Source organism: Poecilia reticulata, linkage group LG15 (genome assembly GCF_000633615.1).
Source record: "Poecilia reticulata strain Guanapo linkage group LG15, Guppy_female_1.0+MT, whole genome shotgun sequence".
Lineage (NCBI taxonomy): Eukaryota > Metazoa > Chordata > Actinopteri > Cyprinodontiformes > Poeciliidae > Poecilia > Poecilia reticulata.
The window spans coordinates 24,184,097-24,254,195 of NC_024345.1; the positions used below are offsets into that span (position 1 = coordinate 24,184,097).

The following is a 70,099-nucleotide window of genomic DNA, read 5'->3' on the forward strand; positions in this document are numbered from 1 at the left end:
TTCCAGTCCTAAGCAGAAATGTCCTAAGGACACAAGGAGTCGATGTCCTTCAACTTTACTTTGCTCAGCTGTTGTTGGTTCTGATTTTATATGTGTACTCCTTTACTAGGATTAGTATTAAATGATGATAATGAAGTTTTGAATATTTGTTTTATCCCTTATGTGAAATGAATTAGAATCCACTACAGTACTTTCTCAGGAGCCTTATTGGATATGCAATTATAATTCTTCCTCAAAAGTGTTAAATAACCAAAAGACCTCTCACTTCAAACATTGCTGTGTCATCGATTTGCTGGTGACGTCTTGAGGGGTCAGTGTTGATTTTTGGTTTGTGCAAATGAAACAAAGTTCTTAAGTGTTTCATTATCCTCAAATATTTGTGTAATCCAATCCCTATCAGAACTTGGTGATGCACTTACTGGAAAATGAGCCGATGAATAATCCGAAATATATGAACAGTGAATTAAAAAAGTACACAGGAGTGCATTTGATTACCTGATTATACAAGCACAATAACAGTAGCATGGTCTATATGTGGTGTGTTAATGAAATGCCGTGTACTGAGACATTACCTTGGAGAAACGGCTTTTATTCAATCTGTTCATACCCTGCAGCACTCTTTAACCTTTCCTTGCCCCTCTTGTTCTACATCTATTTACTTTTCATCGTTTTGTTTTTTTTTATTGCCATATTTTATCTAAATCTCTGTCTCTTTCCAGGATGTCATTTTATTTATTTTCTTCTGTTAACGTTTGTGGTTTCTATGTTTTGAGGGTTTCGTAAATTCATTATTTTAAAACGTGGGATAATTTTTTGCAAAAATCCCTATTTGTTCAAAGCTAGTGTGTGATATTTATTTTTATGAGGTCATATTAACCCCTAAAACTTAAATTGCACAAAAACATAGGAACTAAACAAACTGGTTACATCTATTGGTTGGATGAGCTACTTCAAAAACCCTCATGACTCTGAATACATACTTGTGTGTGCGTGTTTGTGCATCTCTGTGATGGACTGTTGACCTCTCCAAGCTGGATTTCCACTCGGGCTTGTTGACCGTTGGAGATAAGTGCAAGCCCACTTGTTTGACAGCTATTTGATTGTTGATTGGATGTCTGACAGGCGTGTCATATCTGTAAATCAATAAACAGTAATACCATTTATGACTTAAAAGAGAAGGCAGAGGGCTTCAGAGGTTCATTCCTACTTGAACACTTTTGTAGTCTCACTTCTGAAGCAAAGATGTGGAAGGCAATTTTTCCTTTCCTGGCCGCTCTTTTTGTCGGGTTGTCTTGTGTTCCTGGGGGCATAAATAAGATAAAAGATGCAGAAAACGATGAGATGTTTCAGACAGCGTTGAAGTTTGCTGTTGTCCAACACAACAACGGCACCAATGACACTGTCCTCTACCAGGTTGTTAAGGTGGTTTCGGCTGAGGTTCAGGTCAGTATGCTGCAGATATTTCTTTGTTCAGTGTTGAATCAAGGCCTACTATTAGAAATAAATGTAAACATTTGACACAATCAGGGGCCAGACGTCACATATTAAAAGATTTAATTTAAACCCAAGTCTTTGTGAATAACTATCTCGTCTGTCTCTCCTGAAAGGTGGTAGCGGGACTCAAACACATCATGACTGTGATTTTGGGAAAGACCAACTGTGAGAAGGAGGCACCAGCAGACAACTGTGGCGTCCACAAAGAGCCAGGATTCGCTCGGGTAATTAGACCAGATCATGAAAATCTGATGTTAAACTCTGAGATTTAAAGATAGAAATCTCAAACACCAATTATGAATAAGTTAACATTGTAAAATATGTCATCATAGGCACTCATCCAGACAATTGACATTTGTTTGGATGAATGTACATGTATTCTCTTTTTATTAAAATTTTGCACGCTTTCTTTTTCAGCATCACCGGTGCAAATTTGAAGTGTGGACTCGCCTATGGCTTAATGATACCCAGCTAATAACAAATGAATGTGACAGTGTTGAACGTACTATAGAGTGAAAATCCCTTTCCTCTGGAATATTTGCAAATGGTTACTACCTTTAAACCCTCTCAAGGTCACTTCTGTCAATGCTGCAAAACAACTTTCAAACTTTCGAACCTCAACAAAGATCTGTATTGTGCAATGCAAAACAAATGTATCACACAGCAGAAAGGATTCATTAACAAAACAAACTAAATTGTTTTCAATAAAGTAACATTTGAACTTCTTTGAATGGTTTTGTGTGGTTTATATATATGTGTATGTCTTTGAATACATTTTTATTTATGTAAACCTCTTTTATTCTTCTGATGTTGTCAATTTTTATGTTAGAAATTTAACGTTGTGAGATACAGATTTGCGTGTTTTTGATTTGACAACCCCTGCTCATTTTTAAGGAGGCACTCTGCTCAAACACAGCCAAGATCGGGGTACGATACTGGCGGTCCAAATGCAGTCAGACTACTAGCCTGAGCAAACCCGAGTGCAAAAAGGCCCTAAAAGGAGGCAAAACGGGGAGGAGAATGTGCAGGGTTAATTTTACTTCACAAGTTACGTTTTGACATTTTGGAAATATAATTTTATTTAGGCAGATCAGAGTAAAGAATTGAGAATTATCAGTTTTGTTCTACAACATAAAATACTGACAATCAATTAAAGTTAGCCACAAAACGTGAAACTGGCCAGCAACATGAAAACTATTGCAAGGCACTGCAACCAATTAGAGAGATTTTACATTCTTTCATTAACAAAACTTGTTCAATGCTGCATTGGTAACCCTTTCATTATCCAGTTAAAGAGCATTCAGATAAGACTCAACAACATATCTGCAGCAGCTAAATAGACTTCATACAAACCACAAAAACACATTCTGGGAAGTTTAAAAGTTACTTTATTTGAAACAGTGTAAGTCTTTTGTTTGTTTCTTTGTTGAATACTTTCATGGTGCTATTTTGGTTTTGAATTGCAGAATACAGATCTTTGTGGAGGTTCTTGAAAATTTCACAACAGTTAGAGTTGTGAAGTAGCATTTGCTGAAGTGACCTGAAGGTAGTGACACTGCAGATCTTCAAGGGAAAACAGTTTTTCACTCTGAAGTACGTTCAATACTGCTGCACTCCTCTTAGGTCAGCTGGTTGTCATTAGGTCACACTTCCAAATTGCACCAGGAAAGCCCTTCAAATCCTTCAATAAAACGTCATTGGAGTTGCTTTATTTACTTTTGTGTGCTAATGAATACTTTCATAGTGAGACTTTTGTTTTGCATTGCAGAAAAATTTAATAAAGTTTGAAAGTAGCATTTAGTGAAGTGATTTTGAGAGGGTGTCAAGATAGTATCACTTCATAGATCTTCAAAAGAAAAATGTTTTTTATGGTGAAGTAGGTTCAATATCACCGCATTCCTCTTTGGTCAGCTGGGTATCATTGAGCCATGGGCGACTCCACACTTTGAATTTGCACTGATAAGGCTGGAAGAGAAAACCCACAAAATATGTCAATAAAACTGAGAATACATGTTCATTTATTCAGACAAAGATTACTTATTAGTACTCTAAAGGAGTGCCTACAATTCAACATTAGACAATGTTAGTTTAACAGAGTTGGTGTTTTATGTGTGAGATTCTTTTTCTTAAATACTAAAGTCAGCTTTTTATTATCTATTTTATTTACCCGAGCGAATCCTGGCTCTTTGTGGACAGCACAGCCATCTGCTGGTGCCTCCTTCTCACAGTTGGTTCTTCCCAAAATCACAGTAATTACGTAATTGGTCCCAGCTACCACCTTTAGAAGAGGTAGGCAAGACAAAGAAAATCCATATTATTGTGACACAGTGAAAATACTCTTATCAGAAGTGAAACATCAAAGACAGACAAAAAACAGTGTTAACATATATTTTTTTATATATTTGTTATTCACAAAAACATTATGTAGTTAATGAGTTCAAATTAAATCTTTTAATATTTGACATCTGGCCCCCTAACTGTGTCAAGTATCTACGTTTGATGCTAACAGTAGGTTTTGAGTGAATAGTGAACACTTAAATCTGTATAACATTACCGACCTGACGCTCAGCCGAGACCACCTTAAGGACCTGGTAGAGGACCGTGTCATTGGTCCCGTTGTTGTGTTGGACAACAGCAAACTGCAGCGCTCTCTGGAAGCCCTCATCGTTATCTGCATCTTTTATCTTGTGTAAGCCTCCAGCTATCATCTGACAAAAGCCAAAGGCTAAAAGAGCGGCAAAAAAAGGAACAATAACCTTCCACATCGTTGTTTCGCAGGTCAAACTGCCAAAAGGCTCAGAACAAGAAGCTTTGATGCTTTCTGCCTGCTCTCTGAAAGCAGAAGTGATGGAACTATTTATATTTTACCAGAGGACTCATCCGATCGATAATCAGCTGTCAAGCACTGAGGCCAGAGCTTATCTCCAGAGGGCAAAAGTCTCTTAAGGACTAACAGACAGTCTGGACTTTGCAGTCAACTAACATGTTTTTGAGATTTGGAAGTACCCACAGAGAAGTCTCTGTCCTGCGTATACCTGCTGTCATTGTTGCTATTATGTTTATATTGTCTCCATTTTAGTTCTCTTTATTCAAGTTGCATTGGGTCTGGCAATACTGTTGGTTTCTTACCTTCCTGGAGGTGACCACAAATGGGAATGAATGCATTTTCTGCATAGAACATTTAACTGTCCTTTGTTAATCACTTACTCTGTCTTCTGTCACAACTGGTTGACAGAGCATCCTTTTTTTCTTTTCTTAATGTTCTGGTCCAAAAATGACCACTTCACTCTTTTCTGAATGTAAAAACAGAAAATTAAATTTTGTCCAGGGTTTTATTTCTTCAAGGCATTCCTGTAGGCTTGAATACAGTATTCATCAGAACTACAGGTTTCACAAGACTTGCAACTGGGTCCAGGTTTAAACTTATAGTAGGACAAATACCCTGATTTGATCAGCCAACCGTAGTTACATGGTTAAATCAAAGCATTTTCATTGACAGAGTGCCCCAAACACAAGGCCATTAATTAATAGGAAATTTAGTAGAAGCACGCCACCTAATGACTTAGAGATGTAATTGCAGTGAAAGGTCGTTCTACAAAGAATGACTATGGGGCCTGAAATCATGCCACAATTATTATCATTAACATATTGAGCACCATACAGTTTTACTTAAAATTATGATTAAGGCAGTGTTGCCCAAGAGACATCTGTTCACTCAGAAAATGCAAACTCTGTGCAGAAAGATCCCAGACCAGGATTTGAATGCAGAAAACTTCTTGCTGCAAGGCAGCAGTGCTCCAACAAGCATCCACACTTCAAAAAATGAAATAGGACACCTAGCAGGACCAATTACCACAACTTGCTTCCCGCTGAAGAACAATCAGCCAAAAATATGTTTTATATCTTGCTCACCTCACAGAGGGAGACAAACAAAAATGATTATTAATCACAAGGACAGATTCTGATAAGTCAAATTTACTTTATTTGTTTTAATTTTTAGGTTTTACCAAGTCATTAAACAATTGATCAACTTTATTTTTGCATTACAGCATTTGTAGTTGTGAAAACAGTGGACTTCATCACACAGAGGATGGAAATATGTTTACACTGTTAAAAGTAGCGTATATTTCACGGTGAGTTAAGTTAAGGGTTCGAGCACTGCTTTTCCGTGACCTGAATGTCATTGAGCCACGGGCAGCTCCACACTGTGAATGTGCACTGGTAAATCTGAAAAAGAAAGACCAGAATACAATTACAATAGCATGTCATTATATAATAATTTATGCAGACAAACATGAGATGCATTTGTTTCCAAAGAGTGTTATTTTTTAACACAATCAAATGATAATCATGTCACAGTTTTACAGTACTTCATTGTATTTATGTCTGAGAGAAAAATTGGAATAAAATTAACATTTTCATCCCTAAAGTTTACAACATATTTTTAATAATGTAATATAATGACCTGAGCCTTAGTTGGGTCCACGTAGACAGTACATTCTGTGTTTGCTTCGCCTTTCTTGCAGTTGGTCCGTCCCAGTTTCACAACAATCTTGTAGTTAGCTCCTGCAACCACCTATTATGGAGAAGAAGAGTAACCATAGTGATTTATTTTATTGAAGACATATCATATATGGTTGCAGTCATACAGTACACATACATAATGTACTTGAAAAGCTAAATACTAAAGCTACAATTCGGGTTACCAAGAAATTTCCATTTCTTAAATCCTATTTCCATTTAATTCTAGCATAATGTAAACCATTGTGCACTTTTTATTGTCAGAAAAGTATTTACATGGAGTGCAAATACAGGAGGTCGCAAAAATGCTTAAATCTAAAGTTAAATTTATTTATTATACATAAAATATTCAATAAGTTAAAATACGCTCTTTAGTCAGATTAGAACTAAACCGTGCACGCATACCTAGGGAGAATTTAGAGAGGTTAATTTACTTGACAGTCATGTTTTTGATTTGGTTTCCCGATGAGAACCTACGCATGCAAGGGGAGAACATGCAAACTCCATGCAGAAAGACCCCGGGCTGGGAATTGAACCCAGGACCTTCTTGCTGCAAGGTAAGTGCTACCATCTGCGTCGCTGTGCAGCCCACAAGTAACCATGACAACAGAATGTTACAGTTTACGGCACTCACCTGAAACTGTGCGGAGACGATTTCAACCACCTTGTGGAGGAACATATCTCCTTGGTTGCCTCTGTTGTGTTGGGCGACGGCGTAATTCAACGCATTTAGGAAATCCTCACCCTGGATGTCGGCGTTTTTCCACCCCCCAGGTATGCCACATTGCCCAACGGCGAAAATAGTCGCAACAATTGGAACAACAATCTTCCACATCTTCCTTCTTTAAGGTTAAACTGCTGAGTCAGAGGGAGAAAAGTCCAACTTGGACACTGTTTGATTGTGTATAGCGGTCTGCTCTTTATATAGCAAAAGTGACACTATCGGTCACAGATTAGTAGAGGAGTGACGCACCACGCTGTCAATAAACAATCTCTGCAGGACCAACCCGCCTTGTGTTTTCTTCTTTCCTTCCAGGAGCTCGTCGAGGTCTAACCGCATTTGGATAAACGGATAATCTCCCAAGGTTTGTTTTGGCTTTTTCAGACGTTAGAAGCGTGAACCCCATCTTCATCAGGAGGTGGAAAAACGCGACAAACAAGGTTTCTCAAAGCAAGGTCTAAACTTTTAAAGCTGTTGCACTGGAAATCAAACTTTCTCGACCTTTATCCCATTAGCATAAAGCAACCTGAGCGAGTGCTCACCTTTTGAACTGCACAATGCAGAGACTGCAACTTTTGAAGTAAGCGCTCTAAAATCACAAATTGACAAAGTGTAAGTGTGCTTACTTTTACCTGCATTTCAACACTTTTTCTCTCAAACTTTGCAGGGACACGTTTTTTGGGCTGGATGTTCCACAACAGCAGCTTCTTATTGGGTGCGCTGTGGCAGCAGCTGCAGCAGGTGGAATCCTGACCTATGTAATGCAGAGAAGAAGCAAAATGAGAACTATCCCTGTTGGTGAGGGATGGTGGGGAGCAGGAGAAAAAACACTCTTAGAGGATCAAAAAATATACCCCTTTACAGTGGAAACGTCAGATGAAGAGATTGAGGTAGTTTGGCTCACACCAACTTTTAGAAAACGTGTAATGCTTTCCTTACTCACAATTTTACACAACTTTCCATCACAAAATCCTAATAAAATGTGGAGGTAAAATGAGAGAATGGGAGAAAGTTCATGGGGTGAGAACACGTTTGCAAGGCATTGTTTTATGTAAAGGGCTCAGTTATGATTTTGCTTACCAGGATCTCCATGAACGCATTGACAAAACCCGGTTCACTGACCCTTTGGAGGACAGTGGCTTCCAGTATGGCTTCAATTCCACTTATCTTAAGAAGGTGGTTTCTTATTGGAGGAATACGTTTGACTGGAAAAAGCAAGTGGCCATGCTGAACAAGTATCCACACTTCAAAACCAAAATAGAAGGTACGCACCGCTACATAATGAGCAGCAGCTGGTTTAACTTTCTATCTGGTGAAATCCGTTTGTCTTTTGTGGCGGTGCAGGACTGGACGTGCACTTCATCCATGTGCGCCCACTACAGAATGGGGACCAGAGGACTCTGCCGCTCATGCTTGTTCACGGCTGGCCTGGCTCCTTCTATGAGTTCTACAAGATTCTTCCACTTCTCACGCAGAACCACAACGGAATTGCGTTTGAGGTCGTAATCCCCTCCATACCTGGCTACGGCTTCTCAGAAGCCCCTCATAAGAAAGGTAGATCATTTTAGGAAAAGCGCGTTTATTTGTGTTCCATCATTCATGCACAGGCCAATTCAATGACTTTAGAAAAAGCAAAAAGAAAGCTACCACAAATACAATCTATACAAATGAACTGCGAATGGCAATTTGGAATAAATAAATAGTGATGACATGCGATAGTGGAACTTAACAGAAAAGTCCTGCTTTAATATTACCAGTAGTTTCTGCACATTTCAGATTTTAAGGGCGTTTGTTCCTGTGCGGAGGAGCATAGAAACTAAATTTAGGATCTCTTTAGCTCTGGTCCCTTGAGTTTTCTGGTTTCTGGTGAGATAAGGGCTTTCGGCATTCCTGACGAGCAACTCTGAGACTAATTCAGGACTTTATACCCATGTCAGGAATAAGGAGATGTATTGTACTGGTGTTTGTCTGGTGTCTGGTACCAGCGTTTTTTGACGAGCTGCAAAGCCAATTAGAATAATCTAGTCTAATAAAAATAAAACATGCCCCATTTTTTCGGCGCCCTATTTTATCCAGACTCCCAAACTACATTTGGTTAGTACTGCCAACCGTAGTTGGACTCTTACAGATAGGGTGAGGATCTCCATCATCCAGGGGGAGCTGACAGTAGAGTCATTGCTCCTTCTAATCAAAATGAGTCAGTTTAGTTGGCTTAATTGGAAGTATTTACTGTGGTGAAACACAACTAAAATCCTTTATAAAAACCTGTGGGCCAACATTAAGGTTGTGGATTTCATGTCATGAGTAGTTTCTGTCAGATATATAATTCATGCTGTCTCGGCCTTCCCAAGTTTCAATTAATTGTAGAAAATTAAGATTGCGCTTAACAGTAAAATTACTGGGTAAGAAGTATTTTTTCTTTCCTTTATTTACTGGCTTGACTTTGTCTTTTTACATGAATTGGCACTGAAGTGTAACATTAAATTGTGTTTATGTAATCTAGATATTCTTTCTCTGCTGGTAGTCATGACCTGAATCGAAGGGCATTCCTGTAAACTGGGCCTCAGCCGTTTCTCAGGACAGATAAAACTGACATCCTGGACTCAGAACACACCAGTTGAAGATATGAATGATTGAGGTATCCGAGTCCCTGTCTGAGGGCACAGGACGAGGACAGCTGTAAGGCCTTAGTGGATGTTTGCATGTCATACTGTATGTAGTGGTGGAAACTGAGGTGCTGGGGTTTTCGGTTTAGTTGTTGGATTTCTGGGTATTCGAGAGGGTGGGAATGGTAGTGACGTTTGGGGAAGCTAACCTCTTTGTCTCTTTGTGTTGTACTCAACTTTATCTTTAGTATGACTTGTTTCCTGTTTTTGGATTCTACCTTTGTTTTGGAGTTGTAGCTAACCTTATCTTCCTTTATGTGGTTTATTTCCTGTCTTTGGATTCTTCTTGGCTTATGCACTCGACAGGAGTCTTGCTCTTTAGTTTTTAATAAATTAAAGAAGAAAAGTTGTTTGAGCAACTGTTGCAGGTTTTGTTCCAATATTGCCTTATATTTAGTTCCATCCATCTGCCCTTCAACTTCAGTAAGCTTGCCTGTTTTCTCTCCTCACAGCATAATGGTTTTCTTCTCACAGCGTTTTTGAAACTAACAAAAAAGAAAAAAATAAAGTTTTTAGGTCTGACATGACAAAATGTGAAGAACCTTAAAAGGTTGAATAATTTTGTGTTGTACTTGTTAAAGGTTTTAACAGTCTGGCTGCTGCTCGGATTTTCCTCACACTCATGGAGCGCCTGGGCTTCTCCCAGTTCTACCTACAAGGAGGGGACTGGGGCTCGCTCATCACCACCAACATGGCTCAGATGAGGCCTGAGTAAGTGTGTGGTGGAAAATTACTACACGTTAACATCTGCTGATCATGTTATATGAAATGCTTGTGAACTCTCACCAAAAGAGCTATTTGGGTTACATGTACAAGGTTGGACGTTGTTTTCTACAGCTGCATCAGAACCAGACTGTCTCGCCCCTTGTTTTGACTTCCTTATCCTTGTCATAAAACTCATGTGTTATCTCTGCCTGGCAGAGCTTTTCACCCAGACCTGCTTCATTATTGATTGACCTACAAGCTCTCTGTGTTGTGCACAATATATGAATAAACCCGAATGAGTGATTTCACCTGACAGTGCTTGGTAAAATAGTTTTTTTTTTCCACAACAAAGTGAAAAACAGTTTATCGGAAGAAGCACATCATCATTTTAGTGGAATTTCCAAAGCAGACATTGTATCATTATTAAGCTCTGAAATGAAGCTTGTCCTCTACACACAGATTTTTCCAGGACATTGGGGACAATAGGCATGATTGTTTTGGGGTGAAACTAACTTGTATTTCTTTTTTCTGTTCCAGCTGTGTCAAAGGGCTCCACCTAAACATGTGCATGTCAAATAGCGGTTTCAAAGTGTTACTCTCCATAATCATCGGGCCTTACCTTCCCTTCCTGGTCGGCTTTAGCCAGGAAGACGTTCGCAGGGTGTTCCCTTTCTTTCAGAAGAATGTGTGGGAGATGCTGCAGGAATCTGGCTACCTCCACATTCAGGCAACTAAACCTGACACAGCCGGTGAGAACGTACAAAAAATATCTAGCTTAATACTATAAAGACCGCTAAAGCTACTGGAGAGTGCAGCCTGCTGTAGTTTTTCCCCATTACCTCTTATTAAAATTGTATGCTTGTGCAGGACGTGGACTGAATGACTCGCCTGTGGCCTTGGCGGCCTACATTCTGGAGAAGTTCTCTACCTGGACTCAAAAAAAGAACAGAGATCTGGAGGACGGTGGGCTGGAGAGGTAAAACAGCGAAATATGTTTTGTTTTGAATGACACTCATTCCTCGGCTCCATTTTACTTCAAGTTTACTAAAAAAATTTACTGACGTTCTCAACTACTTCAATAAAATGATGGACCTCTGATAACTAAACGTGTAATGAGCTGGGTTTTTACTAAAGCTAATTTTTCCGCAAATTAGCTTTTATTGACAGTGTGGCAAAGGGTAATTGGTTCTATTTTGGCATTTAAACCGACTTCAATAAGAACAGTTTCAAAATCTAAGACAGTCATATGTATTATTTGCTGATTTTAATAAAATTTCTGTGCACTTGCAATGTCTGGCAACAATATTCATACCCCATAAACGTTTGCCATGTTAGAATCATAAATTATAAAAAAAAAATCTATTATAATAGTTTTTATAATAGACCAAAACAATTCTACAATAAGTATTATCAAGCAGGCTGATTATACATGTATTTTTAAACCATTTAATGGATTAAAATGGCTAGTCAAAACCCAGAGCTAAAGGCGTCCTGAAGGCGTCTGAGAATCTGTGGTAAACTTTCTGTGCAGAGATGCTTTCAATCCAATCTGCCGGAGTTTGAGCCATTTTCAAACAAAATGTGGCAAAAGTGTCATCATAGAGGTGGCTTTACAGCATATTTAATTGTATGGAACTGATTGAAAGTGTATTCCACACTTCAGATTTTTAATCCCATGCATCATCTCAGTATCTAGCTAATCAGTTTGTGTCTTTTGAACAGAAAATTCAGCCTGGATGATCTTTTGACGAACGTCATGATCTACTGGACAACAGGCTCAATCATCTCCTCCATGCGGTTCTACAAAGAGAACTTTATCAGCAACCTCAATAAAAGGATTGACTTTAGGTAGGAGTGTAAGAGTTTGTTTTGTTTGTCATTATCCAAATGTGACCAGAATTATCTCTAATAAGTGCAATAAATCACGTTTTAGGACGGGGATATTTGTGCCCACTGGACTGGCTGCTTTCCCCCAGGAGCTCATGCACTGCCCCAAATCCTGGGCACAGATCCGGTACAAGAACATCGTCTCCTATGTCTTCATGCCCCGAGGTGGACACTTCCCCGCCTTGGAGGAGCCCCGGCTGCTGGCCAACGACGTCATCCAGTTTGTCAAAACAGTAGAACATTTCTGAAAGTGTTCTGACTAAAACAGTTGTATGCATTTTATTACAACCAACATATTAAGCTCCACAAATACAGAAAACTGATTTTTTTTGTCTTCCATGCAACATTTTGCTTTTTGTTATTAAAATTGCTAATGGTTCAGTACATGTAAACATGCTTGCACATTCAGATTTCCCTCAGAATGTAAAGAAAGCAATAAACCTTTCAAGTTATGTTCAGTAAAAGTATATTGCACTGAGTCGTGTGTGTTGCTGCGCTTAATGTGTATGAAAGAAAATGCTTTATAAATATAGACAATAATTCAGGTGCTCTCAAAACTGCAATAATGCCTCTTGATGAAATATTAACTGAATTAAAGACTTTAAAAAGATCCTTTTACACTTTTGAGCAAATCAGAACATTTAAATTCACATGTTCTAAAACGGAAAACTTTAAAATACGTAAAATTCTAAATTTGGCGAATGACCTGGGTCAGTTGGTGAAGCCTTTAATGGCCATGGGTGCCTGAAACCACACATAATCCTGCCAGTCTTCCCCCTCGGCTCCATGCCCCTCCGTAGACAGAGTAATGATTTTATTTTTCACTCGAGTCGGGACTTTAAACTGTAGTTTAGGTCGGAACCAACCGACGCCACATTCCCTGTGAGCCAGCGCCAAGACCGTGGTGGGCATCATGCGAACAGGATTGTTGTCGGACAACAGGTCAGCAACGAAGAGAGTGCGGAAGAGCTGCCTCAAGCAGGAGGAGGCTCTGAGAGACTGATCCCCGGCAGCCATTGCCAGGGCCTCCATGTTGACCTCATACATTTCTTTAGGTAGAATGAGTGAGCCGCCCATCAACAGTAAAACTCTGGGTACTCTGCTCAAAGAAAACAGCACTTCCAGCTGCTGCAGAAGCTCCTCCAGCTCCTGAAGAGTCTGGTGGCATTTGCGCAGATCCAGATCCGCAGAATGCAATGGCCTTCGAGTCACTGCGCCTCTTTCCTGAAAAGCAAAATGTTTCCAAGCAGCGAGTTACTTTGAAATCAACAACACTTTGAGGAAAACGGCTTCAAGGCGGCTTCCTTCAAACCTGCTTTGAAGTTTGCAGCTTTTTCTGGGAGTAAACCAGCTGGTCATACGTCATGGGCAGCTGCTGTCTCTGATAGAGGATGCACTTGAGGATCTCGCTGACGAAACGGTAGCAGCCGTCCTGGGTCACGGCGCCGGGGAAGACCACGTCCACGCAGCCTTCTTCCTGAGCTTGTCTCACCACCTCAGCGTCTTGTTCCTCAGTGTTGGTGTCCTTTCCGTCATCTGGACCAGAAGTCTCTTCTGTTTCCGTTTTGTCTGAACAGAACCAGAATATCATCCTTACAGTGAAGTAGAATTTTTTGTCACTTCACATTTTAAGTGGCTCTGCCTCGAAATATTAATGCGTTTCTGTGAGTTCTTGTTAGCCTATATCACAGCACAAAGGTCCTTTAGTGGTCACCACTCTTCAAAATGGGAAAGACAATGGAGAATGACATTACAATAGTCCTGCTGTATGTGTTGATCACTTAAGCTCATAAAATGGCTCCAGAGAAACGTCAACCTGCCCATAATAGCTTCAGCCTTAAAAAATATACAGTAACGTTGGGTATCTAGGACAATAAAGGGAATTTAACAGGGTATTTATATTTCTGGCCTGAAGAATTTGCATGCAAATTAAATGTCAAAATGCCAGCCTGTGATATTGCAAAGAAATTATACTGCCATTCAACATATTGTGCAGCTTCATCATAAAAATAGTGTATAATAAGCAGCGTAGAAACCGTAGAAGTATGGGATGTTTATGAAAAAAATATTTTAGAATTGTTTGACCAACAAATTGATATAAACTAATTTGTTTTCTTACAGAAACAAATAGGCCCACAGTGCTTAGCAGTGTTTAGTTGTTTACTGTTCTAAATACTGAATCACCTTGTATTTAGCTGGCAACTGAAGAAAATTCTAAAATTAACAGAATGCAGAATAGACATGGAGTTTAAATGCGTACCTTGAATAATATCTGAAGGTTCAGAAGAGTTTTCCTTTTCTTCTGTATTTTGCACACTGTGCTTTTCCTGAGGTACATCTTTAACATCCGTGCCATTATTTGATTCTAAATTTATTTTGATCGAGTCTGTTCGGAGTTCTTCGTCTATTTCCGAATTTGAATCGTCGGACACACTCTGTAAGCTAAGTAGTGTACATGTCATACTGGGCTCCTCGGCGGTCTTGCTGTTCCTCTCTGAGGAAAAGGAGAGTCTCCGCTTTATTCTGCCGTCTCCGCTGTGGACAGTGGACGAACCTTCTGTCTCATCTGAGTTCAGTATTGGCTGTAAAGTGTCACACAGGTCTGCCATTATTTTTGAAGGTCCGCGCCTGGTTTGTTCTTACCGCTCGGAATCATGGGAAATCCACTGAATGTTGCGTTCACGTTAAGCGGAAACATTGGGAAATAGCATTCCTCGCAATAATGCAATTTTTGAGATATAAAAAAAAAAGTCCACATATTTTATGGAATTGACAGTCTTAGGTATGCTAATAGTGTTAATTAAATCTACCTCATGTTTTGATTAATTTAATTTATTCATTAATTTAATTTAACTTAATAATTAATCTAATATATTCAGAAACATTTTGAAATTATGTAATTTCACAGAAAAAAATACAGATGTTCAAATTCTAGTGTTTTATAGACTAAAATAAAAATGTTATGAAAAAGAAAATAGTACCAAAATAAATTCAGGCAGGAGAAACCCTTTTCTAAGTCTAACGTCAAACGTTTGAACATAATACTTGCTAATAGTGGGCTACCTTTGTTAGAACAGTACAAAGTACTTCCAAGTGACGATATATTTTTTACTGTACATCCACTTGACCTCGAAATGGCACAAGAACCTCAGCAAGTTGAAATAACGTTAAAACAACAAAGCTTGTGTAAAAGCAAGAAGTCTCACTTCAACATAAACTTTCTCTAGTCTCTTGTGCATTTTTGGGTAAACGCCTGTTTTTTCAATCAGTAAAGTTACTGACTTTCTCGGACAACATGTCGGCAAGTACCAAAGTAAGCGTAGCGATACTTCATAAAAGTAAGGTGTAGTAAAACTCCTAAAAATGTGTATACTTTTTCTCTAGGAAAGGAAATTATGTCGATGACATAAAAATTAGGACGTGCTTTGCCGCCCCCTCTAGTGGCTAATTTCTAGATCACATGGGGGAATAAAGAAAGCCCAGGTGTGAATAATTAGGAAAGACAAACGTTTTACCAAAGAAGAAAGAAGGAAGAAGCATTTGTTTGGTTGATAATGTCTTCGGTGAGAGTAGCGGTCCGAGTCCGTCCTTTGAATAAAAGGTGGGTCCAATGGAATTTCTTTTTTTATTTTTATCTTAACTTTTTAAAATTGAACGTCACATAACTCCAATTTATTTTCGACAGAGAAAAGCGGTTATCTTCAAAGGTGATAATTCACATGAGGGGGAACACAACATCTATTCATAAGGTACGTTATTAAAAAAAGTGAGCGAGGTTTAGAATGGGTTTAATTAAGTTATTACCTAAAGTGGACTGTTCACTTTACATTCCAGCCTTCAGCTGTTCGAGGGGAGAAACTGAAGGACAGAGGAAAAATGTTTTTATACGACTACTCCTTTGACTCAATTGATGCAGACAGTCCCACATTTTCATCGCAGGAGAAGGTGAATTTTATTAAAGTTATTATTTTGCGTTGTACAGAAGTGAAATAACTTTTTTTTAAAAATAAACTTTTCATCTCTCTCAGATTTTCAAGGACTTGGGCTCAGGCGTTTTGAAAGCAGCATTTGACGGTTACAATGCTTGTGTGTTTGCATATGGCCAAACGGGCTCAGGGAAATCTTACACCATGATGGGAAATAAAGTAAGAATAATTAAAAAAAAAAACATTTAGATCCTCTTTTAACCCTCTCACATTCTGTCACATTAAAACCTTAAATTTAGATAATTATTATTATTTTTTTTGTAGATTGAAAGTTTGTATTGGATCGACACCAGACAGTGAACTGGATGGAAACAAATGCATAGTTTTAGTCTCAATTCTTTAAATATGTATGCGTGTTTTTTTTTTTACTCTTATTTATATTGAGAGTAAAAACAGAGTTGACCACTTTTCTTTGCAATTACTGTTGCAAATTTATCACTATCTGTCTGCCATCTTTGCACATCTAGTGTCATTTTTGTTAGTTTCATAAATTGGCTTTAGCTTTGTCAGAAAAAGTAGCCTCAAGCTTGTTTTCTTGAAGGATTTCTCCTTATTTGAATGCATTCATCTGTCCATCTACTCGAGCCAGCTTCCGTTTCCCTACAGCATGATGTTGCCACCACCATGTTTCACAATGAGATGGTGTTGGAACTTTTTCTTTTAAACCAAAAATGGCTTCTGCCCATAAAGATTATTTAGCTGGTGTCTGATAGTTGTCATGAGTTTTCACCATAACTGTGAAACGCTGCAGCTCATTCAGAGTTACTAATAAAAGTTTTGCTGCTTGATGTTCTTTGTTCAGCTTTTCAGTTTTGGTAAGTGGCCATCTCGATAGATTTATAGTTGTACCATTTTTTTATTTTCCTTTTCTGTGACAGCTTGATTAGTGTTTTACACTGATGCGTTTAAGCTGAAGTTATTGTTTTATAACATATCCCTAATTTGTCCACAATGTTATCCTTGAGCTGTCAGTCGTTTCATGATGTGGTTTGCTCACTGAAGTGGTCTAACCAATGTCTGAAGTGTTCACAGAATAGCGGTTCTTATACCGAGATCAAATTAAACACAAGTTGAAAGCAATGCATTGCCCTGGATTTTATTTGGAGAATTTGCAATAAAGAAGCTTAAATGCTAGTGCATTATGAATGTTTCAAACTTTTATTTGTAAAAAAAAAAAAAAAAGAATACTGTGTAAAAGTTTCCCAGAGCTATGCACTACTTTGTGTTGCTCTATCACATAAAATCCCTCATTTGATTTCAGTCCAATTTATAGGGCCAATTCACAACATGTTTTAAGGCACTTCACAAAAAAGTACTCTGAAGAGTTGAAAGCACTGTTGGCTGAAAGATGATTGTCATCTGTTCATTTAGATATCACAACTGATTGTGTTGGCACCGACTTCCAATAAAAGTGAATTAATTTAACACTAGTTTATAGCTACAATTCCCAGGAGGCTGGGAAAAGCTGGGTTTGCATGCATTGACCTCTTGCCTGCTAAACTGACAGTCTGCAGCCTCATTATACTGACTTCTCACTTTGCACTAATCAGAAAATGTGATGAGTGTAGTAAAACCTCCATTCCTTTTACCACAATGAGATTCTTGCATTATGATGGAGGATTCTACTCGCTTGCTGAAGGGACTCAAGCAAGGTCATCAGCAGAGTTGCTGTCAACGCCAGATAATTATATATGGCTCTTAATGCCTACTGTCTGCTGCTTTGTAATTAAAAACAAGAGGGCAAGCAGCTCAGACTGAAATTGCTTTTATGCATCAATGACTCCATATCAGATGCGGTGATTGTGTTGTTCAGCAGTCTTTGCATGTGCTGAGTTGTGGTTGCAGCAAAGTGTAAACACTTGGATTATGTCATAGGATCAAGATGTAGCTAATTTTAATGCAAGATTAAAATTGGTGTTTTGATTCTGTCAACAATTTCTCAATTAAAGGTGGATAAAGGTTTAATCCCACGGATCTGTGAGGGATTTTTCCTGGAGATATCCAACAGAAGCGGGAGCGACGGCATGTCATTTCATATGGAGGTCAGGTATGCAGATACTCCCATACAGTTGAAGTTCTTGTTAAATGCAACAATTCTTCGTGGATACTGCTGCTTACAGACATCTGCCTGGTAGATGTCATTAATTTTGTCTTTAATTTATTTAAAGTTTTTCCCTGGATGAAATAGTCTTGTAGCTTCAGTGATTTTTTTTTTTTTTGAGTGCAAGTTCAGTCCTTGAATGCCACTGTCCTTCAATTTTTGGATGCATCACTCTTTCAACACACCTGAATTAAATGGCTTTGCAAAATTTGCCAACATGCCAAGGAGTTAACACAACAGAAACCATCTTGGCACCACCACAAAAGCTAATATCCACAGTCTCATCTCTGCTTTTGGTGGTACAGCCAATCAGCAGCAAGGAAAATGAGTGGAGCTTCTGGATTGGCTTCTCTGCAAACACAGGCCAATGGCAGCATAGAAAGCTAAAATACCTTGATGTTTTAGCTTTATGAAATATTTTTTAAAACACTTTAAAAATATATATTTTATATGCTCATTGAAGAAATTTCAATGGTGAACAATAGTAACGTTCCACTAAACGGTATGTTTTGTGGAATGTTACCTAATTGGTAAATCCTCAGTGATTTGGAGGGAAGGGCTCATTGTAGTCTGATGGCATTTCCACTTTACAGATGATTTATTTTGACTGAAACTTGCAGTATAATTTTTATCACTTCTGTCGGTCTGCTCCTAAAGGGCAGTTTGTTCTGTAAAGGTTAAAGCAGGTGATCAATTAGTTGACTTCGACCCAATTCAAAACTATCTAGTTTACCTAAAAGCAAGTTCTGTGGTAGAAAACAAATTAAATGAGCTTCTGGCAATGAAAGCTAGAATTGTTCCATAAGTCGTATGATGGTTACAAAAGAGCTGGAGGTGACTTTTAACCAAATATTTATCTATGCATATTGACCTTGTGTGTAATGGAGAAAAAGCCTGGATTCTTATTTAAAATTAAATTAAGTTGTATAACTTCACTGCAAAACTAAAGAGCCAAAAATGAACCTGAACTTTAAACTTCTTACCAGAACAGTTTACAAACTTGAATTGATTTGCAACCTGATCTTGGAACAAAATGGATTTAAAATTCTTCAATTAGAGATGTGTCGATCTGGTTTTTTCTTATCGATACCGATCACCCATGAGAGCCAATCACCGATACGATCACATAATTATTTTTTTATCATAAACACTATCGGTTACATTATGTGGAAAAAGGAACCATGAATTCACCTTAATTTAGACAAAAACTTGTTTTTAATAACTTTTTCCAAGAAGGGAACTAAACAAAACAGGCATTCTGCAAATTGTACTGCTATCAATAATACTATCTTTAACAGACTGATAACATATGAAGGCTCTGAAGAGGCTAAATAATGCAAAGAGCCAAAACATTCAAAGGCAAATACAGGTTCCGTTAAAATAAACAATCCAGAGTTACTGAATGAAAACTTCCTGATAGCATGGCGGCTAGCTGATTACTGCTAGTTCTGAGTGGCTGTTTCTGACTGAGCGGAGTAATTATGCAGAGCAGGGAGGAGATAATCTCTAAAAAAAATTATCTGTCTCATGTTAGGACAGCGAAAGTTTTAATACGTATGTAAAATAATTTTTTTAGGTTAGATGCTGCAACTTTAAACAGAGGTTTGGTGTGAGAGTCACTACCAGGTGGAGCAGAAGCGGCGCTCCGTCTGTGAAATATTACTACCTGTAGCGCGTAGCAGCGGTTCAACAGCAAGAGCAGAACCAGCGTCTTGCATCGCAGCTGGAAGACTTAAATAATTTTGAGGGTTATTTGTTTAGCTTTCTGACCGTCATGCTAATCCGGGTGAGTGTTTGTAGCTGTGCACTGCTTTACCTGCTATCTGATCCTCCATATGTCTTTTTTACTGCAGTGAGCCTCGATGTAGCCAAACTCCGTCAAGTATGCCATTGTTTTTATGTTGTATTAGCTTTGTGGTGTTGATGTATTTTGACGTGCTTCAATTTTCCGCCGCAACACGCAAACTTCCCCATTCACTCAGTGCGTTATAGTTCCACATCGCTTAGGATTTGTTGCTGCGCGTTTGCGCAGAGTGAAGGAAAGAGGAGACCAGCTGCACAGGCAGGCTGCGAAATGAGAAGCAGGTGATCGGTATCGGCAACACGAGCCAATGATCGCCGATCATACACTTTTTCACGAAAATCGGCCCGATTATGATCGGTGACTGATCGATCGGCACACCTCTACCTTCAATATTTTGCGTGCAGGGAAGAGACTCCCCAATGGTTCCTTTTCTTGAAGGAAGCAGAAAATCGATAACTAGACATTTTTACTGAGCAATGACGGAACTTGACAATAGCCCAGAAAATATTAAATGATCACGATTTATTGGATGAGGCCTATTTATATGAATGAACTGATTAAAACTGGATCTAAAGGGGGGGATGTGAATAACAGCTTCTTAGCAATTAACATGCCAAGAATGTTTGGAACAAGGACTCTCCAGGGGTCTGCGTGTTGAGAATCCATTTAGACTGAAATGATTGCAGTGGACTCGAATACAAACGGTCTAATTTTATAATGTTTAATTCATCCTGTGCTGCATTGGATGGTGGTTAAATATTTAGCCTGTGAAAAGATGTAAAATCAGCAAAAAGAGGGTGATAATTTTACACTTGAGTGTAGCTTGAGCTAATCATTTCTTTTCCTGGTTTGTAAAAATATGTAAACTCATCTGGTGGGAGATTTTCTTGCTGATCATTGCTTCATTCTGTTGTACACAAAGAATCACCATTTCCTTTGTCTTGTAAATGTAATTTTATTTATATAGCACATTTTCAGCAGCAAATCAATACAAAGTGCTTTACAGGAATTAAAGGGAAATGCAAACAAAATAACAAACCAAAGGAAAGACCAAAAGATGAAAAAGCTAATGTTGATTCAAAGTAAATAAACTAGATAATCCTATTCGGGGTTGGTAGAAAAGTATAAGTAAGTATCCTCTGGTCAAATTCCTTTTCTGGTTTTTAAGAATAGGAGTCTAAAAAGTAGTTGCTAAGGTAGTTTTTCTGGGTTCCAAATTATAATCCCTGTTCTGGGTTGCTAAATAAGTGTGGACTTCTGGGATGCTAGATAAGTATAAGTATCCTCTGGACTTTTTAAGTGTGCTCTAAATTTGTAAAAGTAATGATCACAGTTTCTAAGTAATAAAAAAATAAATGTTCTGTTTTTCTGGATTCTATGTTTGTTTTAATTCCTTTTCTGGGTTGCAATAATAGGAGTTTCTGCATCTAAATAGTGACTACTCTACAGTTTCTCAAATATAAGCTAAAGAGTGACTAACAAACTAGAGTCTCTGGATTCCAACTTTGTTCTAATTCCTTTTCTGGGGTAAAAGTGAGTACTCCCCACTTTTTCTAATAAAATAAAATAAAGGAAAGGACGCATTAGGGCAAATGGCAACATTCAGACAAAACAAAGACATGAGTGAAGGCGGTGACATCACAGGGCCGTGAAACCATGTTGCTCAGCCTTCCCTGAGAAGTCTGATAAAGGTGTTATCAAGGAATGTCCTTGGGAGCGCTCAGCTCCACAGCTGCATGGATAACAGAAGGGGGTGAAGTGGGAGGAGCATTGTTTTTTTTTTTGTTTTTTTTCCTCACCAGTTATCTGGAGATTTACAATGAGCGTGTACAGGACCTCCTAAAGAAGAGGAGTGGAGGCTCAGAAAGTGGGGCCTTGAAAGTGAGAGAACACCCTACGGATGGACCTTATGTTGAGAGTAATGCACAATTTTAATTGTTAATCTGAGTCTTATTGATAGTGTCTCAAATGCCATTCAGAATTTTCATCTCTCTAATACTGTATAGATCTATCAAAGCATGTGGTGCTCAGTCAGAGTAATGTGGAGAGCCTCATCACGCTTGGGAATGACACCCGCACCATCGCCAGCACCGGCATGAATGACTTCAGCAGCCGTTCACACACGATCTTCACCATCATCTTTACCCAGGTGTGACATGTGAGCTAGCAACACAGAAAGCAAGCTGAATTGCTTGCTTTCCATGATTTCTAGAAACATTTATTTGAAAACTGTTTAAAGTCATACTTCAACCCATATCACTGCTTATTAAACACTTATTACATCTTTACTTTTTTTTTTCTAAAATTCTAAAGCAATATTTTTCAGTTTAAAGTGTGTGCATGGCTGTATGAAATGCTCTTTGATCCTCATTTTTCAGGGATGGTTTGATGGCGAGTTGCCCCATGAGAGGCACAGTAAGATCCAACTGGTGGACCTGGCTGGCAGTGAGAGAGCTGATGGCATGCAGGCCGTGGGCAGCAGGTTGAAGGAAAGTGCAAACACCAACAAATCCCTGGTTACCTTGAACAGTGTGATCTCGGCTCTCGGTAAATTCAGCTTGACTAATAAATTAGCTTTATATTATACTGGTTAGAAATATATTATTTCATTTTGAACAAACTTAAGTATTTTAGCACTTTTATTTCAACTAAATGCAATAATATTGTATGCAATTCTTTGCTGTTCTATTGTTTTATAACGTAACCCTCTAACCGTCTCCACAACTTTCTCTTGCCTGGCCTTCACAGAACTGGATTTTTACTGACATATTATTTACAGATGATTTGATGACTGCAATTGAGTTTAAGGGTATGGGAATGAAGAGGGGTGAATAAAAATGTCCGACTTATTTTATTTATGTGCTACATTAGGGGTTCTTAACGTGGGCAGTACCGCCCCCCAGGGGCCGTTCAGAGGACGGCAGGGGGCGCTGGCGGACATTTTTACAAAATGGGGGGCGCTGGGATTCCTTTGGGGGGCGTTTGGTCGAAGGTAAACTTTACACCGTATATGCACAATGATGCCAGTTTAGACTTTGAGCAACTTGGTGAAACTGTATTGTGTAACATTAAATCATGCTTGACTGCAACTGTATTGATGGCAGCTCTTCTTCTATTCAGTGTTTGTTAGCTTCTCTTAGCTTCTTGGCGCAGCTCCGTTCTCCTGCTACTGGCAGCTAAAATCACGATRCCCTCACTGTGTATCCCTCTGAAAAATKAACCCATTTAAATAAAGAAATGAAGAAATCCCTCCATGGGTGATACCACGATAGAGATCGTTCATTTTATAGCGTTAACACCGGTGCTGTAGTGGTCCGGTATGAAACGGGTGTGATGGAACAACACAGTACTTTTAAATTTCAATAATTAGAATACCGAAATAGTTTCCGTTGTTTTGAAAGGTTTATATCAGTCTGCCTTTACCCCATCGATACGTTTCCCGACCGCCCTGTACCTTAGGGGCTTAAAAAAAAATACCCAAAAGACGCGCACATTGCGCAAAACTCTGAAACAACGGAGCGACAAACTAGATGTGAATTATGGCATAAAAACAGAGAATCCGACGCTGAACAGTGGAAAAAATCAATACATGATGTGAAACACATGACGATTAGATCGAGCAGCAAGTGATGAGTAAAAATTACTGATGATGAGCATCAATAAACGATAAAATAAATGTAGCAACAGGAAAGAAACTAAAGTGGACATGGCAATAAACCAGGAGAGGATAATACTAATCAAATGAAACTAAATGGAAATGAATGAAGAACAAAATGCAAGAATAAACTAAGAAACTAAAGTAAATACAGAGGAATAAACTGGTATGGCAAGACCTTTCGAGCAATAATTAATACAGAGGACTGTAYGGCAAGAATAAACRGACACTATTTCCAGATAAAAGGTAAAATAATATTGTTGAAGTGCCATGGGTTTGTTGAGACCACATCTAATACTGAGAATAAAAATATTTTACAGACCATAACAGTAAATAACTTATCACTTAGCTATGTTTGTTTTTAATTGGATTTTATATATTTATTTCTTCAATATTATTTTTCATGTTGGTGTTAATGTCATGAGGCTGATGACTCCATGACACTTTCAGTTTGACTCATTAGGATTTGATTAAGAACCAGATTTGTTCTTTGTAATTTCTGTCCAGTAAAACTATTAATCTATCAATAGACGGGTTTATATAAAGATATAATCCATGTTTCTGTCTCATATTTGTATGGCATTAAAAGGACCTGGAACTTTTGTTTTTCAACTCAAAGCTCTGGTTTGCACAATAAATGCCATCTGGGTGAAGTTTTATGGATAATGCTCTGATGTCCCATTCTCCTGAAGGCAGCACAGAGCTGCACCACCAGAAACTGACAAACACTGAAGAGAAGAAGAGTTATGATTAATGTAGTTACAGTTCTATCCATGTTTTAATGTTTTAATGTTGCAGAGCTCAGTCGTTTTGCAAATAATTCAAAGTTTAAACTGGCATGTTGTTCATCTTTTCTCTGGTCATTTTGTGCAAGATTTAACAACTCTGGTCATTTTGTGCAAGATTTAACAACTAGAAAATGGCAAAGAACAAGAATTTTTTCCACTCTGATTGGCTGCTGTTAGGCCTACCAATTTTAACTTGAATGTTCATAGCATTTTTTGCAGACACCTGTGAAAATAATTTCTATTCCCATGACTTTTTTGTTCTCTGGGAAATTATTTTTGACGATAAATACAGAAACAAGCATAAAAATCAAAACATCTACAATAGTGACGGTAATAAAATTAGTCAGTGCAAAGTAGCCTAAAAATTCTTTGGTGGGGAGCGGTGAGGGACTTGAATAAGGCCTGGGGGGGCGCTGGCACAAAAAGGTTGAGAAACACGGTGCTACATGGTGTTTGTCACACAATCTTCTGTGAAAAACATTGAAGTTTGTGGTTGTAGCATGACAAATTGTAGATGGGTTTTAGGTTATGGATACTATTGAAAAGCAGTGATGCAAGCATTTTTATTTTTATTGTAAATGACCAAAAGCATAACAAAACTTTGACCAGACTGGTCAATAGAAAAATTAATTGCTAAAGACATTTTGGTTCCTAAAATTGATCTCTAGAGCCAAAAGATGAAACTTTTCTTTCCTTTGGGTTATTGTGTACATTTTTTTCTTCAATGTGACTTGTAGCTGACCTTGCAGTGAGTGGACAGTCAACAAAAAAGAAGCAGGTCTTCATTCCTTACAGAGACTCTGTGCTGACATGGCTACTGAAAGACAGTCTTGGTGGAAACACCAGAACTACAATTATAGCAAGTATGTGTTATGAAGACATTTTCACTGCATTTATTTGGATCCTTTTTTTTTTATTGGAAATGCAATAATCTTTATTCACCACCTTTACTCTGACTAATCATCATTCTTGCATGGTGACCTCTCTTGGCAGCCATTTCTCCCTCTGATGTGAACTATGAGGAGACCTTAACCACTCTGCGCTTCGCCAGGCGGGCTAAAAACGTAATAAACACCCCAACAGTGAATGAAGACGGCAGCACCAAGGTGGTCAGAGAGCTGAAGGCAGAGGTCATCAGGCTTCGATCACTTCTAGCTGAAGCCGCTCAGGTTCTGCAATCTGTCAGGAATACAAAACGCCATCCAAAATGCCAAAGTGTGCTAATTCTTTTATTTGGTTTCCTCCAACTATGCAGGTTTTTGATGTGCATTGGGCTACTTCTGTAAAGCAAAGGGAGAAGTTGCAATGCAATCAAGAAAAGGTGAGTCAAATATTAGAGACGCACTCAAGATTTCTTTTCAGATATCATACAGGATATTTTTGCTTTTTCCATCAGGTCAAAACACTTGCCAAACAGTGGATCATATCTCGACAGATATGTTGTATTTGAATCTATTCATTCATGTATCTGCATCTTTTATTATACATGATTCAATTTAACATGGAGGGGTGCTAAGAGCTTTCTGGAGGTGCAAAGATTACTTAATTCTTGTTTTAAATTTGTCCATTTGGTTGCAATATATATGGTGCAATTTTGACTTTGCCTTGATTAGATTTGGATGGAATTTTTAACAGAAGAGGGTCTCTTTAAGTCAAATGTTACAAAAGATGTTAAAGAACAGGCATTCAAAAGTAAGACCAGGATGAAATGCTCCAAAATAAAGAACAGAAGAAAAATTGCATTACTATTTATTTTTTTTATTGAAACAAAACATACACAAAATATTGTGTAAGCATCTCTGTGTGTTTACTATGAATGTTCTTATACTTTTGCATTCTTGAGCCATCCTCAGACCTACAGGGGACTGCTGATACAACGGTGCAGCTCATTTTTACAGCAGAAAAAAAAAGTAACATATCCATAAATATAAAGCATAGAATCATATCTTGTATCCAAACTAACTAGATTAATAAAATGACTAATTAGACATTAACTAAAGAAAGTTGAAACTTTTTGAAAACAAGGATGCATATAAAATGGGTGAATTTTTTTTTATTTTGTCATGCCAAGTTAAAGATATGCATTTTGGTTTTGGAAACGACTCCACTCTGCTCCCCTTAGCTGTACGGGAAGGATCTGAAGTACATAAATGATGCCTCGGATCCCCTTCCTGCTTTAATATTTCTGCTTGTAGTAACCAGCTCCTGCCAGCTGGTGTCACTCTGAGCCTTGTGAATAACTTCCTTTTATAGAGGGGTCAGCTGAGCATCCAGCCTGATTTTCTAACTATCTGGATTTAAACGGCATCCAAAAGCAAACTTTTTGAGTCAGTTGCTGGAGATTGTGTGTTTGGGAAGCTTGTATGAAGATTTTTAAGCAATCTGCATGTCTTCTCTTGAGGCAGGGACAGAATGGTATCATCCAGCTCAAGGTTTCAACAGAGCCACTGCTGCCAGCCCTGAGTTTACACTGAACTTCCCCTTTCTTCAGCTAAATTTGTGCCCAACTCTTGAACTAACGCCAAATGTCACTTTTTGGAACTCGCTGTATTCAGCGGTGTCGCCTCTTGAATTATTTATCGAACAAAGTGTTCCAGTAACTGTGAAAAATGTAGAGGGACTTTTCCATCATACATGCTTCACTGTAAATTCTTCATCAAATTTGAAACTATTGTGAAAGTCCTGTAGCTAAGTTGAAATTGTCTTTGAAAAGTGTTCAGCAACATATTTTAGGGCCCTGCTACTTTTTAGGATCACATTGGGGGGGGGGTATTTTGTGTGCCCAGGTCTCCACGTGGATGTTGGTTAATTAGCAGGTGACTTTTAGTAGCTTGACAGCCCTGGACTCATTAGCTGCTGTCACTGCACCTAATTAAGAGATCTTGAATATTGACACATGGCACTTTGGTCGCTGAATGTCTTGCATATAAATTAAAGCTCTGTAAATGTGTCTGCGTGATCTTGCAGTTTCTTTTTGCTCAGAGGGAAGGCTGGTCCATTTTGACTCGGAGCTCGACAGATATGTTGTATTTGAATCTATTCATTCATGTATCTGCATCTTTTATTATACATGATTCAATTTAACATCCAGGCGAAAATGCCACTGTGCTGATGACTGGTGAGCCCACTGATGTTGCAGGATCTCCAAGTGTTTAATGAATGACTTTTTGGATTTGACATTTGTCTTCAGGTGGATTTGCATTCTGCCAAGGAGGAAATGAATAAATGGCATTGCTGATGTAGAATCCTTTTACAGAGATGCATACAAGCTTAAAACGTGCTATTAAAATGCCTACTTTTAAGTGTTATGTGGACATTGGCTGATATTTTTTTACACTGTTAGCCATGAGTAAAAGTACCTCTGTTTCATGGCATTCCTTGGAAAGCAGGTCTGGAGTAGGTGTATTAATAGATGTGGTGTTTGTCCAACTTTACTGGGACTTTTATTTGAATTGTTTTGGTCTGAGAATTCGATCAAGTTTTTTAGTAAAAAGATCTCCAGATGTCTTTGGTGTGAAAACATGAATATATTGAAAAGCATTTCGTTTCCAATCTTAATTTTGGATACGAGATGTTGGCGGATCTGTGATGCTCTGCCCCTTTCTTCCAAAAGTCCAGGGGTCGTTGGAGTGCATGGTATTTTAGGTCACAACCTGTGACTTAGGTTTTGCAGCATTGGATCCAAAGCTCGAGTCCAAGGCAACACAAACTTTTAGCCACTAAAAGAATCCTCCTCCTTCCAAAGCTAATTCATGTCTTGCGTCCACAGAGCAGCATGCGTTGATTCAGTTCTCCATTTTGTGATCTGGTGTATTCAGAGCATTTCCACTGCCAGTTGGTCTCTCTGGGCTGACAGAGTTCCGAAATGTTACTTCATAATAGTGTGACAAACTTAATTCACCAGCAAGTCACTTGTGTTCCCCCTCCCCGAACTGGTTGGTGCCGGTAGCTCAACTCTTCTTGTACCATTGTCCTGTGGACGTTTAACTGAAGGAGATCCAAGTATGGTGCAGTAGAGGTTGGTTGTATGGTCCGATTTTACAGTGTAAACAGAAGATGACATGCCTAACCGCTGCAACCCATACCATACCTCTCAGTGGAAACGAGGTGCAAATCCTGCTAAAAATTTACAGGGGCACTGAAGAGAAGAGCATAAGTGAGGAGATCAAGACTCTGGACAATCTAGGGATTGTGTTTAAAAAAAAAAAGAAAAGAAAAAGGCAAAGTTCTCTTGGTATTTAGCAACATTTTACAAGGTTAGAACACAAAGTAGTATCCTCTTAGCTAAAATGGACTGTACTGAAATTAAAAAAAATTTTGAGGCTTTTTATATACCTTTACCTGGAGCTCTTGTCTAAATTCAAAGATGGCCTTTGATATGTTTTAAAATATTCCAGTCCAGCCTGCATGTTTGTCTTATGCAATGTTTATGTTCTCCATATGACATGTGCATCCTAGTCTCTAGCCATTTCGTGTTTAATTCAGGTGATGCTCTTGGCAAAAGCAACATTTTTGAGCACTTGCACAAGAAAAGTTGACCGAGAGCGTTGTAAACTGGGTTTTGGATTCTATATTCAAAGCAGATTTGGAATGCAAAGTTATGCAGTGCCAGCTTCCAAAGATTGGTTACAGGGCATGTGGCGAAGAGAAAGTAATTAATATGAGAGATTTCAGAGCAGCCTCTTACAAGTCAGAGGCAGTAACAGATTGGGAGAATAAAAAAGGAACAGGATAAAGTGAAATCATGTTCTACTGCAGGCTTATATATTTGTAATATAGAGATACACATTCCTACACCGAGACAGTTTTATGTTGAGTGGAGTTGCATCCAGTTCTCCAAGCAATACTTTCAGGTCCCCTTGCGACACAGTGTGGGAGGATTCTCCATTTCTGTGAGATAAATGAACCAAAACCTTTCCTTGATCCTGATGTTCGTTGCATTTTCAAAACATGCTATAATCAGCACAACTTAAACTGTGCATGCTCAGAACCTTGCTCTGGTTTGTCAGTTTGAACCACATAGTCAGCAAATTTACATCATGGTCTTTATAACATTTTATAACCTTTGCATATTCTCAAATTTTATAAAGACTAGTGTTTCCTCCTTATGGGAAGTTAGTCTAGCCAAAAATTGAATCAGCTCTTTTAATTAGATCAAAGAGAATTGGTTACCTATAAAACATATGAAGCTCTGCAAGCACTTGAAATATAATTTTGCTGGACCTCAAAGTTCAACAAAACATTGCATTTCTGTCATTCTTTAAATTGAACAGTTTTATTATTGAAACTGTTAGAATTTCATTTGATACTATCCATGTATACTGACAACTTTAACATACACGAAACTGTAATATTGAGGAAATGAAGAATTTGAAAAATGATCAGATGGGAAATCTACATGTTGAGCTCTTCTGCCCTCAGCTTACCCATCTTCCCATTAATTGGGAGATACAAAAATGTTCAACTTGCTTAAAATCTTTTGATTAGGCAGTTTGGAGTTTTACAGGCTGTCAAAATTCCCACGTGTAATTCAAAAGGTACATGCAAAGGTTAGCTTTACAGTGATCCCTCGTTTTTCGCTGGGGTCGTGTTCCGAAAATAACCCGCGATAAGTGAAATCCGCAAAGTAGTTGCCTTTAGTTTATAAAAATATTATACAGCATAATACAATACTCTACATTGAAACCAAAAAACAAAACCTGCTTTCAGGTCAGCAGGTGTGTGTGTATGTGTGTGTGTGCACATCAATCACGACAATGTCATCTGGAGTCATGTCATTAAAGCGTCTCCTCCAAGCTGCTTTGCGAGATTCATAGCTGTCTACGGCAGAGCCTCCGGCCAAAGTTATTTTTCAGCAGGCATTCAAAGTTTCAGTTTCCATCTCCTGAATGGCCAATCTGTATTACATATATTTTAGCCAATCGGGACGCAGAACACAATGCACTGTGGAAAAAAAACTGCAAAAAAAATCCGCAAAGCAGCGAGACCGCGAAAGGTGAACCGCGTTATAGCAAGGCATCACTGTATATCTTAATTTTTGCTTTATCTGATCAGCTTGCAGATTGTATAAAACTGAAATGTAATCTTTTCTCCAGCTGCTAAAATCTCAGTGCTTTGCAAAAGGCAGTTTGCTAAACTGAATTTACAAGCACAAAATGATTTGTGCCAATAATGTTGGCCGTGCAGCAGAAAGATTTGGGCCAACCAAAATAATCCCAGAAATGTGCTCCTAGATTTTAGTCCAAGTTTAATTGCATTCTGGTGGCTGGAATTAATTTTCAGGCTAATTTGACGACAGTCTATTTTACTATCAAATGGGTTTCTGGTTAAAATTCTGCTCTTGCATGTAACAAACTAATGAAAAGGAGCATGAAAAAGAAATGGCCGTTAACAAGGTGACAGTTCTTTAACAGAAGTATATAATCAATCACTCCAAGCAAAAGGCCGAGTCACTTTGAAAGCTGGTCACGTAATTGCTCTCCCCTTTATGTAGAAGCTGTTTTAACTTCTTTAAAGACAAGCAATCTGGGATATTAATGCAATTCGTTTAGGGAAATTAACCTTTTAATGTGACACAGCAATTTAAGCATGAAGGTGTTTCCATTGTTCTGAATTCTGTATTTTTCTGTTCTCTTGGCAGATTGTTCTACTTGACAAAGTTGATAGTCGGGAGATTTAGCCAGCTTAGTGCAGTTTTGAAATGCATGCTGCAGCTCCAAAAGGTTAAAAAAGAAATTAATTAAAATTCTAGCCAACTACAAAATGATGGCTTTTAATGGAAGCCTAAGCACTTCCTGAGCTTGGCTGCTGGTCTAGGCCACATTTAATTACAGTATGCTCACCAGCTGCTTCAGTCTGAAAGCAAACACTTTTTTTGCCCATGTTTTTGATAATACTGCGTTTGCTATATTGGGTAAACTTTTATAGCTTTTGGGAATGAATATAAGTAGATCTCATCTGTTGCTAGGGTCTAAAGGAAAGTGACATACTGCATTAAACTGTCAGGCTGCTCCTCACCTCTAATGAAGTCGGTGAAAAATCCCTTTTAATTAAGTACAGGGAGATCTGGTCGATGCCTCTCCCTCTTCATTAGAAAAAAGGATTTCTCCCATCTCGCAACTGCCAATGAATGAGGTGCTAGTGGTGGACATGTCTCTCTCTTTACAGTCCAATCTATATAACAGAGCTGGTGGAAGGGTTAAAAGCAGGGGCGATCAGTTTATGCAAAGCATATTTTCTGTATTCACCATGAGATTTTTCTGCTGTTGAAGTGCCTCTTTAAAATCCATATTGATGTGAGGCATTACTCCATCATCTTAACAGAGGGATACTTCTGGTAGCGGCACATTGCAAAACTTTCGATTATTGAACAGCAGCAGCACATGCTTTTGTGTAAAGGTTATCGGTGCCTAAACACTTGCTTGGAGACTTCTCTCATGGTTTATATTGTTTGAACCTGAAGGTCACCTCTGGGTTATGCATTTTTTCTTAATTCCAAATTAGCAATCATCAAAATGTTTCAGTGTGGAGCATATTTGGTCTTTTGATTATTACAAATGTATTTAAACATGATTTGAAAATTAATACTGCCTTTTCTCAACCACATGCTTTGTGACTACCATCAGATTTCCACAGCAACCATTGCTAGAGGGAGTGAAATGGTCTAAGCAGATCAGTCATTTTAAGTATGGCTTTCCAGTTCTTTAGAAAAGACTTTCGAGGATTAAATCAGTCTATGCCATCACTTCTGTCTGGTGTGGGAATGTAACGCCATCTTAAAGTTTAGAAGGGATTTCAAACAAATATGGGACTATTGCTTTGCTACAAAATTTATCAACTTTCAAATATTTAAATGCTTCCCCCAGAAAACTTGGTAAGCCCGGTGGTTGGGGCGCTCAGCAGTCATTCATCCAGTGGCCAGCCATGTTTGAGTTGAATGTTTAAAGTGGACAGGAAATTTGAAAATATCACTTAATTATGCGTTATTGGAAGATTATCTGAACACCCAGTATAAAGTTTTAAATGCAAACACAAAAAGAAAAAACAATCTTAACCTTCCTATTGTCCTCATTTTCTGTGTATAGGGAAAACGCATACAAATCTCGGTCATTTTGACCCGAGGACAACAGCAATGCTAAGCCTAGCTGCCCGCCAGGCTTAAAATACACTATTTGTACCCTGTAAAATGTTACAAATACCCTGTATTTGTAACATTTTGAATGTCTAATGTTCAATTTACAGGCTTTAGAATACATTTCTGCCATGAAGGTACAAATAAAAGCCCAAAAATAAGACTATGAATTTTGCGTAAAATTTGTTACTCGCTTTTAAATCCACATGAAGTCTCAAATTGTGTTTGTTAAACTAATGTACACTCATACCAAATCAGATTCTAGAATGCACAGTAGATTCAAACGACAGTGGATTTATCCGGAAAAAGCTAATATAATTACAACTTTTATTTTAATAAATATGACTAATGGTTGTACTTGTAATTTTCTGCTGGGCTTTTTATTTATTTTTTTTACAGCAATGGGCGTTTGCAAAAAAAAAAATCCATTCCCTTTTTATTTTTGATTTACACTTGTAAATGATTTGAAGTAGTCTCCCCTTGTGTATATTTTTGTACAATTACAAATGTAATTGAACTAACAGTGCATGTGAGGTCCCTCAAGGCTCCAATCTTGGCGTACTTTAAATTCTGCCTTCCGTCCATCTTTGATTCTAGTATTGTAGCATCTCTCACCATACCCAAATTAATTAACATCCATGTTGTCATGTGACAGGATGCCTAGAATATCAGTGAGCCGGCCTTTCCTAAAGCCTAATGAGGAAATTAAGCTATATTGGCAATCCAGTAATCAAACTTTTCCTATAATTATACTTGTTTTGCATGTTTCCATTGGTAGTTTGATCTTTAGTGAAGAGCCCAAAGTCTTTGGAATTGGAAGAGCTCTTTGCCATCTCTCTAATCTTTGCCTCCTTGTATTGATTTTTCTATCAAATTTAAGTCAGGATTCTGGCTGGACCACACCAAAATGCCAACATTTGTTGAAATTGAAAGACAAAATCTACCTGAGGGAGTAATACTTTCAGGCTTAATAGTAATTTTTTTTTATACCAGTACAACCATTTGAAATTCTTTGGGTGATTGATGCTACACAGGTAAACATGCCTCATTTGGCATTGAAATTGAAAGTAGGATCATTTAAAATATATTTGGCTTTCCGTCTCACTTACTAGAATATAAATTCTATTCACTTTGACCTTCAATATGATGCTCTTCACTGAATAACTAATGAATCTGAAGTTTGCTGTAGTTTGCATGTTATTAAAATACCATAGTTTTAAAAGCAAGTCAACTTCAATATACCAATAAAGGCAATGGTGCATGGTGTGTGAGAACAGTTGGTGGAAATGCGTCAGTCTCACTCACTGAACACAAAATACAGTTTGACTTTCGCCATCATAATCTGAATGATTTATGTTGTCTCTTTTGCCGTTGGCCTCTCTGCTGTTTCATGGTGACACATGGCTGGAACCATGATATTCTTTGTGGCCTTCAGGCGTCCAAGAGCAGTCATAAAGAATTCTGTTTTCTGCTAGCTGCCTTTAAATGTCTGTCAGCATTTTTATTGTGCATCATTCAGCTAAAGGCTCCTAAATTAATTTGTTTTTCTTTTGGTGTGTTCCCACAGGAAGAAAGTGTTGTTCTGAGAAAGGGGGGGAGTAGGGTCATCTTGGACTGCCACTTGCCTCATCTGATAGGCCTCAGTGAAGACTGCCTCACAACCGGAATCCTCCTGTATTATTTGAAAGTAAATGGATTAATTTATGTTCTCAAATTGTTACATGATTTTTCTTTTATATAAACTGAGTTCAGGCTTGTAGCTTATGATGGGCATATTAATTTTGTGTTGGAGTGGATAAATATGTAAACTATAAATTGGATAGACAAACATGAAGTCAAAACTTCCTGATAAGTGACTATGCACAACATAACATTGGTCACCTAGGGGAAAAAAAAGCAGCAATAGCATCTTTCTGTTTGAGGCATGACTCCATAGGCTTTTGTTAGAAAAGTTTCAGAATTGCTGTATTTGAAAGAACCAACATTGATTTGTTCTACTTTTCAAGGATATTAGGTCTTATGGCACTAAAAACAATATACACTAAAATCCACTAATTCCCCCCCTTCACCATAGGAGGGCAAAACCTGGATTCAAAATGAAGCTTCATGTTATCAGGAAACTGGTGAGGAAAAGTCACTACACTTAAATCTTCATGTCATATCTTCTGCTGCTGGGGTATCAAAGTTTTCTCAACTGTCTTCTAGTGCTTTCTGGACCTGAACTCCCCCGTGAACATTGTCTGCTTGAGAACTGTGCTGGGATTGTTACTCTCTTCCCTCAGGATGGCGCACTGTGTTCAGTTAACGGCTCTGTGGTTACACATCCCTGCCAGCTGACTCAGGGTAAGCATTTCAGCTAAATCTAATTTTCCTCCTGATATTCTTGCATAAATATGGGAAAAGGATGGTGCAAGACATGACTATAATAATGATTTCCTCTCCTAGATTCACAATTATTTGGCTTGTTGAAGTCAATAACCCTTTTATCCATTTTGAGTGAGGTGAAATGACATCACTGGATCTCATCTGCAAATGAAATCCACTTTGTTGCTGGCTTCCCCATGGAAACACACTTAAAGCATGAGTGGATTGTGAACGCTGCTCTTCACAGGGCAGATGCCATTTCTCTTACTAAACATTTTTAAGGGCGAGGGGCCCTGGACAAAGCTCTAGACAAAGCTTGAAGCCCTCAATTTAATTGGCAGATGGAGTTGATAGGGGCAACAGGTTTTGAAGTGGGCCAGAGCATTAACCTTTCAAAGGATAGAAGAGAGTCTAGTTGAAACTCTGGCCCCCGGAGCGGCCCCTGTTTGTTGAGGCTGGGAGCTTGAAGTACTTTCTGACTCCTCATCCATATTTCTTTGGTTTTCAAGAGATAAAAGCTGCACACAGAACCAGCCAGAGTACAGCCCGTCTATAGTAGTCGTTATTTTTGTAAGGTTTTCAATTTATCCTGTATTCCTGTCAAAAACGGCTGCATCTGAAGCTTTTTTCTTTTTTGCACAAATGATAGTAATTTTCAGTCCAACAGCAAGTAGAATCTATCACAGGTTGTTCTCTGGTGCTTTGTCACTCGTCAGAAGTCATTAGTAGTTGCAGGATTAGTATTTGCTGTGGAGGAGGAAGAGAAAAGACCTAGAGAAAATCTGTGGATACGGTTGTATGAATCCAGGTCTGATATATAAACCCCTATATCACCGAAATTCTTCAGCTTTACAAGACTTGGGAGCTTCCTTGGACCATTTCCTCTGACAACTGATCCTCCTGGTCAAGGCCACTGTCAATCACATTGGAGGGATTATGTTCTTCATGACAACTGATTCATTTTCCTTCAGCAGTGAATTCACTCAAGGAAAAACTCAACAAATGTCAAGCGAGTTCTCAAAGTTTGGTGTGTAGACGATAAGTTACTGTATCAGTCATGGAAAGCTTTCCATGCTTCCCCTGGGTCGGATCCCTGCTGTTTCTATGCATTATAGATACTAGAGATGGAACTCCTTTTCTCCAATTTAGAAAAATCATATTAGCAATGCTTATTTCAGCATTTAGAGCTGCATTTATAATGAATTACAAGGTTTAAGATCGTAAGTCTGTGCTGTGAGGGATTCCTGCTGCTTTTCCACTATCATTTCTTCTGACTTTTCACGCTTTACTTATTTGGTTCCCTTTAGGTGCAATTATACAGCTAGGAGGAGGACCCATACTGCGGTTTAACCACCCAGCTAAAGCTTCACAACTGAAAGAGAAACAGCAGGTACAGTCGGTACCCAAAACGTCCAGAAACATTGCTGCGTCATCTGCATTGTCTAATCTTAATTTCTACAAAACAAGTCAGCATTCTGTGCTCTATTGCCATGACTAAAAGCTGGAAACCTGCAACCTGGAGTGAATATTAACACCATAAACTCTGTGATGAGCTACAGTGTCATTAGTATAGCTTTGTCATCTTATTTTCTTGTAGTGATTTGTTTTAATCATCGCTGTTTAACATCACAATTGCAAAATCATACTATTGTGGAGCCGATTTTGCATGTTATAAAAAAGCACAGATGTTTTCTATAAAAGGACCCAGGTGCAGAAGACTCAAAAGTTGTTTTCGCTCCTCCTTGTTGTATCTGGTTTTCAGTTGTTTATATAGAGGCGTTGTAGGATTGAATTGGTGCAGCAGAATTAAATGATTTAATATAGCTTCCTCCTTGCAGCTCCTTATCTAACGAAACAGTACATTTTTAAGAAACCTTGAAAGTATTTATTTCTCAGCGTTCATTTCCACAAAACAGAGGAGTTTGACTTTGTAAGAAAGGAAAAAGAAATCGCTTAAAATGAATCGCTACAAAGCTTGGGTCGATATGAGGTTTGCAGAGTATAATGGCCTAGAGTAAAAAGGCAACAGTTTCACTGTATTGATGCAATAATTTAAAAGCAAAGGCATACAGCATAATGACTGCTTTAATACAAAACGGTAATTATATTCCTATTGCTCCTAAAATGACTGACACAAAATATTGAATTTATGCAATTTTTTTTTATACATATACCTCTGTACATTGCAGTAGTTTTCAGGTGCTGAAAGCTATAGTACATTACTTAAAAAAAAAAAAAAAAAAACATTAAAACTTCCTATGTCATGATGGTATGAGACAGATGATTTGAAGAAAAAAATTTAACCCTTTTGCCTCCACTACACTACCAGCTGTAGCAGAGCGAGGGAAAGGGTATGAGCAGTCAATACACAGACATGATTGTGCTAGTAGGATCTTTATTTTGCTTTTTGTGGTTCCAGTTGTTGGTATTTAACATTTGCTCTAAATAGGATATCTGCAAGAGTTCTATAATTACTCTTTAAGATTATCTTAAACACCCAAGCTGTCCTATTTCAGTAATGTTTTTCATAACCAAAGGTTTTTCTGAATTTTGACCAACTCTAATCTTGTTACTGTCTAAATATGGGAAAAGCACAAGACCAAAAAAAGATTTTATATTAACAGGTGTAGAGGGGCTTAAACTATATTTTTTGACATTTTTCTAAATGTTCGTTATTTCAGCTACATTCTTCTGTGAAACTGTCAGGAATACTGATGATATACAGTATATACCAAAAGCAAGGCATTGTATAATTTAAATCCACCATAGACAGTTGTCAGTCATTTCAAACTCTGAGACAGGTTTTTATTCTAGTTGTTTCTCCCTCTTTTATCTGCAGAGCGGGCTGCTGTCTTCCTCTTCCCAGTCTTTGACTGACTTGTCCAAATCTGCAGAGAATCTATCCGAAGTGAAGCTGCAAAACTCTGGGTAAAACATGCAGTATTCTGGCATCTTGTAAAACTCTCCTCACTCTTTCCTCCTCAGTCTGCACAATACCTACTCACAGCACCATTCATCAGGTATGTGGATCAAATCAAAGCCATAAATCAAGGCGGTATTATTGTAAGAGGGAACATGCAAAAAGTATTTGTTCAGCGCTTCATGCTGAGTGGGAATCAACCAAGTTCCAATATTTCTTGTTTTTTTTTGTTTTTTTTTAAGTGAACAGCCAAATGTGACCTTTCCAGAATCACCTCTTCATTCAAATCTCTGAGAAGGTTCAAAGATACAGCATTTATGCTTTTGACTATTATAAAATCTCGCTAGTAATTGGCAGGACCTTCAGTAAAATAGTTAACCAACAACTGACCTACCAAAATGCCTTGGAGATATTCCTTTCTTCACCATTAATAAAGTATTTAACAATTTTACTCTGAACTTTGTGTAGAACAGTTTAATCAGCAGCAGTTGCTGCTGGTGAGACTCGCCATGTAAACTGTTCTGTAAAGGAGCAGTACTTTAAAAAAAATAAAATAAAAAAATACTTGGCAAGAACTGAAACCAATCCTGTCTGGAGAGGACTTTGAATGGTCAGAACAGTCTGATCTGAGCCAGTTTTTTTGAACATAAGCTGCTAACTCTCTAGGATTGCTCGGTAAGGGTGGGATTGATTGATTGATTCATTGGCAGAAACCCAAAATCGGATCATAGATTAGCACGATTTTCATTAGTGGGCATGCTAACTAGCCTTTGCAGTCGTAGCAGGCTCCATTGCAGAGAGCAAGGAGAAGGGTGAGGGAATTTTCAAGTTGAATAAAAACGTTGTTTATAAAAGTTTCGTACTGGACCTTTGAAGGTGAAATTACTTCTGTCAAGTCATCGTTTATAGCAGAGACCACAAGTTTTAAGACATTTTGTTGTTCAACTTTACCTTAAAAATATATCAAAGTTGCATAGTAAATTAATGTGCAATATTAAATTGTAAAACCAGAAGAAGTGCCTGAAGTTTTTCAAGCATACTTATTTACAGTTTAGATCTTAATATTTCAAGACTAATGCAAATCATCCTGGGTGCTGGATATTGGTTCATCTTGTCTTCTCCAGGTGTCCCAAATGGTCGAGTGGGGACCATTTGGGACCCCACTCGACCCCACTCATTTTTTGAGTGGTGTCTTCAGAAAAAATCTCAGGCCTCTGTTGTCCAACTCTTGTACTTTCTGCAGAAAGTAATTTAGTTTTTTATGCTTTTCTGGGACAGGAGTGATTTTCTGTCCTCCTTTACACCAGACATGCATTCTAAGACCTCTGTCCTACAATGACTTAAGAAATCTCTTGTAAACCTGCTACCATCTTCAAGCAAGCTCTGCAGTGGTGGCAACCCAGTTGCTTGTTTCCTTTGGAATTATAGAAGTTTCAGATGTGAAATTGTTGATTTGGATATGCTTTGAAAGAAGTGGTCTTTCTTGGATTTACTTTGTGGTAACAATAGTTGACTGAAGAAGGCTTTCAAGGCCTGGTTCCTTTAAAAGCAGTCATTTTGTTTACAGATTTTCATGAAGTTTCATTGTCATTACATTCAGTGTGTTGGCTTCGCATTTTGTCTGACTCTTAATGGCATCTTATACCCAGAACAAACTGACAAACTTCACTGCTCTAGTTATATGGTGACAACAATGACATTCAGCACATTAAATCTTTTGATCACCTTGGACTGTGGTTAATGATTAAAGGTTTGTTTGTTCTCGCATCTCCCATTTATATGCTTAATGATAAAATAATAAATCAAAAATAAAATGACTGAGATGGATAAAAGCGCTATAAAAATGTGACCCAAACCTTTTTAATGTGTGATTAATTTGTCACACCACGGCAGTTGTGAAATGGCGTGTCAAAGTTCAAATACCCGGAGATGCAAATTTGAATTTGGTATATATATATATTTTTTTTTTGCTGTAAAAGGTCATCTTTGTACATAATTAGTTCTTAGTTCTAAAAATATCTGAATAATTGAGCTTCCAGACTGATAAAATGTGTTTTTGACAGTTTTTACAAAAGCTCAAGGGACAGAGTTTTAGTTGATTGTTATTTCTACACACTATACCAGACAAGTCTGAGGCATTCTGTGACATCTTTATGCCCTGCCACGGCCTTGGCATTGTGTGACAGTTCATTGATCTGTCACTGTCTCAGTGTTCACAGAATTAGTGTCCACAATCCAATTCTCCCGTCGGTGATTCACCACTGCCTGAGGTAGCGAGCAATTTGAGACACCTCCCCTTGTCTCTCTTGATCTGCTAGCCCTGATGTTTTACAGCATGTGGGGAAGTTTGACGTGTAATTTCCTTCACACTGCAGCAACCCTCCAAAAAAAGTTAACCTTCTGCTGGTGTGATTAATATAGCTTTCACTTTGACACCTCAGCGCAGAGATCTACTGCTCTTTGATTTAGATGTGAAATGGTTAATTTACACATGGTTACTTCAAGGCTGTTGCAGTGCCATCCAAATGTATTCGTACCTCTTGAACTGCTTATATCATGGTATTTTTATTTGGATTTTATACATGCCTTTCTGTTTATACCGAAGAGTCATTACTTTATAGAACCACCTTTCCTTGCTGTTACAGCTGCAAGAATCTACTGGCATTGCAATTCTAGTGATTGAAAGCCCCTCATTTTATTTCATGGTGTCAGAGGAAAGGTGGCTGAATTATTTTTTTTCACATTAAATTGTAATGTGTTGAACCTGTTCTTCCTCCAATTTCACAATTAGGCTGTACTTTGTTAGTCTCGCATCAAATCCCAATAATGTCTTAGTGATGATGTCTGGGGAAATATTTCAATGAGTGTGAAAACTTAAGTCATTGTATTTATATTGATGAAGGAAGCCAACCCATTTGAAGCAGATTGAGGATGTTTAACAGCTCGGCATCAGCACTTTTAGCTCAGCTTTTCAATTTGAAAAATATGATATAATCTTAAAGACGGGAGTATTCCAGTGGTGGTGTCAATTTGTACTGAGGATGCAACATTCAATTTTAAACTATTGCACTTACTTACTTTTCCTTCTCTAGCCTTCAACATCTATTTAGGCTCTCGAGATGAGCCTGGAGCTCGGATATATATTCTATTCTTGTTCCACTTCTTGCCTCACTTGGCATAAACTCCCTTGCAGCAAGGGCAGAATTGATCTCAATAATCTTGGAAATGACCCTTGGCAGTAAGAGCAAATTTGAATTCAAACGCCGGCTGTGGATGTGTTGCACTCTGGGAGCGACACAAGATATCAATGAACTGACCCGCAGATGCTCAAGGAAAGTGCTCCTTTGCAACAAAAGCAGCCTGACGAGTATTGACCACATCACTTGAATTCCTGATATCCCCAAGTTGAAAGTTGAGATTAAGAAGGTAACTCTGTTTAAAGTCCAACTTGCTGTGAACCAATAGTGATGTTTCACTTTAAGTGAATATCCAGATGTGGTTTACTTTGGTAAGCAGAAATTCAGCACAGACTTGCACACCTTATTATGCTTTTAGTGGTGACGGATGTAATCAAAACCTCAGGTTTTTGGTCAAAAATCTCAAGCAGCTTAAAAATTTTTTTTTTAAATTCATATAATTTAATTCCTTTTGTCAGATTATAGCAAAATTCTGTTTAGTAAAGTAGTGGTTTTTCTTTTGTGATGAATTGGTAATATTGCCAGACATGCATTGACATCCTGTTAGCTAATACCCAATATTGGACCAAATGTTGCAAATGACCCAAATTTAAATTGTCTCCAAACTACAGAGAAGTTAAATTTATGTCAAAAAAATTTATTTAAATCAATTAGGTGTACCAGTGGGTTGCTTGGTAGGAGGAGGAAAAAACTTTTGTCCAATTTAGAGTAAAATGTTTCAACTAGAGGTGTGCCGATCGATCGGTCACCGATCATAATCGGGCCGATTTTCGTGAAAAAGTGCATGATCGGTGATCGGCGATCATTGGCTCGTTGCCGATACCGATCACCTGCATCTCATTTCGCAGCCTGCCTGTGCAGCTGGTCGTCTCTTTCCTTCACACTGCACAAACGTGCAGCAACAAATCCTAAGCGATGTGGAACTATAACGCACTGAGTGAATGGGGAAGTTTGCGTGWTGCGGCRGAAAATTGAAGCWSGTCAAAATGCATCAACACAACGAAGCTAATACGACATAAAAACAATGCCATACTTGACGGAGTTTGGCTACATCGAGGCTCACTGCAGCAAAAAAGACATATGGAGGATCAGATAGCAGGTAAAGCAGTGCACAGCTACAAACACTCACCCGGATTAGCATGACAGTCAGAAAGCTAAACAAATAACCCTCAAAATTATTCAAGTCTTCGAGCTGCGATGTAAGACGCTGGTTCTGCTCTTGCTGTTGAACCGCTGCTACGCGCTACAGGTAGTAATATTTCACAGACGGAGCGCCGCTTCTGCTCCACCTGGTAGTGACTCTCACACCAAACCTCTGTTTAAAGCTGCAGCATCTAACCTAAAAAAAAAACATTTTACATACGTATTAAAACTTTCGCTGTCCTAACATGAGACAGATAATCTCTAAAATAATCGATCTCCTCCCTGTTCTGCATAATTACTCCGCTCAGTCAGAAACAGCCACTCAGAACTAGCAGTAATCAGCTAGCCGCCATGATATCTGGAAGTTTTCATTCAGTAACTCTGGATTGTTTATTGTAATGGAATCTGTATTTGCCTTTGAATGTTAAGTTTTATACTTGAATTTTTTTGGCAATGTTGAGAGGTTTTATTTTGACTCCTTGCATTATTTAGCCTCTTCAGAGCCTTCATATGTTATCAGTCTGTTAAAGATAGTATTACCAATAGCAGTACAATTTGCAGAATGCCTGTTTTGTTTAGTTTTCTTCTTGAAAAAAGTTATTAAAAACAAGTTTTTGTCTAAATTAAGGTGAATTCATGGTTCCTTTTTCCACATAATGTAACCAGTAGTGTTTATGATAAAAATAATAATAATGTGATCGGTATCGGCAATGGGCCCTCAGCAGGTGATCGTGATCGGTATCGATATCGGCAGCAAAAAACCTGATTGGCACATCTCTCACCTTCACCTTTTTTGGGTTGGTTGTAAGCTCATCTACCTGAATCAACTATTATGGGAATGTATTAAATGAGACGGAGAGGCATTCACTACAGATTAACTTTTCAACCCCACTGAATTTTGAAAGGGAGCTTCTGATAAAGTTGAGGAATGTCTGCCTAATCAGATGCAACTGTAGCATCCAGGTAAAAGTGAAGCCAGCTGGGAAAAAATGTTCTGTGATGCTGTCAGGGAATGAGCAACTGTTGGTCCTGAAGGACAACACTGCAAACCTTTGCATCTAAGCCTCAGAATTTGGACATTTAAAAAAATAAAATAAAATCACCACTTCCTTTTTCTGTGAGACAAGCATCGATGCGTACAGGACATGCTCCGAGCTGATCCTTAGGATTTGCAAAAATCCTTTAATCGTTACTAGAACGTGAACTGTCCCTCTTGTTGATGCTGCCAATGCTTTACTTCTGCTGCTTTCACAGTTTGGCAATCTGGTGATACACACACAAAGCCCTGCTAAAGCTGTGGTTTACTGTCAAAAATCATTCTGGGCTATATACTTGGTTCCTGCTCCCTCCCTCTGGAGTTCTGCGCATTGTATGTAAATCCTCAAATCATCATGCACAGATTCTATTTAATTTCATAGCTAGTAGAGTGTCTCTAATCTCATCCAGCCATTTGGGGTGTTTGCTTTTCAAATCTAATGAATATTTTTTTTTTGTGTGTGGTGTTGAGGGTTATTGGTTCTTTCTTTTGCCAACTTTTCTGGGTCTCTGGTGTCAACACTACATCACATAATTAAATTTGCTTAAACAAAGACGGTAGCAACATAATAATGGGACTTCAGAAGTATAATGCTCTCATCTCATCAGAATACAGTTTTTAGTCCTATGAAATAATGTAAAATGTATTTCTCTCATTTGTATCTTTAATGCAGTCAGATGGATGTGCTGGGTCTCAAAAGCAAGTCCAAAGACCTGAGAATTTGTCTTGGATCTACGCCGACAGAGATCCAAATTACAGTATGTATTTTTTTTTTCTTGCGCTGGTCTTGTGCAAACTGCACTCTAGGTAAAGTTAATGTAAGGAATGGGCTTATCAAAGTATAGCAACGTTTTAAATGGGTTTTCAAAACTAGTAAATTTTAAATTAACCTGAAAATCCACCCTTTATATTTAAGTGAAGATGTTTGTTTAGGGACTTGTTATGAAATAAGTAGTGACTAATTGTGGGCTGGTTACTGGTTTCAAGTTATAGCGAGATATGAAAAAGTCACTGTTTAAAACCACAAAAATTTGCAGATTCATAATTATTAGTTCTGCAAGTGCATTTTCTATACTTATAAAAAAAATGTCCCAGTCCTCTTTATTTAGACACAATCATGGTTCATAAACGGAACAAGAACAATAAAGGAAAAAAAAAACAATCACTGATGTATAAACTAATGCGCCAGTGATTCCACAAAGTGGAGAAGAACCTCACTGAGCTTTGAATAGGATTGGTCAAATTGATCCATATTTGATTGAGTGAGCCGTTTGTGTGCAATTTTATCTTTCGCAATAAAAACCCCGTGATAAATTATATCAAGACATTCATGCAGGATAACCTAATTTGTGTTGTGTCCCCTTATGCTTAATGGAGTGAATATTGGACCTTTTTAGAAATTTTTAAAATATTACAGCTGTTGGTAATTTATTTTTAATGTTGAACTGAATTTTTTTAGAAATCTAATTTGGCCCAACAATAATGATTCAACCTTCAGCAATGGTCCTTAGACTAGACTGCTGATGAATTAATTTCAGTCATTAGATATTTAGATGGTTAAATCAGCTTAGCCAGCCTATTATGAGTTTTGTGTACTTGTGTTGACCTACATAAATTGCCTACCGATCTGTGTATAAATGCATGTGCATTTGTGTGCGAATGGGTGAATATGACTGTAGTGTTAAGCACTTTGGTCAAAATGACTGGAAAAGCACAATGCAAGTTCAGTCCATTTACCATTTTCTAAAGAGCAGATTAGCAAAATTGTATTGATCAACCGAGACCATAGAAACTACAACAAAACTTTAATTATGGCTGTAAAAAAATAGCCAGAAAATTTAATTTCAGTTAAATATTTGAGTACAAGTAAATGGTTTACTCTTTCATTGTACATTGAGGATCTCATACTGCCAATGCCTAGTTACTAAAGGTATAAGAATTGGCTCTAAAAGTGAATCTCCATTACTGGTGTTTTAGTTTCATTTGTCTTGGCAGAACCGAGTTTCAAAGACTTGCCCATCTCCATCGAGGCCCAATACAGATTTATGAGCCATGAAGCACTTTCTCCCATTGCTTGTTAGGCACATATTCAGACCTTCTACGTGTTCCTGTAGGGCTTTAAAGGAAATTATGCCTTGTGATTGCATAGTGCAGTGAGTGCACACGAGTGTTTCTGTTTTTATAAATGTACCGTGTAATTCCTCACTTCATTTCCCCTCATTTTGTTTTTGTGCATCCAAATGTAATTGAATGCATAAATAAAAGTTAGCTTCCAAAGTGAACTGAATTAAATCAGTTCCTTCTCAGCAGGGCCAGAAATTTGAAATCATTTACATAAATCAGGGTTTTTGTTTTTGGTATCTTTGAGAGTTTAATTTCCTTTTAATTTCTCTTCTCTACCCTCACTACATAAACTAGGCCAATCCTGAAAGAGACCCCGTCCCTCGAACAGTTTTCCAGTCGGGCAGAGATGCACTTCAGGGTCAAGGAAGCATCTGGGATGGCCAGAAGCAGGAGAGGGACTCGTGTCATAAATCAGGGCCAGGGCTCGTGTCTGAGAGCCCGCAGAGGACGTCTCGGAGTGGAGCTGGTGTTGCAAGTTGTGAGACGGAGGAAGTTTCATCAGGGGGTGGCAGCCTCCAACAGACATGTGTCCTGGGCCCCAGTGATGGATGTGGCATGAAGCCAGAAGGGAATGCTAATGAGATCCAAGGTGTCGACGCAGACTGCTATAAGGGGAGACCCAGCTCTGGTGGGAACTCATTAGGCAGCATGTCCCACCTGCAGAGTAGTGGAGGAAGTAGCTCCTTTTCGGTCCTCCCACAGACCAGCACTTATTCTCAGTTCAACAGAAAACCACTTAGCAAGCAGGTGGCCTGCTGTCCACTCAAAGATGCTGCTTTCCAGGACCAGCACAGTTGTGGTGAGATGGAGGAAACAGGAATTTTGAAGGAGATCAAAGGAGTTGCAGAAAACCCAGTTAGAAAATTAGGGCTGGGCTCTTTGTTTAGCAAAGTGTCCTGTATTGTCCGTGATGCACACAGTCTACTTTGGAGGTCTCCTGCACTTTTGCACCAACTGACAACTGCAAAATTACAACCTGTTGGCGCCTGCTTGTCTAGCCATGTTCTGTCTATAGTGAAGGACAGCCATATCTTCATGGTCGGAGGGAGCTTTGCTTTTTCGCTTATCAGTAAGAGTCCCATTTTCTCTGTTGTGAAAGCTTTGCCCCTCATACGGCACATCCAAATGAATACATCTCACCCCCTTCAGCCCAAAGAGGCAGCTCTTATGATTCAGGACTTCAATAATTCCAACAACACGCAACTCTCAACCTTGACACTAAGACAAAGCATGACAGAACAATTGGTAGGTGATGTGCTGGAAGTGTCTAGGGATTTCTGCAAGAGAGATTTGCAGTCACCAGAAAAGCAAGATGGGAATAATTTTCAAATAAAACAAGATGCAGTCATTTCAGAGCCTTTGATGCCAAAACAAAGAAGCCCTCAGTGTTACAGCAATGGTTGCAAGATGGATGTTATCCAAGCGACTGAAGATGTAGATCAGGCAGAAACTGTTCATGTTTGCATTCAGACATTGATAAAATTTCCTAATCCACTTCTGAAGCTACAGACTCTGCCTTTGGGAGATCTGATGGGTGTTGTACAGTCGGTCTCTTGTTCAGTGCCTTTCTCCCAGAGGATCATAGCACTTCACTGGTTGAAAGTAGCCAAATGTAGCCAACCTGATCCCCAGCCTGGCCTCTTGATTGTGACAAAAACAGATCTCTACACACTGACTGCCAACTCTGGGGCCCTGGTCTTGTTCCATCATCTCCCCTTGTTGCAGCTGAGTGATGTACTGATAGGCTTTGCTGGCCAAAGTTTACGTTTAATAGACACTACAGAGGAAAGCATCCTGGGTGTTTATACCCACAGCCAGAAGCAAACCAAAGAGCTGTGCGGTGCCATACTAAATGCTGTCTGTTCTGGGGACAGCAGGCTTCATCAGTACCAATTGCTGCATGACAACTTGATGGAGTTGTCCCTAGACTGCAAGGTCTATGTACCCGACATGCAGCTGGACTCTGGCTTGAGGCTTTACTGTCGATTTCAGAACAGTCTCATTGATCTGCTTGATCTTATTCATTGTAATATTGATCAAGCGACAGTCGCTCTTGGAGAGTTGCAGCTATTGATGTACACCAGTGTGGCCATGCACCTGAGTTGCCATGTTCATAGTGAACAAATGGCCCAGTTCTTTCTCACAGATACCCATTTTGGTCTGGCAAAGGAGGATGTTGTGTTTCCAAAAGCAATATTTTCTCAGTTTGATGTCTTGGCTCTTTGTCGTTGCTCAGATGTGCACTGTTTACTGATGCATGATGAAGACAGCAGCGGATCTGTCATGGTGGATGTAATCATTGCAAAAGCAAGGGCCAAAGGCCACCCTGAAAGCATGGCGAAGCCAGATACCCCATCTGAACATCTTTTCAATTCATCTCCGCACACAGAAGTGTGGAAATTAACTTTCAGTTGCTCCACAGAGGCCACCTGCCTGATTAATCACTTGTCAAATGTCTGATCATGGACTAAACCGTCTGTAATGAACAGCCCAGCTTAAAAACTCTCACTGGGAACAGTGGCAAAAAATGCACTTTGACCAGACACTGAAGGGTGACTTCTCTATTAATGATGGTGCTTTAATTTTTGTCATATTGTCACATGCCTTTTCCACTCTGAATTTTGTTTTTAAAACACATGAATTTCTTTATCTTCACTGCTCTATTTGGTTTAGTTATGCTTTAGATAAAGGTTTCATATTTTTGTATTGAGAATTAATAAGTAACAGGTTTTGTAATTTATATATATTTTTTTACTAAAATGGAAATTAATGTTCTGCTACTGCATTGTCTAAATTAAAGTTTTGAATATTTGAAATAAAGGTTAAACCCATTTCTGCTCTATTGTTTACTTTTGTATCAGAAATAATCTCTACAAGTTTTAACTTGGGAAAAAGAAGTCAGTTTTCTCAGATGTCTCCCCATCTACTCAGACCTTGCCTCTACATCTGGCATATTATCAGAAGCAGGTAGTCGAAGCTTTTTTTTTTTTTTGAAAAGCTTCCACTTTAGTCCCCTATCACAAATCTAATCTACTCCTGAAATGGAACCCATCTCTGTTGGTACAGTAGACGGTCTTTGTATTTTGGCTGATTATACAGTTATGTCACATGTGCACAAACACCCATTTAATATTTGGTTAACTTTATTTTGGCAAGTCATTCTTTGACCGCACATTTTGTAGTATTTAAGCTACAAAATGACTGAACTTTAATCAGGAATTTCAGTTCTGACATGTTCCTAATTGACTTAATTTGCAGACGAAGTTCTATCTTGGCATTAGAAAAAAGGGTATCAATCTGAATTTTTTTACTGAATGTCTACTTGTCAATGACAACACCCAGGTGCTTGTAACATGCAGTAGACCCAGTTTATTCTGCTCATTTCCTTGACTTGCTGACCCCCTTAAACATTGTAAATTGCAGGAGCAATGCAGTGCAATCAGCCCTCTTGTCTGCTGCTCAAGCATGAAGGATGCAGATCTGGCCTTGAATCAGAAAAATGTCTCACATTGCTGCAGTACAATCTGAGAAGAGATGGGGGGGGGGGGCGGGAAGACGTGGAATCGTTTCCCAATTTTCCTTTGACATTATGTAAGCATTCTTGCCATCTGTGCGTAAAATGTGTGAAAACCAAGAAGCTGAGCAACTTTTATAAATTGTATGATTAGGAGAAAAAAATTAGTTTATAGATAACATTTGGAGTAGCATGATTGTCTGATGTGCCTGCATGGTGTCAGCTCAGTTCTGGTTAGTTCATATCAGTTAAAGATTTTAATGATTCATTTTTTTGAATAACAGAAGTGCTTATACAACTGCTTGTAGTAATGGATGTAAAAGCAGGTGTTGAGGTTTTTGCTCTTGATCAACAATATTAAGTTTTTTAAGGTGGTTGAATTCAGAAACTTGATTCGTGTTACTAAAACAGAAAGGAGCCTTTGTTGGACAGTTTTGTTAAAGGAAGTTCTTGCTCCAGATAATGAAGCATCACCACTGTCCAGTCTTCAGTCTTTAAATCCAGTGACCTCCCACTGAGTTTCCAGCTCCAATGCACTTTGTCATTGACGGCACATAACTGGATAATTTGTTTACCTCCTGCTTCAGAAGCATCTGAGCGTGAGCTGGTCACATGTGTCGTTGCTTAACTGCTGATGGGGTAAATCTTTAAACTGGGGTAAATCTTTAAACTGACTGGGATCATTCTGCCGCTTTGTGATAGAGCTTCAATTAATTGTTCACTTATGTTTTCTCGATGTTCTGAAATTGCACTTAAAGCTTACTTTGATGGATAAATTGGTCCAGAGCTTGGTTGTAATCCATTTGAAAATTGGTTTCCTATTGATGAATGAAACCCTACAATGTTTTCTATAGTTTAATATGCTTGAAGAACCATCTGGTTTCAAATCAAACGGAAAATTTACAAATCTTTCAGAAATGCTGGAGTACTAGGGAAAAAAGTAAGCACTGCATTCAAATGCAATACATTATAGTATGAACATTTTCTTGTAAAACAGCACATTTAGTTGCTACTCTAAAAGATCGTTGTTTCTGGAGTTTCCTGTTTAACGATCTCATCAGTCATGTTAAACGACATAGTTGGAAGCAATTGTCTGTGTTTATGGCTTTGGGCATGTTTAGATTCACAATGCACACAAACATGCAGTCGATATGAGAACTAAAAGGATTATGCATAATACGGCAAAAAATTTGAAGCACACTGATCAAAGATCAACTGCAATGTAAAATGCCTTTTAGTGTTAGATTTTTTTAAGTTCTACATATTGTTTTACAGTGTGCTTGTTAAATGCATATAAATGTATTTCTAATGGCAAAAATCATCATAAACCTTTGTTTGAAAGAATGGTTTTTGAATCGTTTGTTTTGTTTCTCTGAACATTGAACGGCCCGACACTGGAGAAACCCATTTGGACGTCTCCTGCTTGGAAGATGGGGAACTGTTTCCTTTTATCCATCCTTTGGGCTCTTTGGGGAAATTTTGAGGAGCATCAGGCTACATTTACGCAGCAGGTCTTGATGCTCGATCCGATATTTTTATTTATTTATTTTTGTCTTTGCATGTTCCCTCACTAATGCAACCTCAATCTGATTTCGGTGTGAGTGGTTTACGACAGAAACCAGATTGAGGAAGAACTCTTCAATGGCTCTATTTAAAGGTCATGGTACACACTGAAACACTGCTGTGCTGATTAACTATTTGTATCTTGGAGGAAATGGATGATTATATTTTTCCACTCAGTGCAAAGAAAACAAACTTCTAATCGTTTGAATATGACCTTATAACACTTTTCAGATTGATTGTACACAATCAAAAGCTCTTCAAAGTTATTACTGATGTCTTCCCACCCTAACATTGATTGTGTTGACACACATGCTTCTTCAGACCTGAAGATCAGAGGAAATCATCACCCAGCTATTTGCTGCTTAGCATAAAGTGTGTGGTTTTCACTTCATCTCTGTATAAAAGTTGATGGATGTGTATCTCCTGTTCATATTACATTTGGGGTGTGTTTTCAATCATTTTAAAACTTCATAAATACATCTTTATGTCCTGATATCTCAGAATGTGCTTGAATGTGAAAGCACATTGCGTTTTCCTAGGACTGCATACATTTTTAGTTTTTCTTTTATCTTGCAGGATGAACTCGGAGCATTTAGATGAGTTGAGCATCAAAGACAGTCTTGCAAGGTCTAGGGTTAAGTGAACCTTTTAGCTCCTACATGTCAAATAAAATATAAATGTATAGCTTTATAATTGTGGGTTTGCTCTGCTTCACATTTTTACTGGAGTAAAGTTGTTTCAATTCCAGCTTAGTACATCTCTTTATTGCATCTATTTCTACTAATACTGGCATTGTCACTTTATCAGCTCATTTTACCTATAAAGAAGCTACTAGCAGGATTTTTTATTTTCCTTTTGTTTTTCTACATGTTGCCGATGTGCTTTCTGTGCGATTTTAACAGAAGGTTTTTGTTTCTTTTTTGCATAACTTCTGCTGCTTCACTTATCTGCATAACGCTAGAAGCCAGCAGTGCCATGTATTAATAATTGTTTATTATGCCACGTAACTTTTGATGAAACGAGATTATCTGCTCAAAACCATTAATTAGTAACTAGCAGGCATGAATAAACATATGAGGCACCTGTGGACGTACTCTGCATATGAAGTGCTTCGTCTTAAATTGGATGGACCTATGCAATCGGATAAACTTTCATTTTATTTTCTTGTATCTATTATTTTGCTTTCAGAATGGAAAAATGGAAGATTAAAAATTGAGGATCAAGGCAGGTTTTATCATAAGTTGAAAATGCAAGCTTAAGCGAATTTATTTGCACCCCGGCACAGATGTATAAAAAACACAAGTGTTTGTCGGAGCAAAATTTTGCACTAAAAATTAAACCCAACCTTTAATTTGAGAACCTTATCTTTAGTAGGGTAGGAGTACTATTGGCACTATTTCCTGTAATCTGTAAAAAATAAAAAATAAAATCTTGTAACTGTCGGAGAGCATAAAGAACCCAGGAATTTGCATCATCACCGATGTGCAAAGAACTTTTTTTTTTTTCTACAGCTTAATACATTTTTATTTTTCTGTTTCTCAGTGTGAGATTATGGTACTGCAATTAAAATAAAAAAACATAAAAATGTGTTTTTCAACACATCTTTATCAGAGGTGCCCTATCTGACCTTTTGGTGGTAATGTAGAAAGTTTTTTGTATTGTTTTTTTTCTTCTTCCACAAAGGTCATGACCCCTTGATTAGCAGGACAATCCCCAGGACTTGCCAGTTTGCTAAATCTTTCTGAAAATCTTTCTCAGTCAGCTGCTACTTTAATTAGTTTTTCCAGCAATTCTACAGGCAGTTCTTTCCAAAACTACTTCTTGGTGTTCTAAAGCTGAGCTTCCAATGGTATTATTAGTTGGTGTTTCTTAATCAGCCTGAATTACAAACCGAGGAAACGGATACCTAAAAACCCTATCTTCTTTTAGCCTCATCCTTCTTTGAGGGCATCAGTAATTTTAGTTTCAGCTGGCGCCGATGGGCTTTAGGAGCAGCCTGTAGGTGGTGATTGTTTGAAGAGTCTGAGCATTATAGACTTGAAGCACCTTGCCTTCCCTAATGAAGTCTGAACAGGCCAAAGCTCTGTAAGCTACCGTAATTAAGCAACTTTTGCTGAAAGTTGCTTCTGAGCTCCTCAAGTTTTTTGGTTCTGCTAATTAAATGCATTCTTTTAAAGAGCCACAGAAATGTTTGATTTTCATACTCTACTTTTTCACTGAAACTAACATTGACCAGATTGTGTACGGGAAAATAACACATTATATAGAACGTTATGTGACGGACCAACAACACACCATTGGTTATTGTGAAGTTGAAAAGGATTATGGTTTAAATTTCTTTATTATATTAACATAGAAACAACAAAAACCCTGAGCACAACTTCCTTTCCAAAGAAATGGAAACAAAAATTAAGTAGTATATGATTTTTACAATTATACGTCATCTTATTTTTGGGTAAAGACTATGAACCATTTCTCTCTCCATTTTTGTTTTGGTTGTGTTTACCCAGAATGCCTTGTGCTGGAATCCACTTCCTGCTTTCGGAACGGTCGCCAGTCCTCTTGGCATTCAAATCTGCATTCAAACTGCACCAGAGTTTACTTAAACCCAACCAAGACCGAGGTTTTTGGGTGGACCAAAGTTCGCTTTTCTGGTCCGCAGTACAGCCTGATTGGGCTTTCACACCTCCCCAAACACCCCAGTTTTATTAAAGCGGACTAAGCTGGGCTGGTGTGAACACAAACTCGAAAGTGTGGTTTATTTACCAGTGTTCTCTAACAAACCTCTGAGGCCTTTAAAAAAAACAGCAGTGAATAATCTCCTGCAAGGCTGTAGTGCCAGCATCTGTCAGTACATTCAGTTTTTTTTTTTTTGTGTGTGTTTTTTTTAAAACTTGTTAAATAAGATAAAGCCACATCATTACTCCCCTCTTAATGCTTTCAAAGCCACTTTGGAAGTTCAATTCCGACTGAGTGGAGGTCATTAAGTTGTCCAATATGAGCACCCCTACTTGTTTAAATTCATTTTGCTCAATTGCAGGACAACATAATTAACATCATCCACATACTCTGGTCTAATGAGAGCTAACGTTTGCCAGCAATGGCAGGTGTTATCCAGGCCTGTGGTGGAATGTGTTTTGGGGAGGGGGTGACTCTCAGAGGGGACAGACACAATGGCAGTCTGAATGTCACTGGTTTCTTCTTTATTTGTGTGTGAGATTTTGTCTGCAGGCCAGAAAAAACAAGAGATCTCTTTGCCCCCCACAGGAGGAAGAGATTGTCGGTGTCAGTTTTAAATTGGACTCCATTGTCGCCCTGCTCAATTCTGGACCTCACATGAGCTCCATTAGCATTTGCAGGAACTGCGAGACATTTACCACCATGGATTGTGACAGATTTCACAAGCTCAGTTTTAGTGTTGCCTTGGGGGGCGGGAGGGTGGGCAGTACTCACCATCTGTTGATTGTGACTGTACCCAACACTTTCATAAGTAGCTGGCTTTCTGCAGTAACCAATAGTCCATTAACAGAGCTGGCGTATGCAAAAGTTTAATTTGCAAGTTAAATATACTGGTCATTGAGAAACAGAGATGACTGGAGGAGGAGGGGTTGGCAATGTTGTGACTTTTCTTCATGAAGTTAAGTTTTAAGCTTTTATTGGCAGAGTAATTAGTTTTAATTTTGGACAATGCATTAAGTTTTTACTCATTGTATAGTTCTGATTGAAATTTTGTGTCCACAAATGGTTACTGAACTAATAGTACTTTGGGTTTTTTGTGATGATGCTTTTAGCCTACTTTAATTTGTTGTCTTTGGTTGTTTTGTTGAATTCTTTTGGATATTTAAAGTCTTAGTTCCAGTGTCAAGTATTCATTAGAAATCACAGTTTTATTAATCTTTGAGAGGATGTGCTTGCATTATTATGCCATTATCATTATGTTAGTTGAAAATGGTCTCAAAATGACTACCACAATTATTTCTGGAACAATTCATCATCAAGCATAAATTAATATGACAGGCTAGCTTATGGTCTTCATTGTTTCTTCTGAACATCCCCATTTCAGAGCAGAGGCTTGGGTCCTAATTGGTGCACTCCGTCCATGTTGAACTAAACATAATTTCTCTGCAACTTGCTAAGAGACCAAATAATCTTTAATGATAAAATGAATTCTTGATTTGTGCACATTACGCCATCACATTTTTAATCACGATTTCATATATTAAACCTTTTTTGTGTAATCATTGGACTGAGTTTTAGTGTTTTGATTGATGTATGTGAGCAGGTTCTGTATCATTTCGATCCTGTGGATTGGATAAAATCCACAATAACTTAAAATGTGCAATTCACACTTTTAAAAATCCCTGAAGTTGTATGTTGCACAGTCGTTCCACTCTATGTGAAAAACACAAGTATTCATAAAACTACTTCAGTGTAATGAAACTATTATTTTAAGATAATTTAAATACACACAAAGATTACAATTAAGCATTAGAATAAAAGACAAAACTGAGATTATTTATATTGCTCAAGATTTCCAGTTTGTTGCTTTAAAAACTAACAGCAACAGATTGTTTTGGTGACACTCTGCTAATTATGTTTCAGCTTAATTTCCCTTCATGGCCTGTTTTTATGTAGCTCCTTTAATCATGAAATTAAATTAGAAATGTGGCAACTACCACCTTGACAAAGCAGGACTTTTTATTCAAGCTGGTGCCATTGAAGTCTGAGAGTTAAAATATTTCTGATTATGCTTGGATAAAAAGGGGGAAGTGCTGTGGAGCCTGTCACACACGAGAGTGATCATGATCTGTTAAATGTAATAAATAAAAGTGCTGGAATTTTAAAGATTTTTCATTAGGGCTAGACAGAAAAGCTTTTCTCTTATTCCACCAAAGCATGTAATGGAGTCGAGACTTCTTTTTCTGCAAGGAACATGCTTTGATTCAGTTATCTAAATGAACATGTCTTTGACAGCTCGGCATAAACCAACTGAGAGATTAGTGAGCGATAAGTATGCTTGACAGTCCGAAAGCATTGCTGTTTTCATATGCGCCCCATGTCGATATCTTCCATTTAGGAAGATGGCACATGACTCTTTGAGCAGCAGCTGGGTTTCAGCGTCTCGCTTCATTATGAATCAAATGATCATGCCGTTGCTGTGTTAATGCTGATTCAGTCGGGACTGAAGTCACTGGAGCGCTGTTGAGTTAGATCAGTAAATTGTCCAGAAGAATACTCCGGATTGTCCCTTCTTTTCACTTTCATCTGAAGCCTCATTTTTTCCAGTTCACATCTGATGGCATCAAATGTGAAGACACGACCGCACTGTGTGTGCAGTCAGGTGAACATGCAGCAGATGGGCAGACTTTAATGGCTTCTAATCGTTTATCACTTAGAGGATGGGTTATTTGAGCCCCATATCGGTTTTATAGTTTCCAAATAATCGCTGATGAATATGATGGCATTTAAAAACAAGCTAAGATGCAGCTATGCAGAACATGGCATAAGTGAACAATCACAACAGTGTTGGATATGATCAAAGGAGAAGCATGCCGTCTCACATTAACTGTATTGCTGGTTTAAATTTCGGTTAGTGTTTGGGTTTGCTCTTATTCTGTGTCAGACCAAAATTCAATTCAGAATCTGCGGAAAGAATTAAAAAATAGCTGTATACTCTTCATGCAGGATGAATGGGCACAACAAATCTATTTTACAAAGGGCTAGATACATGTCACACTTTTTCAAAACATTTTATAGGTTTTATTTGTTTTCATCCATCACATAAAATCCTAATGAAATACAGTGAAGTTTGTGGTTGTAATCTCACAAAACACGAATAGGTCTAAGAGATATGAAGATTACACTATAAATTAGAAGCCTATGCATTTGTTTTGACGATAGTTTAGAAATGAGGCAATGCATATTAATGAACCATATTAATTACCATGTAAACGCATGAAATTGTAGCCAAGTGGCTAATTTTCTGTCTGGTCCCTCATGATTAGTTAATAATTGTACGATTATTAACTAAAGACTTACAAATGGCTTGAATGCACTGTGCCTCAGCTTCCTGTTTTGGTGGGATAACAACAAAGCATTACTGATCTGTGGGGAAGAAAAGAGGGTCATCAAATAATCAGTTGGCAAATGGCAACAGCATTGATAAATCACTGCTCATAAAGGCCTGTAATTGAAACAAATGATAACGGCACATGTTAACAATGGAGATGAGTAAGCTGCTTACAGTGCCAAGAGAAATGGGTTGGGGGGGTGGAGGGGTACTGAATCACAAAAACTGATCCTCTGCTTTTCATGCAGCACCTTCCCTCCAGGTGAATTATTAGAAATTGTGTACCCAAACAATCTCCAGTTATAATTGACGGTAATGGTATTGATCATTCACCCCATCAGAGCTGTGCTGATTTGATTCAGCGTTGTCATTCATTGAAGCTTCAGACCATCACCTTGCACTGCAGCGAATTATCGCTATCTGAAACAATCATTTGCACTTGGCGTAGCTGGCACCGGCAGATGAGGTGCTATGGCGATGATGAGCGCTATCACCACAGCTTTCTCCTCTGGGGCTCGACAAACACGATATTTACGACAAGTCCCACTCCCTGACAAACCGGACAAGGCTGTTTTCCAAACCTGCCGCATTTTAGTTTTATGGGGAGTGGGGAGAGTGGGTGACAGAAGGAGTCGATCCAGAGTGCTGATGCTGGCAATGTGAGTCTCCTTCCCCACACCTACTATTTCTGGGCTCCCAGCTTCCAGCACGGTGCCATTAATCAAGCTCCAGAAGTTAAGTGTTACTGGAGGCATTGCTGTGTTATAAATTGCATGGGAAATGCATAATTAGTTAGCAACAAATCTATTTTACAGTCATGCTGTAGTCAGTTGGGGATGCATTTTGTTCCAAATGTTTTTCTGCAGGGATAATGATCACTCCTTTGGATCAGAAGTATTGTTGGCTCACCTGACGCAATTCAAATTTAAGGATCCTTGGGAGAACAACAATGGTTTTCCACCCAGGCAGACATCCTTTGCAGATCTATATTTTGTGTAAAACAGGAGGCATGTTTGCACCCAGCGAATCCCTCTTGGCAGGACGCAGTAGAGATGCATTTTCCTTGCTCTCTGCAGTGTCACAATGCCAGATTTAACTGACATACAGTTGGGGAAATTGCTTTTTGTTGCCTAAGATACACAGGCAATTTTTTCCCAATAAGTTCCTGATTTCTTTGACAACTTGACAAGGTATGTCCACTTCTGCAAAGTTTTCATATTTCACAGGATCATTAAGATCCGTGTTCCACTTTTCATATGTGCTCTGAGAAGTCTGTTTGGCTTAAAGTGAAAAGAAGAAAACGGGAAAGCATTCGCTCATTATTCCCTGCCGTCTCGAGCCTCTCACTGGAACCTTAACCCAGCCGCTGACGGTTTTCATGTAATTGGCGCGGGTGTTGCTCCTGCTGCCATTTTTGTGTTTTTGATACAGCACGGCCATCTGAACAGAAGGAATAGGGTGCAAAGTGTCCCGCACTGCAGGCGGCAAATTACTTCTTAGAACTCCACTAACACCCCGGCGCAGCGCGGAGCTGCCGTAAAGGCAAAACAATTTGTCCAACATGAATAGGTTCCCTGGAGACTGTCTTAAGTGTTAAATGACCTGAGTGAACTCGATACTAATCCACGGCTGGGAAGATATTCAGGCACAGACGGCTAACACTTATACCCTCTGTGCAGCCGTTTGAAGACTGTTTATGTAAATTCAAGGTGATCTGATTTTTCTCGTGGTTTAGTTTACTGTCTCTTTCAGCCCCCCGGAGACTCCTTGCAGTCACTTCTATTCTTCTTCCTCCTCTCCTAACCAAACATGTCAGTGGGAGTGGGCATGAATATAATATGATAAAGCTGCTTCATACTTAATTAAGCAGCTTGAGTCATAGTTTGAAAATTTCTGAAGATTTATTTGACAGTATAAGTATATGGAAACCCATTTGTGCCACTCTGACGGCAATAAAAGAATGAGTAGCACCAAGATAACTAAATCAACATTTTGAGAAATATCTTCTACCTATGACTTGGGTATCTTATAGCTATATTTATCTCAAATTTATAAGGTAAAAATCTCTATTCTTTAAAGAATAGTGTGTGATATCTGAGTCAATTGAGATGACTTTATACAAACCAGTATTGTTTTTTTTTTATATTTCATAACCTAGGAAGCTTCTCCTATTGTGCCCTCCAGCCACCACTACCTCATCCCTGCAATATTGCTGCAAATAAACCACCCTTGGCATGAAATCTATTTAATTATAACTTTTCATGTATCAATTAAGAACTAAGAAAATGTTGATCTGCTTAATTTACAGTTTGATAGGAATATTTTTCATGGTGTAAGCTAATTTAAAGTACATAATAAGGTTGACATTTTATATTTCACATCATTCTGTTTTTTGTTTTTTTTTTAGATGCATAGCACAGCTTGAATGTGAATAAACCAGAGGAATGTGTAGTACATTGAATCAATAAAACTGAAAGATTTGCATTATCAGTTCTGTTTATTTTAATAGCAAATATCAACATGCATCATCCTGTCTGGTGAAAACACAACAATCTGAATGCTCATTGCAATAAAACTTAGCGTGTAACAGCCCTGTAACTATAGTTTCAACACATTTGAACAAAACCAGTATCAAATTACACACACTGATCGTGAAACTATGTTTTTGTGTAGTTAAATCCCTACTTGAGTTTAGAATAAAGAAAAGAAAAACATATTTATTTACTTGAGCCACCCCATGGTGGAGTGGCACCAAAGTAATAGACAGTCCAGAAGCAAAAACAAATGGGTCTAAATTAAAAGGCTGCGGACTACAATACATTCTGTTCTCTGTGATAAAATATTTTTGGCAATTTTATGCACAAATAAAGCAAACCTGAAGTCTTAACCTCTCTAAAAAGTATTTAAATGGTTGTGTTTTTTGTCAGTCTTTCAGCTTCTTGGATTTCTATAGGCTTTGTTATTACAGTAGGGGGCAGCAGTGAGCTGTACTGTGGATCAGGTTTGACTTGCTTCCTTTCCTATTCTTTTTCGTCTCCTCTTGTAAACAGGATTGTGCTCTGCCCTCCGGACATCTGGTAGGTTGTAAAGGGAACAAATAAATAAAAATAAAGGGTTATGAATGACGCACCGAGAATTTATGTTTGCCGCAATTGCATAAATGTATTATGTTTCAATAATATAATCCTTATTGGTACATGGCCTGTTTGTGTCAGCGCTTATGTTTAAGTGTGCGTCCTGTTTTTGTGGTTATGTCTTTGTAAAATGAACACAGGGATGCGAGTAGAGATGGAGTGAAGTTTGACAGGAACCATAGCTTGACAAGCAGTCGCTTTACAATACAGAGAACAGATCATTAATTAATGTTGCCGACGGTGTGAAGTGAATTGATTCACCCCCTGAGCACGACACGCACTAGCACCCCCGAATAGCAGGGGTAGAGGAGTGGTAAGGGTAGAGTGGGGGTAGCTTGGGGAATCCACACTCCCCTTGTCAGCTCACCTTCGTTTTAATCACTTCTGATTGTTTCCAATGGCACGCAGTAAATATCCAGCGGGAGCACTGCAGCTCATTCAACCCCCACGGTTCTCCTAGTCAGGCCCCCTTTCTGTCTTTCATGTTCTGGCCCAATCATTCACTCCCTTACTGAGTGCTTTGATTAAAGCAGTTGTTTCCAAAGTGTTTTGTCATGCTTCTGTTTTGTGTTTTCACTGAGCCCGAGTTATCAGTGCACACGGTGGAGCGCCTTTGCTGCTGTCAAGGGGTGACAGCTGGCTCCCCCACCCCAGACACAAAGAGGCTGCGACGACTGGTGTGTGACCAGAATCTCACCCGCCTACCCAACCTCCCATCCCCGCAGCCTGGCCTGCCCTGATACTTTGCTTGTGGCCCTCTCTCTCTCTTTAGAAGCCGCATCGCATATGGGTCTGGCCGGCCATGGAAACCTACTCAGGCCAATTAGAGGCAGCCGCCAGCTGGGCTTCTCCTCCGCACTGCCACCCCTCCACTATGGCCCTGCCTCGTCCCCTCTCTGGTCCTCTCCAGTGGCTTCGTGCTCAGGCTTCCCAAAATCAGAGCTTCTGTCATGCTCTTAATCACTCTAAGCTGATGGGCACCCTATCCTCGGCACGAGGGTGGAAGCAACGATTTGTGACACATCTCTTCTCTGTGGACCCCAAAAGCACGCACTTCCACGCCGTTCCATGAACACAAAGTAAGTCAGGCAGATGCACGCAGCAGCAAGAGGTCTACAGTCTCCCCTGCCAGATGCTGTGTTTTTGTCTCTAGTCACACCAGCTGCTTTGAATCAAAGGGTTGGAGAAAATAAAGCAGTGTGCCGTTTAGTTTGTATCTCAGTGGCTGGACTCTTGTGAGGACAAGCTCTGCTGGTCTCTGACACAAGCTTCCTGTCACTTATATATAGTAAATAATTACTCTGTAAAATCACTACAAAATATGCAGATTTACTCTGTAAATCAAGGTTTTTTATATTTTTTTTTTGCATTTATAATCGCTTGAAATTACGTCTCATGGGATTATCTTTTTAGGAGAAAAACAATTTTAATACATGGTGACAGCCTAAAGTCATTTTGAGTCTTCCAGCAGAACATAATTAGTGATTTCAAGTTATTTTCTCATGCTAATAGCTTTCAGTTAACTCCTGTTGCCTCACCTGCAGCTCAGAGAGAGACATGACAGGTTTCATATTGCGTAAAAAAAAGAAAAAAGTTGCTTTCTAACAAATAAAATGACAGACCCTGCTAACATGTTTGACAATATGTGTCATTATCACTCGCACAAGAAACAATTGTCACAAAAACAAAATCTGTTCTGGGTTCGGAATGAAAATAGATGGATTGTAGCAATGTTCTCATCAAACATCTATCTCTCGTAGAATAATAGCAACATTGTTGGTGGATGGAAATAGTTTTTTGTTTATTTTTATTTTTTTTACAAATATGCATTCAGCCCATCTGCTTTAATATTGTAATGTGTGCTGCAGCTGGAGCTCCAAGCCTTGTGTGGTATGTTTCTATCAGCTTTGCACATCTCAAGACTGAAAGTTTCCCTTTTTTTTTTTTTTAAATAGCTTTAGCCCAGTCAAGTCAGATTAGAGTATCTGTAAGCATCAATGTTTACATTTTGCCACAGGTTATCCTTTTGATTTCTTTTTTTCTTCCACTAGTATAAATATTTTCTAAACTATACCGATGCATTTTAGGCCTGGCTGAATGTTCAGTGTTAATGTCCTGCTGGAATATGAACTACTGGAAATAACAACAACCATGACGAAACAAAAAATAAAATGAGATTACTACATAATGCAAGCAATATTAATGGTAGAAAAAATAAGTATTAAAATAGCAGCAGACAGATTAACCAAATCTCATTTCTTCCCCAAAATCATTACAAGTTGGAAATATTGAAGATTTCTGTTTTATGCTTCTTGCGTGCGCACTTAACTTGCTGTTGGTATCTGCCTTTGTGCATTTGTGGTGTTTCCCTGTTTGCAAGTGTACACAGAAGCAGATGATGTGTGGAGAGGCTGGATGTACCACCATACACCTTTCCATGATGTCTGAAACTTGTCCCTGCTTAAGCTGCTGCCATCACCAAGCTATTCTAGGGATGATATGTTGGAGGCAATGTAGATTGCTGGTTTTCCACCACACTGTTGTTTATGTTAGCCAAAAAGTTAACTTCTTTTTCTTTTCTGACCAGAAAGCCTTCTTTCACATGCTGGTCCTCTACACAGCTGGTGGCAAATTGCAAACAGAGCTTTTTCTCTGCAGTCACTGTTTTTTTAAGGCTGGATTTGTTAATTCTTGACAAATTGTTGTCCTGTGGACAGATTCTCCCACCTGAGCTGTGGATCTGTGTAGCTCTAATTGGTTTTCATGGATCTCTTGGTTGGTTTTCTAATGATGTCCTAGACTGGGCTGCCAGTTAGATGGATTGCCATGACTTGGTAGGATTGAGCTCGTGGGATATCTCATTGTCGGATAATACATTCGTGTGAGTTGTTCAAATCTTAGAATGTAATTTTATAACTTAACTCTGATGTTTGATCAATTAAGTTTAACTTTTACTCTGAGATGTTTATAGAACAGCTGTATTTACACTAAGATTACATTGCGAACACATGATCTCTATAGGTAACGTCTTAAAGAAAGTAGTTATAGTTGACTTCATTTAGGGGCATCCGAGTAATGGCACTGGATTTAAAGGCAAACTACATTATATTTTTATTATTTGTAAAGTATATAACCATAACCTTTTCTGAATTTATTATTTATTCTGTTTGTTTTGGTCTCTGACTTAAAAACCCAAGAAAATATGTTGAATTTTAAGGACGTTGTGTCAAAATCTAAAACTTGTTCTATATACTATATAAGTTTTTATTTAGCTTCTTGCTGTAAAATTCTGCTGTATTTGTTAACTCGAGCTGGTTTCACCAAACTGTCTCTGCTGTTTCTCTGCTGTCTTGCCTCATGTTTCACTTTTGGTCATCAATCACAGATCTTGGTCTGATTGCTCATGAAGTGGCCCATTCTGAGGTGTGACAGGAGCCTATTTTGCACTGCAGGCATTGATGGCTATGTGTCAGAGCTTGTGACAGGATGCTCTCTGCCCTGTCTCTTGAGGGTTTTGGTTTGAGGGGCCACCAGACCCCTTTTTGTCCTCCTTTTTGTAGATGCTCCTCGACACGGCTTGTTTTAGGCAGAGGCGAAGGCGGTAATTGATTTCTCTCTCATCTCTGATGCTGCCCCGGGCTCTCGGGCGCCGGCTGCATCTCTCCTCCAAGAAACAGATGAATAAAAAGACGGAGCGTGAAGTTTATAGCCAGCAGCCTCGGCGCTGACAGATGGTCAAACCTCACGTTATCAGGGCCTGATAGAAGTCCGGAATGTGGTGGTTAGCTTTTGAATTGGCTTCTGAAAGGATCGGTCATATATATTAGAGCGGGGTGTATTGAGCCGTGAAGAGCTGGAGAGATGGGAGATATAGAGGAGCGCAGATGCTGAAAGTTTGAGGGACCTGAGCTTATATTTGACAGGTTGCATTAATAGATTGGTGAGCTGCTAGATGCACAATGGAGTAAACGACTTCTACCCCAGAATCAGGTTCATCTCAGTAAATTAGAAAATTGTCAAAAAAGTGAAACTCAGATTTATTAGAGTGACACATAAAAGTGTTTTCTTTTTGTTAACTTTAATTCTTTACTTAAGTACATGACCTAGCATTCAAACATGAATGTACATGGAAGAAATTAAACAAATCCGTGAAGCCGGACTAAAATTTCCTGGTATGCAGGTGCACTGACTTTGAACTTGATTAAACACAGTAGATTACCAGAATACATTTTCACTTTCTGTGGAAATTTCACTACTGATCTTCACCAGGTTGGATTCTGTGCCTCTGAAATCTTGGACCCTGATTCATAACTGGAAAGTAAAGTTTACTTTTATCTGTAAAGAGGAGATTGGTCCACTTTTTCCTTCCAACCAACTTTCTATTTCTGTGCTTGGAGACAGCGCTCTGTGAGCAACCAGTTTCTTTAGCCAAATAATCTTTTTTTTCACTTGCCCTCCATGTGAAGGTTGTCAGTGACTATCTGCATGTCGTTTTTGGTCTCACGTTCCAGGTAGCTGCAAGTAAGTCATCAAAAATAATGTGTGAATCGATGAAGTAACTAATTCGGGCAGTTTGAAATGCAGCAGTGTATTTCTTTGGAAGAGCCGAGCAGGAAAAAATTGTCAGCATGTTTGGAATTCATCAAAGCAAATCTTCTAAAAGATTGATTTCTCCCAAGATGTATGTGAATATGCTACATTAATGCATGTTGACTGCCATTTAATAAGAGGACGTTCATGAAACGCTCTCCAGAGTCTCTATTATCAAAGGAATCAGTGGAGCATTCATCATAATTGTGACCTTGTGTCTTCTTGTCAGCTAGACTGACTTAATCAATCGCAAAAGTTGTCAGCAGTGACAAGAGGTGTTTAGCTCCGTGACAAGAGAGACGGGTGGCGTGGACTGTCTGCAGACACTCCGGCTTCCCTCCATTAATGTCAACGCCTGATTCATTCCAGGCAGCTCCTTCTTGCGGACGTGCTCCACAACTTTGTTGCCCAAGTTTGTTTAATCCACCGCAATTTTTTTTTTTATTTCTCTCCGCGCACAAGAATAAATCAGCCAATTAACAGTGAATGAGAAAATCTCCCTGCATGCTGCAGCGCGAGGTGTTTGTGGGTCGGATCTTGCAGAGAAACCGTGGCTTTGTGTGACAAGAAAAGCCTAAAAAGTGACTTTGGTTGTCACGTTAATCAGCTTGTTTGAACCGTTAGCACCTTTGCAGCAGGCTGGGCAATTTGACAATGATGCTAAATGAATCATATTTATTAATGAAGTTCATAGCTCTGGATTGGGAGAATAAATCAACACCACAGTTTAGCACTCTGGATTGTTTTCCCCTACTGACAAAGAGAATAAGTAGTTTTTCAGCGCAAGAGGAATATAAGGTGTTAAAAGGGACAACACATAGGAGTGATGTGAGCTAAAAAGCAAGCCGATGCAAACAAATCCCCTCACTTTGTTTTCCTTACACCACCACCTACCCTGCAGCACCTTTGAGAGATGACGAGAATGCCTGTCTGCAACCATCCGCACTTCAGAGCTGAATGATTGGTGGCAAAATGGCACATTTAAATTGCATGCTGTGCTCAAGTGATTTTTCTGCCTACCTTGATGCCTATTTTGTTATGGAAATTCAGGATACATTAACATAACCAGCAGGAGTTCGGAACAGAAAATAATGAATCCTGGTGGGAAGGAACAGTGGTATCCACCCTTAGCTGTGAATCAATAAATACACATACAGTGCGCGCTAGAGCATGGGTCACACTATCTATGTATATTGCAGTTTCTTATTGTTACTTTTCTTGAGGAATGAATGCGAAGTCAATAGTATAGTACAGAGGAGAGTTTCAGAAGGAAAAGGGAGGCTAAACAGCTCATGACCGAATTTTTTTTTTCTGTCACGAACAAGTTGTGAAATTTTTCTCTTCAATAGAAACATTTACTGATAAAAACCCCTTAATTCAAATTTCTTAATTGAGTTGGACATATTACAAAGGATGTTTGTATTCAATAGGTCTCATGGTTGGGCTAAAACCAATCTTACAGGGACAACAAATGAAAATTGATCCAATTTGTGTAACAGAAACTCTTCCAAATGTGTGGAAAAAAGAGGACACCGTGCAATTTATAAGGTTATAAAACAATTTTTATTTCACAAATTTAGTTGATTCATAAAGCAATTTGCAACAAATAAAATAGAACTATTACTGTACAAGTTGAAAAGGACCAATTAATTACTTCAGACACAACTTTAGGTAATCACATTGAGATTTAAGTTTTTTAACTTGAAAATGGTTGAAATTTTGTCCCATACAAAAACTGTATTTTTCAATGTATTTTTTCTTGATATTTACTGTGAAAACTTAACACTGTCCAGTTATATAGTAAGAAATTCAGTCCAGAATCATTAAATTCACTCCAAGTAACACAGTTAACATAGTTGATCTGATAATGCCAAGTGATAAAAGGTTTTTATGTAAGATGTCCCATCTGATTGCATGCAGTCATGAATTGCAATCCATCATCCTGGCCAAGAATGTGGCGACAGTGGAAAAGAATAACTAACTTTTAACTGGAGAACCCTTTGTTGCAACCAGGCTCAAAATGAGCGGCCATTTGCCACGGCCAACTAAGGGTTGAGAGGACAGAGAAAAACACAGCAGCTCTGGGCCATTAGTATTAGTACTTTCAATGGGAACAAATGTCGAAGCATACACAGTTAGCATCACAAACAGCTCTGCTGAAACACAGCTAAACACTAATGCAGTGGTACAGGCGTTGTTTCTATGGTACCAAAATATCTGAGCGTACACGGAGGGAACAGCAACAATATATTGGTAGCTTTGTACAGAAAAGAGACACGGCTGAATGGAGACACTGGGTGCAGCTACATTTTTACATTAGTGCTTAAGTGATTTCTAATCTAAATGTAATCAGTGTGAATACTGCACACCCACATCTTGACCTTTTTGAGAAGTTTGTTCAGAAATGGAGATAAACTAGATCTAAGTGCTTTTTATTGTTGTTTGGCTAAACTCCATTCACCTGTCTTTGAGTACGCCCTGGACTGACTTGCTTTGTACAACCTGTTGCTACAGCAACAATTCTCTGAACCACTGAAGAACCCTAAAGACTCAGACAGGGCTGACAGGCAAGATACTGAAATGCAAAAGCAATCAAGCTCATCAGTTCCCTGTAAGTTACAAGAGAATAAACAGGTAAATAATTCATGACAGCGTTGTCAGCTATCAACACCAGCTCAGTTATCCAACAGATTTTATATGATATGAAAGAATCTGTGTTGAATTTTTAAAAACTCATGGCAGGATTGTTTTTGTGTGTGTTGGTTTCGCTCTTTTTTTTGGACATAGTGACTTGCACCAGAAGCCAAGGAGTTGCTTAAAGTGGTTAGGGTAATCACACAAGCAGAAGCTACTGCCAGGATTCATTTGAACAGCTTTCAAGACAGTGACTCATTTTAGCTAATTAGTGTTGTAAGTTGGCCTCTCCGCAGCAAAGAAATCTTCTGTTGCACACAATTACTGAATGGCAATGCTAATTTCTGTCTTTTAGGCAAACAGTTCCAGCCACACTGATGAAAACTGTGCATGACGAATTATGCAGCGAACGCGTTCGGCAAAGTCCAGACTGATGATTAACCTTAAATGACACGGTCAATAAAGAACGTGATCATAACAAAGCAAGTAAACTGCCATGTAAAACACCTTAACAATAGATATAAGGTGTGTTCTTAGATAGCTTATCTTTTTTTGTTTTGTTGCTGTTTTGATGAGTGAGTAGAAACCAGAACAAGAAAGCAGAAATGTGTGCCTTTCACACATCAGGATGCGACTGCATAAAGACGGTAATCAGGCTCTTTTATGGCATGTTCAGTTACTTGTGTTCACTGAAAAACACTAAAGAGGGAGAGGTGTTAAATATTAAATAAAATTATATATTCACTGTCTGTGTGTGATCACAAGTAAAGCACTTATTTAATGTTCTGGTGGATGTCGATTGATTGGTGCTGCTGTGATAGATGCAGTGTGTTGTTGAAATATGAATAGTGCCTCAACTCTTTTTAATATTTTCTCCTGTTACAACCGCATACTCATTTGAGAGTTTTTATGGCTAAAAACAAAGTACAGCATAATTATGAATTAGAAAATGAGACGTGGCTTTCAACATGTTTTCCAAGATAAAAAGTGTTAAACGAATTCAGATTCAGATTTTTTTCTAATTGCAGTACAAGTATTTGTCTTTTGCAGGGCATCAACTTATTAAATTGAATCAACCTGTTTATTTTAACCTCGGAATAAAAACAGCACTTCGGTGGAGGTGGAAGAGGCTTATGGTAATTCTGGAGGAATACGACATATACTACATAAAAGCATATCCGTGTGTTGGTATGGCCTAGTCAAAGTCCCCATAATAAATTTAATTGTATGTCTGTGACAAGGCTTTAAGTTTGAGTTTTCAAGGAATTGTCAAACATTTCAGTCTTGAAATGTGCAAAGCGGGGAGAGAATTATTGGCCCAAAATGCTTGCAGCTGTAATTGCAGCAAAATGGACTGAATATAAATGCATTCCACATTTTACAAGTCTTTATTTTTAAAAAAATCTAATTATTGAACCCTCTTCCTTCCTTTTAGCTATGTGCTTTTTTGTGCTGATTTAAATCCAATAATAAAAGAAAAATCCGCACAAAACTTTGTGGTTATGATGTCAAAATGTGGAAAATTTCAAAGGGTAAAAATACTTTTACAAGGCACTGTGCAGAGATGCATATATTACAGTGTAAAGATCACAGATTAATAGTCTGGAGTTCTCTATATGGGATATGAAGGTTTGTTTAAATGTAGTGTATAGCAAGCAAATATCCTGCCATGTTCCAGCACAGGCACTACGAAATTAAACACATTTTCAGCATGTGCAGAAGAGACATGCAAAGGGAGACATTAAAGATGCTTTTCTTCTTTTAATAATTAATGAACTTTTCTCAAGTAACGGCGTACGTAAATTGCTGGCATCTCCTTCAGCATTTTATAAACGCTTTGAGAGAAGGAGCCAGAAATAACCGCAGCAAATGGCAAAGGGAAGATGTGCTTTCCAATGTTTGAGATGCAACACACAATCAAGCCTCATTCAGCAGATGATAGAGATTCGGTTAAAACCACAAACGGCACAATACAAATGAAAAGATTCAGAGCTTGCACATTAAGTAAAGAGAGATGCTAAATACAACCAGGTGGAAACATGCTTTAGACAAGTTAGTTGGCATGCAAATCACTGTTTTAAGTTGGATCATTTCTGTGAATTCACTATTGAAGCGTCGTGTTCTGCTGCCCCAGTTATTTTGTGCTAACTCAAATAAAAACCCATCAGTTTAGAGATTCTTCATGGTCCCTGAACATCAAAAGACTTTTTTTTTAATGCCCCTTAATGGAACAGCTAAAGTAGTTTCTATTTGTGAATAATTTTGGAACTGTATTCCACAATTTAAGTTAAAGTAATTATAAGTAATAAAACGTAAGTTCATTTTAAAAACAACAGATTTGAATGCACAAGTTGAAACAGACTGATTTCTTTTTAAGCCGCAAAGGGTCAGAATTATATACATGGGCTGATCATGTTCATTCAAACTGATTGGTTTACAGTCTCAGCTCTGCTTTTAGGTAAAATTGGATTGTTTCTACAGGGTTAAGTTTGGCTGCAGAAGCATAATGTTAACCAGCTTTATCCATTCAAAAACACAGCTTAGGTGTGTGTTTGGCGACATTCTCTAATTGAAACAACTACTTATCTTGAGTTTTCCAAATTGTTAACAGATGAAGGGAAATTGGTTGGGATTTTCAACAACAATGGAGACCCCAGGTCTCTAGTTTATCATAAACTGCCAGATTACCGGTTGCTACTTTCCACATAGAAACTAGAAACATGCTGTGGGTCTGTTTTGCTGCTATTGTCGTGTGTTGGAGTTCCGGTCCATTCCTCCTGACAGGATTGGCGTTTGAGGGCTGCCTCACTCACACACACATTTCCACATCTACTCACAACTTCTTCATTGGACTGAAATCAGGGCTTTGATGGCCACACCAAAATATTAACTTTGTTGTCTTTAAGCCACTTTGGTAATCACTTTGGTTGTATCTTTAGGGTTTTTGGAAGATCAATGTGTGCCTAAGCTTTAATGTCTTAGCTGATGTCTTCAGATGCTGCTTCGGTATTTCCACATAATGTTCTTTCTTCATGATGCCATCTATTTTATGAAGTGGACCAGTTCCCCCTGCAGCAAAACAGCCTCACAACGAGATGCTGCCACCCAGACGTGATGGGTGCAAGCTGATTTTTCCTGGTCTTTTACTTTGGAGTGTGTGATCTTGGTTTTGGTCTCAGAAGGACGGGCCTTGACACCATGCATGATATGACAAATCCTTATTACTCTTTTGCTGTTTTCTTTTATTTTAATATATCTTACAATTATTGAATTTAGTTTAGAGATTGTGTGTCAATGTGTGGTTGCATTTAATAACTGAAATATTTGTTTATTATGATAATTACTAGTAGA

The 70,099-nt window shown here is 38.5% G+C and overlaps 6 protein-coding genes across 8 annotated transcripts; 3 read left to right on the forward strand and 3 right to left on the reverse strand.

Moving 5' to 3' along the window:
• The first annotated feature begins 1,180 nt into the window (after positions 1–1,180).
• On the forward strand, positions 1,181–2,219 carry LOC103477222 (cystatin-like). Its single transcript, XM_008430192.1, has 3 exons — positions 1,181–1,443; positions 1,608–1,718; positions 1,912–2,219. Exons 1-3 carry the CDS (start codon positions 1,243–1,245, stop codon positions 2,008–2,010), a joined length of 411 nt encoding a protein of 136 aa, XP_008428414.1. The 5' UTR covers positions 1,181–1,242; the 3' UTR covers positions 2,011–2,219.
• Positions 2,220–2,865: 646 nt separating this feature from the next.
• On the reverse strand, positions 2,866–4,344 carry LOC103477223 (cystatin-like). The gene is made up of 3 exons (XM_008430193.2): positions 4,053–4,344; positions 3,662–3,772; positions 2,866–3,459 (listed from the first exon to the last, which is right to left on the reverse strand). The coding sequence occupies exons 1-3, from the start codon at positions 4,257–4,259 to the stop codon at positions 3,361–3,363; spliced, it is 417 nt and encodes a 138-aa protein (XP_008428415.1). The 5' UTR covers positions 4,260–4,344; the 3' UTR covers positions 2,866–3,360.
• Positions 4,345–5,453: 1,109 nt separating this feature from the next.
• LOC103477224 (cystatin-like) lies at positions 5,454–6,922 on the reverse strand. Its single transcript, XM_008430194.2, has 3 exons — positions 6,650–6,922; positions 5,960–6,070; positions 5,454–5,721 (listed from the first exon to the last, which is right to left on the reverse strand). Exons 1-3 carry the CDS (start codon positions 6,848–6,850, stop codon positions 5,638–5,640), a joined length of 396 nt encoding a protein of 131 aa, XP_008428416.1. The 5' UTR covers positions 6,851–6,922; the 3' UTR covers positions 5,454–5,637.
• Positions 6,923–7,004: 82 nt separating this feature from the next.
• Positions 7,005–12,461, forward strand: ephx5 (epoxide hydrolase 5). Of its 2 annotated transcripts, none has more exons than XM_008430196.2 (10): positions 7,005–7,100; positions 7,252–7,316; positions 7,404–7,626; positions 7,820–8,000; positions 8,081–8,290; positions 9,984–10,113; positions 10,645–10,856; positions 10,975–11,083; positions 11,830–11,955; positions 12,041–12,461. In XM_008430196.2, the coding sequence occupies exons 2-10, from the start codon at positions 7,294–7,296 to the stop codon at positions 12,240–12,242; spliced, it is 1,416 nt and encodes a 471-aa protein (XP_008428418.1). In that variant the 5' UTR covers positions 7,005–7,100; positions 7,252–7,293; the 3' UTR covers positions 12,243–12,461. The 2 variants fall into 2 exon arrangements, with proteins under 2 accessions (XP_008428418.1, XP_008428419.1); XM_008430197.1 differs by having other exon boundaries at positions 7,085–7,176.
• Positions 12,258–14,643, reverse strand: mad2l1bp (MAD2L1 binding protein). The gene is made up of 3 exons (XM_008430195.1): positions 14,255–14,643; positions 13,307–13,563; positions 12,258–13,218 (listed from the first exon to the last, which is right to left on the reverse strand). The coding sequence occupies exons 1-3, from the start codon at positions 14,601–14,603 to the stop codon at positions 12,706–12,708; spliced, it is 1,119 nt and encodes a 372-aa protein (XP_008428417.1). The 5' UTR covers positions 14,604–14,643; the 3' UTR covers positions 12,258–12,705.
• An 818-nt stretch (positions 14,644–15,461) lies between these two features.
• Positions 15,462–48,025, forward strand: kif16bb (kinesin family member 16Bb). Of its 2 annotated transcripts, XM_008430198.2 has the most exons (18): positions 15,463–15,595; positions 15,680–15,743; positions 15,829–15,939; positions 16,023–16,139; positions 17,930–18,027; positions 21,688–21,803; positions 21,892–22,034; positions 22,264–22,432; positions 25,066–25,191; positions 25,322–25,497; positions 25,584–25,649; positions 34,027–34,146; positions 34,534–34,582; positions 34,665–34,802; positions 36,131–36,213; positions 37,663–37,751; positions 43,793–43,877; positions 45,538–48,024. In XM_008430198.2, exons 1-18 carry the CDS (start codon positions 15,549–15,551, stop codon positions 47,701–47,703), a joined length of 3,963 nt encoding a protein of 1,320 aa, XP_008428420.1. In that variant the 5' UTR covers positions 15,463–15,548; the 3' UTR covers positions 47,704–48,024. The 2 variants fall into 2 exon arrangements, with proteins under 2 accessions (XP_008428421.1, XP_008428420.1); XM_008430199.2 differs by lacking the exon at positions 16,023–16,139 and having other exon boundaries at positions 15,462–15,595; positions 45,538–48,025.
• The last annotated feature ends 22,074 nt before the right edge of the window (positions 48,026–70,099 follow it).

Bases quoted from the DNA above. Each gene is read 5' to 3' on its own strand.
- LOC103477222 (XM_008430192.1), top strand. From the start codon at position 1,243: ATGTGGAAGGCAATTTTTCCTTTCCTGGCCGCTCTTTTTGTCGGGTTG. The intron at 1,444-1,607 runs GTCAGTATGCTG...CTCTCCTGAAAG, and splicing joins TGGTTTCGGCTGAGGTTCAG to GTGGTAGCGGGACTCAAACA. The intron at 1,719-1,911 runs GTAATTAGACCA...TTTCTTTTTCAG, and splicing joins AAGAGCCAGGATTCGCTCGG to CATCACCGGTGCAAATTTGA.
- LOC103477223 (XM_008430193.2), bottom strand. From the start codon at position 4,259: ATGTGGAAGGTTATTGTTCCTTTTTTTGCCGCTCTTTTAGCCTTTGGC. The intron at 3,773-4,052 runs GTCGGTAATGTT...CCTCTTCTAAAG, and splicing joins TGGTCTCGGCTGAGCGTCAG to GTGGTAGCTGGGACCAATTA. The intron at 3,460-3,661 runs GTAAATAAAATA...TTTCTCTTCCAG, and splicing joins AAGAGCCAGGATTCGCTCGG to CCTTATCAGTGCAAATTCAA.
- LOC103477224 (XM_008430194.2), bottom strand. From the start codon at position 6,850: ATGTGGAAGATTGTTGTTCCAATTGTTGCGACTATTTTCGCCGTTGGG. The intron at 6,071-6,649 runs GTGAGTGCCGTA...TCTCCATAATAG, and splicing joins TCGTCTCCGCACAGTTTCAG to GTGGTTGCAGGAGCTAACTA. The intron at 5,722-5,959 runs GTCATTATATTA...TTTCTTTTTCAG, and splicing joins TGGACCCAACTAAGGCTCAG to ATTTACCAGTGCACATTCAC.
- ephx5 (XM_008430196.2), top strand. From the start codon at position 7,294: ATGCAGAGACTGCAACTTTTGAA. The intron at 7,627-7,819 runs GTAGTTTGGCTC...TTTGCTTACCAG, and splicing joins CGTCAGATGAAGAGATTGAG to GATCTCCATGAACGCATTGA. The intron at 10,114-10,644 runs GTAAGTGTGTGG...TTTCTGTTCCAG, and splicing joins ATGGCTCAGATGAGGCCTGA to CTGTGTCAAAGGGCTCCACC.
- mad2l1bp (XM_008430195.1), bottom strand. From the start codon at position 14,603: ATGGCAGACCTGTGTGACACTTTACAGCCAATACTGAACTCAGATGAG. The intron at 13,564-14,254 runs GTACGCATTTAA...GGTTCTGTTCAG, and splicing joins ACCTTCAGATATTATTCAAG to ACAAAACGGAAACAGAAGAG. The intron at 13,219-13,306 runs GTTTGAAGGAAG...TTTGCTTTTCAG, and splicing joins AGCTGCAAACTTCAAAGCAG to GAAAGAGGCGCAGTGACTCG.
- kif16bb (XM_008430198.2), top strand. From the start codon at position 15,549: ATGTCTTCGGTGAGAGTAGCGGTCCGAGTCCGTCCTTTGAATAAAAG. The intron at 22,035-22,263 runs GTGTGACATGTG...CTCATTTTTCAG, and splicing joins TCACCATCATCTTTACCCAG to GGATGGTTTGATGGCGAGTT. The intron at 36,214-37,662 runs GTACAGTCGGTA...TTTTATCTGCAG, and splicing joins AACTGAAAGAGAAACAGCAG to AGCGGGCTGCTGTCTTCCTC.